The 72,089-nt window shown below is 30.6% G+C and overlaps 3 protein-coding genes and 2 non-coding genes across 5 annotated transcripts; 3 read left to right on the top strand and 2 right to left on the bottom strand.

Annotated features, from left to right (window-relative positions):
• Positions 1-21,283: 21,283 nt before the first annotated feature.
• Trnag-gcc (transfer RNA glycine (anticodon GCC)) lies at positions 21,284-21,354 on the bottom strand. Its single transcript has one exon. It is a non-coding gene; the product is annotated as a tRNA-Gly (tRNA).
• Positions 21,355-33,091: 11,737 nt separating this feature from the next.
• Positions 33,092-33,162, bottom strand: Trnag-gcc (transfer RNA glycine (anticodon GCC)). Its single transcript has one exon. It is a non-coding gene; the product is annotated as a tRNA-Gly (tRNA).
• Positions 33,163-33,414: 252 nt separating this feature from the next.
• LOC135145102 (angiopoietin-related protein 2-like) lies at positions 33,415-34,489 on the top strand. The gene is made up of 3 exons (XM_064077219.1): positions 33,415-33,506; positions 33,561-33,918; positions 33,966-34,489. Exons 1-3 carry the CDS (start codon positions 33,429-33,431, stop codon positions 34,391-34,393), a joined length of 864 nt encoding a protein of 287 aa, XP_063933289.1. The 5' UTR covers positions 33,415-33,428; the 3' UTR covers positions 34,394-34,489.
• Positions 34,490-42,754: 8,265 nt separating this feature from the next.
• On the top strand, positions 42,755-43,790 carry LOC135145109 (angiopoietin-related protein 2-like). The gene is made up of 3 exons (XM_064077225.1): positions 42,755-42,840; positions 42,889-43,306; positions 43,360-43,790. The coding sequence occupies exons 1-3, from the start codon at positions 42,775-42,777 to the stop codon at positions 43,788-43,790; spliced, it is 915 nt and encodes a 304-aa protein (XP_063933295.1). The 5' UTR covers positions 42,755-42,774.
• A 16,795-nt stretch (positions 43,791-60,585) lies between these two features.
• LOC135145106 (angiopoietin-related protein 1-like) lies at positions 60,586-61,695 on the top strand. Its single transcript, XM_064077221.1, has 3 exons — positions 60,586-60,668; positions 60,716-61,133; positions 61,184-61,695. Exons 1-3 carry the CDS (start codon positions 60,603-60,605, stop codon positions 61,657-61,659), a joined length of 960 nt encoding a protein of 319 aa, XP_063933291.1. The 5' UTR covers positions 60,586-60,602; the 3' UTR covers positions 61,660-61,695.
• Positions 61,696-72,089: the final 10,394 nt, after the last annotated feature.

The raw sequence follows: 72,089 nt of genomic DNA, 5'->3' as shown, positions 1-72,089 counted from the left end.
TAATTTAAAAAAAACGACCAATCGAAAACGAAAAATTCAAAAAAACGAGAAATTGAACAATCAAAAAATTGAAACATAGAAAAATGGTACAAAAATTTGAAAATCAAAAACCTGAAAAATCGAAAAAATAAAAAATCCAAAATTCGAAAAATTGAATAATAATAATAATAATACGTTTATTCATTCCAACAGACATTAGTCTATGGTGGACATGTATACACAAAAAGACATTAAATTCAGCTTAAACTAAACTTACAATTTAAAAAAAAATCTTAAAAAAAAAAAAAAAATTAAATCTAACATCAGAACAAATATTATGTACATATATTATTGTGCATATCGTGCTAATAACTTTTTTTTGAAAGATGCTTTATTAAAATTAGCGTGAAAAATATCAATGCTATCGTCTAAAGTACAGTTATTATAAAGTCTAAAACATGTAATTAAGGGGCTATTAAAGTGATGATAAGAATTTGGAATTTGATAGTAAAAAGTGGATGGATTTCTGCACAATAAACGAGGAACGCAAAAGTTAATATTATTTAGTAACGCTGGACAGAATATATCACCACGCACCAATTTCTGCAAAAATACAAAACAAGCAATATTTCGTCTATACTCGAGAAAATTTTCATTCACTATATTAAGAAGAGCTCTCTGGTTACAATGACTAACAGGATAACAGTTGAACATTTTAAAATACAGATACTTAGCAAATTTCCTGTTAACGTTTTCTATAATATTAATATAAATTTGGTGATGAGGTCTCCAAATTATAGAACAGTATTCTAACTTTGACCTAACTAGACTATAATAAAGCTGTTTAATACATAAAATATTATTAAATTCTTTAGTATTTCTACAGATGAAGCCAAGTGTTTTGATAGCTGAATTTGTTATATCAATGATATGAGGAACAAATGACAATGCAGAGTCTACAATTATGCCTAAATCGCGTATTTGATTACAGTTTTCTAGCAAAGTTCCATTAATATTGTAATAAAAATTAAAATTAGTGTCTTTCCTGGAGAATGTAATTTTTCTACATTTTTTTTTATTAAGGCTTAACTTATTCTGTTCACACCACAGCGCTAATTTATCTACATTATCTTGTAAAACTAAACAATCTCTGTTCGTTTTTATTACTTTAGCTATTTTTAAATCATCGGCATATATAAACGCTCTACAACTAATAACATTTAGGACATCATTGAAGAAAACAGTAAATAACAGCGGGCCTAGGTTTGAGCCTTGAGTAACTCCGCTGTTAACAGGAAATAATGTTGACTGGACTCCATGAATTTCAACAAATTGTTCCCTACCAAACAGGAGATTTCTAAAAATCATTACTAGCTTATGACATATTCCTAATGTATCAAGTTTTTTTAACAATATGCAATGATCTACTCTATCAAAAGCTTTGGATAAATCAGTGTATATGGCATCAACTTGAAAGCGATTATCTAAAGCCAAGGATACGTATTCGGTGAATTCACATAAATTGGTGAGAGTGGATCTTCCTTTTATAAATCCATGCTGTTCTAAGGCAATTGTTGAAATACAGTGGGTATACAGGAAGTCTGACATAATACATTCAAATAATTTAGCATAGTTCGATATAAGTGCTATCGGTCTGTAATTTACAATGCTAGCTTTGTCACCAGCTTTAAACACAGGAAATACACGAGAGACTTTCCACATTTGTGGATAAATAGACGACTTTAAAATTAAGTTGTATATATGACATAAAGGTTTTAACAAATACTGAAGACAATCAATCACTAAAAATGCCGGTATATCATCTGGACCACAAACGAAATTTGGTTTAATTTTTTTCGCAGCTTTTAAAATATCACAGTCATTAATCACAGGCAGATTGAATATGAGATTGTTATCACAGACAGAATTATCACAGATGGAATTATCACAAATAGGATTATCACTTACTAAAGAGCATCGGCAGCTTCCGCAGTATTCACAGTTAATTTTATTACAACTTGATGCAACACAGGGTTTATGGTTGTCATTGGTGTAAACACTTGCGAATTGTGATGCAAATGCGTTCACTATGTCTTGCGGATTAGATATTATAACACCATCACCAGCTGTCATGCAACTGGGAACACAAGTAGTTTTCCTCCTTTTATTTACGAATGACCAAAACTTCTTTGGGTCATTATGAAGTGAATTTTCAGCCTCACTGATGAAGACTTTATAAGCTTGCCGAATATTACGTCGTATGTCGCATTTTAGAATTCTTATTCTATCCAAGTAAGTTAACAATTTACTTTTCCTATAGAGATTCCATAGCCTGTGTTTTTCTTTAATGCTGGATATAATCGTTTTTGTGAACCAGGGAGGGTAATATGTCTTCGCTGATGACGAACACTTCGGAACATAAACATTTAATAATTTAAGATTGATATCATAAAAAGTAGAACATGCTGTCTCAACATCCACTGTGTCTAAAACTTCTGACCAGTCAGTTTCAATAAAGGCATTATACAATCTTACTAAATCTGCTTTACGAAAATTAAATTTTACTGTGTTCGATGTTCTTGGAAATTGATTACTTGATTGGTCTTTGATAAATATATTGATGTCCAAGCAAGGGTGGTGAACATCTTCACGAACTAATGGAAAATTGCTATTTGTTACTTCAGCTGAGACTTCATCAGTTGTCAAAACTATGTCCAAGATTCTGTTGTTGGAGTTTAAAACTGAATTATGTTGTTTCAAATTATTCATGGAAATGAAGTGAGAATAAATATTGAAGATGTGTGACGAGTTCCGGCCAGATGCACAATCTACTAACTCAGGTATATTAAAATCGCCTACAATAACAACCGGATTTGAAAAATCAATGGCACTTTCAATATACTCAAAGATTTGAGTGTATGCATCAACATGTAATGCTGGCGGAATGTATATCACAACGAAAGTGAAAGTACTATTACCTTGAACTTTGATACCAATAAGATCTATCTCAGGTACCGGAGAAATAAGGTTTAGTCGTTCAGCTACAAAACCAATTTTGACTGCCGCTAGTACGCCACCACCTCTTCTTTTATTTCTGTCACATCGAAAGATTTCAAAATGTTGAGGAAAAAGTTCAGCTGAAAAAACATTTTCATGAAGCCATGTTTCGGTCAGTAACAATATATCTGCTTCTATGTCACAGCAGTTGTTATAAAATTCTTGCACTTTAGAATTCAAACCACGCACATTTTGGTAAATTAGTGTATATGTTGATGTAGTATTGAGTATGTTATAATTAATAGATGACGATGAATTGGATGTCTGTTGGATGTTCATTCGTTTTTTGTTTCAACAATTTTCGGCATGCCATTGTAGTATCTTAATCGAATATTATTTTCACCATTGTCACGACGCCTTTTAAATTCCTTACGAACAGCAAAAGCCCTATTCTGTTGGAGCCGAGTTAGATCAGTATTGAAGAAAATGTTGTTACCGAAACGGTGCCGTATTAGTTTTTTAACTATATTTGGATTATTAAATTCGACTTTAATAATTCTACAACGATTTGGGATAAGTTTCCCTAAACGGGTGAGATTAAGTACACTTTGGCCCAAATCACTGGGAATTGCCGACTTTATGAGATTCATAACGATTTCCTCGTCTGCTTGTTTTTGTTGAGCTGCCTCTCCTTGGTACTCCGGAACACCTCTTATAATAACATTGTGAGACCGGTGTATTCGCTCAACAGCCTCTTCTACAGCTGCCTCCTCTACTTCTGGACCAGATTCCCCTGTTTGTTGTTTTCCAGATTTCACATGTTCGATCTCCTCTCTCAATTTTTTGTTTTCTGTGACCAACTCTTCGATAACCTTTTTCATATCATTGACGATAGCCGATAAGGAATTGATAGTTTGGACCAGGTTTCGAAGAATCGAATCGAAGTATTGAAAAATCAAAAATCCCATAACTGAAACATCGATTAATTGAAAAATCAAAATTTCAAAAGATCGAGAAACCGAGAAATCGAAAAAAAAAAAATTAAAAAAATCGATTAACCAAAAAATTGAAAAACCACGAAACTGAACAATGAAAAAATCCAAACATCGATCGAATAATTGAAAAATGAGGAAACGAGGAATAAGTATAAAATTTTATAAATGAAAAATTAAAATATCGAGAATTCGAAACAACAATATTTTTAAAATTTTCTCAAAAAATATCAAAATTTTATTACAACATAACATTAACCAATCTCTCCAGTTTTTTATTTGAGTTAGTCAACGAATGAAAATATGTTCATGAGCTTTAATTGATTTTTCGAATTTTTTATTTCTCGATTTTTTGATTTTCTCATATCTCACTTTCGTGACTTTTCGATGTCTCGATTTTTCAATTTTTGAATTTTTCTATTTTTCTGGTTTCTGGTTTCTGAAAATTTAAAAATTGAAAAATTGAAAAATTTTAAATCCAAAAGTCGAAAAGTCGACAAATTGAAGACTCCCAAAACGGAAAAACCGACAAATCTAAACTTAAAAAATGGACAAGTCGAAAACAGGGAAATCAAAATCGAAAATTCACAATTTAAGAAATCGAAAAATTAAAAAATGGGAACACTGAAGAATCGAAAAACTGGAAAATATAGAAATTAAAAAGTTCCAAAACTAAAATGGCAAAAAAATTGAAAATCGAAAAATAGGGAAGTCGAAAAATCGAAAAACCGAAAAATCTAGAAATCGGAACATCAAAAAATTCAAAAACTGAAACATTGACAAATCCAAACATCAAAAGATCGAGAAATCGAAATTAAAAAATCAAAAATTTATGATTATTAAAAAAATCGATAGACCGAAAAATTGAAAAATCCAAAAATTAAAAAAAAATCGGAAAATAGAGAAGTCGAAAAATCGGATCATCAAAACATTCTAAAATTGAAACATTGACAAATCGAAACATCAAAAGACTGAGAGATGGAAGTTAAAAATTGAAAAATTTTTAATTAATTAAAAAAAATCGTATAAATCCAAAAACCAATAATTCAAAAATCGAGAAATCAAAATTGAAAATCCACAATTTAAGGAATCGAAAAATTGAAAAATGGGGACACTGAAGAATCGAAAAACTGAAAAATCTAGAAATTGAAAAAGTCCAACATTAAAATGCCGAAAAGTTGGAAAATTGAAAAATCGAAACATCGAAAAACCGTGAAATCGAAAAATCGGAACATAAAAAAATTCAAAACCTGAATTATTGACAAATCGAAACATCAAAAGATCGAGAAATCGAAGTTAAAAATGAAAAATGTATGATTATTAAAAAAATCGATAGACCGAAAAATTGAAAAATCCAAAAATTAAAAAAAAAATCGCAAAATAGAGAAGTCGAAAAATCGGAACATCAAAAAATTCAAAAACTGAAACATTGACAAATCGAAACATCAAAAGACCGAGAGATGGAAGTTAAAAATTGAAAAATTTATAATTATTAAAAGAAATCGATAAATCGATAAATCGATAAACCAATAATCCAAAAATCGAGAAATCAAAATTGAAAATCCACAATTTAAGGAATCGAAAAATTGAAAAATCTAGAAATTGAAAAAGTTCAACATTAAAATGCCGAAAACTTGGAAAATTGGAAAATCGAAACATCGAAAAACCGTGAAATCGAAAAATTGGAACATCAAAAAATTCAAAAACTGAAACATTGTCAAATCGAAACATCCAAAAGACCGAGAGATGGAAGTTAAAAATTGAAAAATTTGTGATTATTAAAAAAATCGATAAATAGAAAAACCAATAATTCAAAAATCGGGAAATCAAAGTTGAAAATTCGCAATTTAAGGAATCGAAAAATTGAAAAATGGGGACACTGAAGAATTGAAAAACTGAAACATCTAGAAATTGAAATTCCAACATTAAAATGGCGAAAAATCGAATCGAAAAACAATGAAATCGAAAAATCGAGACACCAAAAAATTCAAAAACGGAAACATTAACAAATCGAAAATTTATGATTATTAAAAAAATCGACAAACCGAAAAACAAAAAATTTAAAAAACTGAAAAATTAAAAAATCAAAAAATTAAAAAAAAATCGAGAAATCGAAAATCCAAAATTTAAGAAATCGAAAATTTGAAACATCTATTTTTGAAAAATTACTGAAATTTACGTAGCACAACGGCAACAAATGCTCATCATTGCCTCGTTAACAGCCTGTGATCGCTTTGAAGTGAATTATTTCTGACTGAACAGACCCATAAAGCAAACTTTACTGAGACGTGACACTGAAAGTTTATTATTATTACTCCAATAATAAGCATTCCTTCGCGAAACAGTGAATTTTACAGTTTATATTATCGCTAACTTGTGTATAGTTCTCCGACAAAAAAATAAACCCATTTGATATAAAACTATCACTACGAATTAAATTTAGCCCCAACCGATTGCCAAAAAATTAAAAATGTGTTTTGTTAGCCTCTCAAGAATGCAGACAAACATGTGTATCAACATTAAATTACCCATCAAAATTGTATCACAAAATAAACCCATTACAATTTATCAAACGGAACAGTTACACCAATAAGAATAAAACCATCTCAGTGGTATAATAATTGCAAATTTATTACCCAATAAAAGCGAAAATAATTTACGACGCGTACTAAAGCAGGCGACCTCGGGATGTAGGCAACCACTTATACAGCGTCTCATCGAGAGCTGCCTATCCATTACGCACTTGTTTTCCTTTCATTTCGAGGCATTCCTGAAGAGCGTCCGCAAACAGGTAAAGATCAGGCGATTCCGGTTGTGCATGTTTTTTCCGGGTGAAGAGAAACGTCTTTATTAGCGGCGAGGCCGCAAAGCTGTTGTATTTATTATTGACAAAAATGACAGAAACGATGAATTATTGTCGCGTCACAATCGTAACTGTGTTTTATTAATGAACGCGATTGAGGGATCGCCGCAAAAATACGGAAGAGAGGATGGAATTGTGGCGATGGAGTGAGTTTGCATAAAGTTGAAGTTGATGGGTGAGATACCGGGAAAAATAACTGTCCCGCTTGGGGCCGGCGTTCTTCGCCCCGTCCATGAACGACCTCGCTTATCTGTTTACGCGTCCGCCAACTTCAAATTCCATGTTGTTTACGCCTTTTTTATTTCCTTATTACAGATTCTATTAGAACACGTCCTCGGCTTCCGTACCGTTAAACATCGCCCGGCTACCAAAAACAACTTTATGGGTGTTTGATCGGGCCCTGACGCATTCCTGCTCTTATCAAACCCGGCTCTAGCGTCATGTGGACCACAGATTTTATCACGGCTCGTAAAAATGGAGGATTTTCGAAATGATAAATTTAATCCCCGTCGTAAAATGCGCGACATGTGTTCATATTCGAGCCGGGATTTAATTGTTTTCTGCTGAAGAGTTACCGTTAGTGCGGCAACGCAAATGGATCGATTATTTTAATTAAGATTGAGGTTAGAACAGATGTTGAGGCGAAATTCATAAATAAGAGCATGAAGAGATCACGGTGATCCGTAAAATTTGGGTTGAGTTCGGCGGTGCAGTGGCGTTCGTGAGACGGATTCCAAAATTAAAAGTGTATTATCCATTCACGATTTTTATATAGTAAAGTAGGCTTTGATATTTTTTCTTTAAGTTGGATAAACTGATTTGTCTGTCAGTAGTCTGATTGGCATTTGCTTTGAGCTGGATTGCCACTTTTCTACTTCATTTATTAGATCAGAATTATTAGACGCAATTTTTTAATCAAACAAAGAAATGTTTTCATTTTGTCAGCATAGATAATTTGTCATTGTGACAGATTCAAAGATCATTGCGACATTATTTAAAAAGAAAATGCTTAAACTAGTTTTTTTTTATTTTCCCATTTCTCCATTTCTCAATTTTTCAATGTTTCAGTTTGGGATTTTTTCACTGTTTCGATTCTTTAATTTTTCTTCCACTTCTGGGTTTTTCAGTATTTCAGCTTTGGAATTTTGCAATATTTCGTTTCTTCAATTTTTCAAATTTTTGATATTGTTTTCTCGGTTTTTAAATTTTTCGATATTTTAATTTTTCAGTTTTTAAAGTTTTAGGTTTTTAGATTTCTCACTATCTCGACTTTTCGATTTTTCAGTTCCATGATTTTTCAATTTGTCGAATTTTTAAATTTTAGATTTTTTGTTTTCTTTGATGTTTTGAGTTCTCGATCATTCGATTTTCTGAGTTTTCAGGTCTAGATTTTTTTTGTGGTTCAATTCTTGGATTTTAAAAATGTTTGTTTTTTAAATTTTCCTATTTATCAACTTACTGGGATTTGAATGTTTTGATTTTTTGATTGTTCAATTTCTCGATTTTTAGAATTTTTAGTTTTTGAAACGATTTTCTTTTTCAAAAATTTTCAGTTTTTCAATTTAGTAACTTGACGATACTTCAGTTTTGCTCGATTTCGATTTCTCAATTTTTCGACATATTACTATTGGGATTTTTCAATTTATCGATTCTTGGATTTCTCGATTCTTCATATTTTCGGTTTTTCGAATTTCTTCATATTTCGATTTCTCAATTTTCCGATATTTCAGTTTTACGATTTTTAATTTTTTTTATTTTTCAGTTTTCAATTTTTGACGTTTCTAAATTTTTCGATTTTTCAATTTTTCGATTAACGTATTTTTTGATTTTTCCATTTCTCTATTTCATGATTTTTCAATTCTTTCTTCAATTGTGATTTTTCAATTTTTCGATTTCTGAATTTTTCTTCCATTTTTAGGTTTTTCAATATTTCAGCTTTGGAATTTTACAATATTTCGTTTCTTCAATTTTTCAAATTTTTGATATTGTTTTCTCGGTTTTTAGATTTTTCGATATTTTAATTTTTCAGTTTTTAATGTTTTAGGTTTTTAGATTTCTCACTATCTCGACTTTTCGATTTTTCAGTTCCATGATTTTTCAATTTGTCGAATTTTTAAATCTTAGATTTTTTGTTTTCTTTGATGTTTTGAGTTCTCGATTATTCGATTTTCTGAGTGTTCAGGCTTATATTTTTTTGTGGTTCAATTCTTGGATTTTTAAAATTTTTGTTTTTTAAATTTTCATATTTATCAACTTACTGGGATTTGAATGTTTTGATTTTTTGATTGTCCAATTTCTCGATTTTTTTAATTTTTAGTTTTTGAAACGATTTTTTTTTCAAAAATTTTCAGTTTTTCAATTTAGTAACTTTACGATACTTCAGTTTTGCTCGATGTCGATTTCTCAATCTTTCGACATATTACTATTGGAATTTTTCAATTTATCGATTCTTGGATTTCTCGATTCTTCATATTTTCGGTTTCTCGAATTTCTTCATTTTTCGATTTCTCAATTTTCCGATATTTCAGTTTTACGATTTTTAAATTTTTTTATTTTTCAGTTTTCAATTTTTGACGTTTCTAAATTTATCGATTTTTCAATTTTTTGATTAACTGATTTTTTGATTTTCCCATTTCTCTGTTTCTCGATTTTTCAATTCTTTCTTCAATTGTGATTTTTCAATTTTTCGATTTCTGAATTTTTCTTCCATTTTTAGGTTTTTCAATATTTCAGCTTTGGAATTTTGCAGTATTTAGTTTCTTCAATTTTTCAAATTTTTGATATTGTTTTCTCGGTTTTTAAATTTTTCGATATTTCAATTTTTCAGTTTTTAAAGTTTTAGGTTTTTAGATTTCTCACTATGATGACTTCGATTTTTCAGTTCCATAATTTTTCAATTTGTCGAATTTTTAAATTTTAGATTTTTTGTTTTCTTTGATGTTTTGAGTTCTCGATCATTCGATTTTCTGAGTTTTCAGGCTTAGATTTTTTTGTGGTTCAATTCTTGGATTTTTAAAATTTTTGTTTTTTAAATTTTCCTATTTATCAACTTACTGGGATTTGAATGTTTTGATTTTTTGATTGTTCCATTTCTCGATTTTTGAATTTTTAGTTTTTTGTTTCAAAAATTTTCAGTTTTTCAATTTATTAACTTTACGATACTTCAGTTTTGCTCGATTTCGATTTCTCAATTTTTCGACATATTACTATTGGGATTTTTCAATTTATCGATTCTTGGATTTCTCGATTCTTCATATTTTCGGTTTTTCGAATTTCTTCATTTTTCGATTTCTTAATTTTCCGATATTTCAGTTTTACGATTTTTAAATTTTTTTATTTTGCAGTTTTCAATTTTTGACGTTTCTAAATTTTTCGATTTTTCAATTTTTCGATTAACGGATTTTTTGAATTTTTCCATTTCTCTATTTCTTGATTTTTCAATTCTTTCTTCAATTGTGATTTTTCAATTTTTCGATTTCTGAATTTTTCTTCCATTTTTAGGTTTCTCAATATTTCAGCTTTGGAATTTTGCAGTATTTCGTTTCTTCAATTTTTCAAATTTTTGATATTGTTTTCCCGGTTTTTAAATTTTTCGATATTTTAATTTTTCAGTTTTTAAAGTTTTAGGTTTTTAGATTTCTCACTATCTCGACTTTTCGATTTTTCAGTTCCATGATTTTTCAAGTTGTCGAATTTTTAAATTTTAGATTTTTTGTTTTCTTTGATGTTTTGAGTTCTCGATCATTCGATTTTTTGAGTTTTCAGGTTTAGATTTTTTTGTGGTTCAATTCTTGGATTTTTAAAATTTTTGTTTTTTAAATTTTCCTATTTATCAACTTACTGGGATTTGAATGTTTTGATTTTTTGATTGTTCAATTTCTCGATTTTTTGAATTTTTAGTTTTTGAAACGATTTTGTTTTTCAAAAATTTTCAGTTTTTCAATTTAGTAACTTTACGATACTTCAGTTTTGCTCGATTTCGATTTCTCAATTTTTCGACATCTTACTATTGGGATTTTTCAATTTATCGATTCTTGGATTTCTCGATTCTTCATATTTTCGGTTTTTCGAATTTCTTCATTTTTCGATTTCTTAATTTTCGGATATTTCAGTTTTACGATTTTTAAATTTTTTTATTTTTCAGTTTTCAATTTTTGACGTTTCTAAATTTTTCGATTTTTCAATTTTTCGATTAACGGATTTTTTGATTTTTCCATTTCTCTATTTCTTGATTTTTCAATTCTTTCTTCAATTGTGATTCTTCAATTTTTCGATTTCTGAATTTTTCTTCCATTTTTAGGTTTTTCAATATTTCAGCTTTGGAATTTTGCAATATTTCGTTTCTTCAATTTTTCAAATTTTTGATATTGTTTTCTCGGTTTTTAAATTTTTCGATATTTTAATTTTCCAGTTTTTAAAGTTATAGGTTTTTAGATTTCTCACTATCTCGACTTTTCGATTTTTCAGTTCCATGATTTTTCAATTTGTCGAATTTTTAAATTTTAGATTTTTTGTTTTCTTTGATGTATTGAGTTCTTGATCATTCGATTTTCTGAGTTTTCAGGTTTAGATTTTTTTGTGGTTCAATTCTTGGATTTTTAAAATTGTTGTTTTTTAAATTTTCCTATTTATCAACTTACTGCGATTTGAATGTTTTGATTTTTTGATTGTCCAATTTCTCGATTTTTTGATTTTTTAGTTTTTGAAACGATTTTGTTTTTCAAAAATTTTCAGTTTTTCAATTTAGTAACGTTACGATACTTCAGTTTTGCTCGATTTCGATTTCTCAATTTTTCGACATATTACTATTGGGATTTTTCAATTTATCGATTCTTGGATTTCCCGATTCTTCATATTTTCGGTTTCTCGAATTTCTTCATTTTTCGATTTCTCAATTTTCCGATATTTCAGTTTTACGATTTTTAAATTTTTTTATTTTTCAGTTTTCGATTTTTGAAGTTTCTAAATTTTTCGATTTTTCAATTTTTCGATTAACTGATTTTTTGATTTTCCCATTTCTCTGTTTCTTGATTTTTCAATTCTTTCTTCAATTGTGATTTTTCAATTTTTCGATTTCTGAATTTTTCTTCCATTTTTGGGTTTTTCAATATTTCAGCTTTGGAATTTTGCAATATTTCGTTTCTTCAATTTTTCAAATTTTTGATATTGTTTTCTCGGTTTTTAAATTTTTCGATATTTTAATTTTTCAGTTTTTAAAGTTATAGGTTTTTAGATTTATCACTATCTCGACTTTTCGATTTTTCAGTTCCATGATTTTTCAATTTGTCGAATTTAAATTTTAGATTTTTTGTTTTCTTTGATGTTTTGAGTTCTCGATCATTCGATTTTTTGAGTTTTCATGTTTAGATTTTTTTTGTGGTTCAATTCTTGGATTTTTAAAATTTTCGTTTTTTAAATTTTCCTATTTATCAACTTACTGGGATTTGAATGTTTTGATTTTTTGATTGTTCAATTTCTCGATTTTTTGAATTTTTAGTTTTTGAAACGATTTTGTTTTTCAAAAATTTTCAGTTTTTCAATTTAGTAACTTTACGATACTTCAGTTTTGCTCGATTTCGGTTTCTCAATTTTTCGACATATTACTATTGGGATTTTTCAGTTTATCGATTCTTGGATTTCTCGATTCTTCATATTTTCGGTTTCTCGAATTTCTTCATTTTTCGATTTCTCAATTTTCCGATATTTCAGTTTTACGATTTTTAAATTTTTTTATTTTTCAATTTTCAATTTTTGACGTTTCTAAATTTTTCGATTTTTCAATTTTTCGATTAACTGATTTTTTGATTTTCCCATTTCTCTATTTCTTGATTTTTCAATTCTTTCTTCAATTGTGATTTTTCAATTTTTCGATTTCTGAATTTTTCAATGTTTCAGTTTTGGATTTTTTCACTTTTCCGATTCTTCAATTTTCTTTCCATTTTTCAGTTTTTCAAGATTTCAGTTTTGAATTTTTTCACTTTTTCGATTTTTCAATTTTCCTTCCATTTTTCAGTTTTTCAGTATTTCAGTTCTGGGATTTTGCAATGTTTCGGTTCTTCAATTTTTCCATTTTTTGATGTTTCGATTTCTCCGTTTTTCAATTTTTCGATAGGTATTTTAATTTTTCAATTTTTAGGTTCTAGATTTTCCGTTAATTTTTTTGTTTTCCTTTATGTTTTGATTTCTCGATTATTCGATTTTTCAAGTTCTTGGTTTAGATTTTTTGGTTTTCCAATTCTTCGATTTTTAAATTGTTTAATTCTTAGATTGTTCAATTTCTCGATTTATAGATTTTTTAATTTTTCGGTTTACCGATTTTTTTTTCATTTAAAATGTTTCAATTTTTCAATTATTAAGTTTTCGATTTTTTAATTTTGGTGTAATTTGAAAACGGTATCAATAATACATTTAGGCCTGGAGAACGCGTATAATAACGTTCTTATTAATAAGCGTTTGGAAGTACTTAGTAAAAGCAAATAAAGAGCATTTACGTAAGCATTAGTAATAGCTAAATACATAAATCATTCAATTTAAGGCCGAAAAATGTTTCAGAAGAGCTAAACCCATCAAAGCAATAGAGCAAAGTTGTTGTCTTTTACCAACCCCTTTAGTAATCTATTTATTTATTTATTTATTTATTTATTTATTTATTTATTTATTTATTTATTCATTTATTTATTTATTTATTTATTTACGATATGCAACATTTTGAGTTTTTATTTTTAAATTTTAAGTTTTCCCATTTGCCAACTTTTGAATGTTTTATTTTTTTAGACGTGCAATTTCACAAGTTTTCAATTTTTAATTGTTCACTGTTCCGATTTCCAATTTTTAAATTTTTCATTTTTTTGCTTCTTCAATTTTACAATGTGCAACTTTTCGAGCTTTTTAAATTTTTTAGTTTTCGAATTTCCAACTTTTAGATGTTTCAATTTTTAGATTCGTAGTTTCACGAGTTTTCAATTTCTAATATTTCAATTTTTCGAATTTCAATTTTTATTTTTTTTTATTTCTTTGTTTTTTAATTTTACAGTTTTTCGGTTTAAATTCCTGGACTTTTCAATTTTTAATTTTTGAATTGTGATTAGCTATTTTTGATTTTTTTTCAGTTTTACGGTTTGCAACTTTTGGATGTTTCAGTTTTAGATTTATAATTTCTAGACTTTTCAGTTTTTAATTTTTCAATTTCTTGATTTGCAATCATTTGTTTTTCTGTTTTAAATTTTTTTAATTTTTGAATTTTTCTATATTTCAAGTTTTTGATTTACAGTTTTTCGGTTTTCAATTTTTCGGTTCAGCAAATTTTAGTTTTTTGAATTTTGGTTTCTTAAGTTTTCGATCTGCAATTTTTTTTTCAGTTATTCGATATGCAACTTTTGGATGTTTCAATTTTTGGATTTATAGTTTCAAGATTTTTCGATTTTTAAATTTTCAATGTTTCCATTTTTCATGTCTTCAATTTATTGATTTGCAAATTTTATCTGTTTTTTTTTTAATTTATCAATTTTTTGGTTTTTCAATGTTCTATTTTTATAGTTTTTTTTTTCAATGCGAAAAGTTTCAATTTTATAATTTTTCAATTTTTTGATTTACAGTTTTTCGGTTTTTAATTTTTCCTTTCTTCAGTTTTTTAAAGACGCAATAATAATTTAAAAAAATTTTTCTCGGTTTCAATTTTACGATTTTAGAATTTTTCAATTATTGGAATTTAGAACTTTTTCATTTATTCCAATTTTTCGATTCTTTGCTTATTCATTTTTTCAAATTTCCCAATTTCCAATTTTTCCTTTCGTTTTTTTTTTATTATTATTTTTACAGTTACCTACTCAATTTTCCAGTGTTCCGATTTTAAAATGTTTTGTTTTTTCAATTTCAACTTTCCAATTTTTCGTTTCTTCAAATTTTGGACTTGCAAGTTTTAATTTTTTCGGCTCTTTAATTATCTGAAATCCAACTCTTCGAGTTTTATTTTTAAATTTTTTAGTTTTTTGATTTTCCAACTTTTGGATGTTTCAATTTTTAGATTTTTTCGCGAGTTTTCAATTTTTCAATTTTTCAGTTTTTCGTTTATTCAGTTTTTCAATTTGCAGTTGTTCATTTCGATTTTTTCTGTCCTGATTTTATAACTTTTCCTTTTCATTGTGGCATTTTAAAATTTTTGGATTTTTCAATTTTCCGTTTTTCAGTTTATGATTTGCAATTTTTCTGGTTTTCTTTTTAAATATGTAATAATAATTATCTTTTTAAAAAAATTCACTTGTCGATTTTACGATTTTAGAATTTTTTTCTAATTTTCGATTTACTTTTTAAATTTTATTCATTTATTCGCTTATTTAATTTTTCGATTTCTCAATATTTTTTCGATGTTACAGTTTTTTGATTTTACAATTTTGACGACTCTATAATTTTTCGATTCTCCAATTTTTTGCTTGCAATTTACTTGCAATTCTCCATTCTTTTGACTCTTTATTTATCCGATATCCAACTTTCCGAGTTTGTTTTTAAAATTTTTCATTTTATCGATTTTTCAAAGTTTGGATGTTTCAATTTTTGAATTTTTTAATTTTTCGATTTTTCAATTTTCCAATATTTCAACTTTAACATTTTTTAATTTTTCACTTTCTCAATTTAGAATTTTTCAGTTACTCGATTTTTCAATTTTTCGTTCTTTCAGTTTATGGTTTGCAATTTTCCTGCTTTTCTTTTCAAATATATAATAATTATCATTTTAAAAAATTTTACTTTTTCATTTCCCGATTTTAGAATTTTTCTCGACATTTAATTTTTCAATTTTTCAATTTTTCGACTCTCCAACTTCCGGATGTTTCAATTTTACGATTTGCAATATCAGGGGTTTTCAATTTTGCGATTTTTCAGTTTTTCATCTCTCAAGTTTTTTGATTTTCATTTTTTCATTTTGGTTTTTTATTTTCTTTATTTTTCCAATTTTTGGTTTTCTGACTTCATAATTTTACTTTTTTCAACGTGGAATTTTTCAGTTTTTGAATTTTTATTTTTTCAGTTTAAAATTTTTCAGTTTGTCGATTCTTCAGTTTTTCGTTTTTTCAGTTTCGATCATTTTAAAAGAATTTCACTTTTTCCATTTTTCAATTATTATTACATTTGAAAACTTTTTCATTTATTCAATTTTTCAATTTTCCGAATTTTAATATTTAATTCTTCAGTTTTTCGAGCTTTCGATGCTAATTTTGACAGATCTATAATTTTTCAATTTTTGAGGTTTCCAATTCGATTCGTTTTTCGTTCTATCCAATTTTGAAATTAATTTGAGCTGAATTAATGAATCGAATTAATTTTTTTGGACTTTTAAGTTTCTCCATTTAGTGTATTTTTCAGTTTTTCAATGTTGAGCGAGTTTTTAATTTTTCGATTTTTCAACTTTTCGAATAAAAAAAGTGGAAAAATTGTGAAATTGTAAAACTGAAAAACGAAAATGTATAAAATGAAAACTTTGAAAAATCTAAAAACTGGAATCTAAGAACTTGAAAAATTCAAGAAAACGAAGAATTTTCGAAATATTGAAAATGAAATAAATCGGAAAATTGGATAATTGGGAATCCAAAAATTGTAAAACTGAAAAATTCTAAAATCGGATCAAAAATTGGAAATTTGAAAAGTTGAATAAACGAAAAATTTGAAAATCGAAAGGAACATGGAAAAAATTAAGGAAATGAGAAAAGAAAACACTGTGATATAAAATCCAGCACAGGGAAAATAAAAAATCGGCAGAATGAAAATAAAAATCAAAAACTTGAAAATTGAGGAAACAAAAAAATTGAAAGATCTGAAAAATTCAAAATTGAGAAACTGAAAAATCAAGGACTCAAAAAGGCATATAATAACGTTCTTATTAATAAGCGTTTGGAAGTACTTAGTAAAAGCAAATAAAGAGCATTTACGTAAGCATTAGTAATAGCTAAATACATAAATCATTCAATTTAAGGCCGAAAAATGTTTCAGAAGAGCTAAACCCATCAAAGCACTAGAGCAAAGTTGTTGTCTTTTACCAACCCTTTTAGTAATCTATTTATTTATTTATTTATTTATTTATTTATTTATTTATTTATTTATTTATTTATTTATTTATTTATTTATTTATTTATTTATTTATTTATTTATTTATTTATTTATTTATTTATTTATTTATTTATTTATTGATTTATTTATTTATTTATTTACGACATGCAACATTTTGAGTTTTTATTTTTAAATTTTAAGTTTTCCCATTTGCCAACTTTTGAATGTTTTATTTTTTTAGACGTGCAATTTCACAAGTTTTCAATTTTTAATTGTTCACTGTTCCGATTTCCAATTTTTAAATTTTTCATTTTTTTGCTTCTTCAATTTTACAATGTGCAACTTTTCGAGCTTTTTAAATTTTTTAGTTTTCGAATTTCCAACTTTTAGATGTTTCAATTTTTAGATTCGTAGTTTCACGAGTTTTCAATTTCTAATATTTCAATTTTTCGAATTTCAATTTTTATTTTTTTTTATTTCTTTGTTTTTTAATTTTCGGTTTAAATTCCTGGACTTTTCAATTTTTAATTTTTGAATTGTGATTAGCTATTTTTGATTTTTTTTCAGTTTTACGGTTTGCAACTTTTGGATGTTTCAGTTTTAGATTTATAATTTCTAGACTTTTCAGTTTTTAATTTTTCAATTTCTTGTTTTGCAATCATTTGTTTTTCTGTTTTAAATTTTTTTAATTTTTGAATTTTTCTATATTTCAAGTTTTTGATTTACAGTTTTTCGGTTTTCAATTTTTCGGTTCAGCAAATTTTAGTTTTTTGAATTTTCGTTTCTTAAGTTTTCGATCTGCAATTTTTTTTTCAGTTATTCGATATGCAACTTTTGGATGTTTCAATTTTTAGATTTATAGTTTCAAGATTTTTCGATTTTTAAATTTTCAATGTTTCCATTTTTCCATTTTTCATGTTTTCAATTTATTGATTTGCAAATTTTTTCTGTTTTTTTTTAATTTATCAATTTTTTGGTTTTTCAATGTTCTATTTTTATAGTTTTTCTTTTTTTCAATGCGAAAAGTTTCAATTTTATAATTTTTCAATTTTTTGATTTACAGTTTTTCGGTTTTCAATTTTTCCTTTCTTCAGTTTTTTAAAGACGCAATAATAATTTAAAAAATTTTTCTTGGTTTCAATTTTACGATTTTAGAATTTTTCAATTTATTGGAATTTATTTGCTTGCTTATTCATTTTTTCAAATTTCCCAATTTCCAGTTTTTCGTTTCGTTTTTTTTTTATTATTATTTTTACAGTTACTCAATTTTCCAGTGTTCCGATTTTAAAATGTTTTGTTTTTTCAATTTCAATTTTCCAATTTTTCGTTTCTTCAAATTTTGGACTTGCAAGTTTTCATTTTTTCGGCTCTTTAATTATCTGAAATCCAACTCTTCGAGTTTTATTTTTAAATTTTTTAGTTTTTTGATTTTCCAACTTTTGGATGTTTCAATTTTTAGATTTTTTCGCGAGTTTTCAATTTTCCAATTTTTCAGTTTTTCGTTTATTCAGTTTTTCAATTTGCAGTTGTTCATTTCGATTTTTTCTGTCCTGATTTTATAACTTTTCCTTTTCATTGTGGCATTTTTAAATTTTTGGATTTTTCAATTTTCCGTTTTTCAGTTTATGATTTGCAATTTTTCTAGTTTTCTTTTTAAATATGTAATAATAATTATCTTTTTAAGAAAAAATCACTTGTCGATTTTACGATTGTAGAATTTTTTTCTAATTTTCGATTTACTTTTTAAATTTTATTCATTTATTCGCTTATTTAATTTTTCGATTTCTCAATATTTTTTCGATGTTACAGTTTTTTGATTTTACAATTTTGACGACTCTATAATTTTTCGATTCTCCAATTTTTTGCTTGCAATTTACTTGCAATTCTCCATTCTTTTGACTCTTTATTTATCCGATATCCAACTTTCCGAGTTTGTTTTTAAAATTTTTCATTTTATCGATTTTTCAACGTTTGGATGTTTCAATTTTTGAATTTTTTAATTTTTCGATTTTTCAGTTTTCCAATATTTCAACTTTAACATTTTTTAATTTTTCACTTTCTCAATTCAGAATTTTTCAGTTACTCGATTTTTCAATTTTTCGTTCTTTCAGTTTATGGTTTGCAATTTTCCTGCTTTTCTTTTCAAATATATAATAATTATCATTTTAAAAAATTTTACTTTTTCATTTCCCGATTTTAGAATTTTTCTCGACATTTAATTTTTCAATTTTTCAATTTTTCGACTTTCCAACTTCCGGATGTTTCAATTTTACGATTTGCAATATCAGGGGTTTTCAATTTTGCGATTTTTCAGTTTTTCATCTCTCAAGTTTTTTGATTTTCATTTTTTCATTTTGGTTTTTTATTTTCTTTATTTTTCCAATTTTTGGTTTTCTGATTTCATAATTTTACTTTTTTCAACGTGGAATTTTTCAGTTTTTGAATTTTTATTTTTTCAGTTTAAAATTTTTCAGTTTGTCCATTCTTCAGTTTTTCGTTTTTTCAGTTTTGATCATTTTAAAAGAATTTCACTTTTTCCATTTTTCAATTATTATTACATTTGAAAACTTTTTCATTTATTCAATTTTTCAATTTTCCGAATTTTAATATTTAATTCTTCAGTTTTTCGAACTTTCGATGTTAATTTTGACAGTTCAATTTTGAAATTAATTTGAGCTGAATTAATGAATCGAATTAATTTTTTTGGAATTTTAAGTTTCTCAATTTAGTGTATTTTTCAGTTTTTCAATGTTGCCCGAGTTTTTAATTTTTCGATTTTTCAACTTTTCGAATAAAAAAAGTGGAAAAATTGTGAAATTGTAAAACTGAAAAACGAAAATGTATAAAATGAAAACTTTGAAAAATCTAAAAACTGGGATCTAAGAACTTGAAAAATTCAAGAAAACGAAGAATTTTCGAAATATTGAAAATGAAATAAATCGGAAAATTGGATAATTGGGAATCCAAAAATTGTAAAACTGAAAAATTCTAAAATCGGATCAAAAATTGGAAATTTGAAAAATTGAATAAACGAAAAATTTGAAAATTGAAAGGAACATGGAAAAAATTAAGGAAATGAGAAAAGAAAACACTGTGATATAAAATCCAGCACAGGGAAAATAAAAAATCGGCAGAATGAAAATAAAAATCAAAAACTTGAAAATTGAGGAAACAAAAAAATTGAAAGATCTGAAAAATTAAAAATTGAGAAACTGAAAAATCAAGGACTCAAAAAGGCATATAATAACGTTCTTATTACTAAGCGTTTGGAAGTACTTAGTAAAAGCAAATAAAGAGCATTTACGTAAGCACTAGTAATAGCTAAATACATAAATCATTGAATTTAAGGCCGGAAAAATGTTTCAGCAGAGCTAAACCCATCAAAGCACTAGAGCAAGGTTGTCGTCTTTTACCAACCCTTTTACTAATCTTAGAAAAGTGAAAAAAGAAGTTGGAAGTTATGGAAATATCGAAATTTCCATTTCTAAGAAGAGTGGGCGAGCAGAACGAACTGATGATTGAGAATTAAAGATGAGATGCTAAATGTCGCATTCGACAATCGTCGTATGTAGAACCCCCATTCATATAAAAACAACGTTTAAGTGAAATTTTAGTGTTTGTTCCTTACATATGAAATAAACACTTAAACAAAAAGCCGAATAACTGTTTTAAATAGCAAACAGAACGGATAATACTCCTAATTTTTTTCAAACAGTTTATTTTGCGGCGGATTAATTAAATGGTAAAAATGCCCATGGACGCCCATGCCCGATTGTTTTACCGATAATGGTTTAGTTGGTGTCTTTAATTGGATCGTTTGGTTTGTGCGATGGAATCGCTTAGGAATGAATGTGCAATAATTAGAGGCATCACGGGAGAGACGAACAATCCTCCTAATGAGTGTATTCAAGATGGACGCTTTGATCAATATACAATTATAATGACGATTGTTTAAATTACTAAACCGTGAAATTAACGGGTGCTTCGCCCAAAAGACGATCAGTGTAATCAATCAAAATTAATAATGCTCCAAAACATTAATGATTTCCAGCTTGGACGTTGAGCGGCGATAATTAAAAAGTTATTAGAGAAAAAAACAAAAAAAAAAACAAAAGGCAGCATGGCAGGGATTTGAACACCAACCACACAGCGTTGTACTGCATGATTTGTGTACTCGTCCCCACCAGCCACCAACTTTGTGTACTTGAGTGTGCATAAAGATTGCATTTTAAGTAATAATTATTAAACGTCATTCGTTTTATGATTCATAGTTAAGATAACGATTATTTTGTTGTTGTAGTATTTCCGGCTGGATTTGAATTAAAGTAAATTGTGTGAGTCTGAGTAGTTACAAAAAAATCAAAATCGTGAATTTAAATAAATAATAATGCAAAAAAGAAAAAAAAAGGGAGAGTGCATCGGCCGGGAATCGAACCCGGGCCGCCCGCGTGGCAGGCGAGCATTCTACCACTGAACCACCGATGCTTACACTCTTGAACTGCTCGTACTAGTAGCTATGGAAACACCGTGATCTGTCTAATATCAGCTTTATAAGTCTGTGAAGAGAGAATAATAATAAAATTAATTCTAAAATTAAAACTGAACGGTTCATTGAGGACTATACTTTACTTTACTATTTTTAACTATACAGAGTGTTCAGCTGTTAAGGCGTAACACACAACTTAGTTTTTCTAAATCAAACACCCTATATATTTTTACATATTTAGACTGATCTCTTCTTAGGCTCTATAATCACAATTTACTTTCAAAATTTCGATGCGACGTTGTCACGTTCTTAATCGATAATAATTAACGTTGAGCGGCGATAATTAAAAAGTTATTAGAAAAAAAAAAAAAAAAAAACAAAAGGCAGCATGGCAGGGATTTGAACACCAACCACACAGCGTTGTACTGCATGATTTGTGTACTCGTCCCCACCAGCCACCAACTTTGTGTAATTAGCTGTGCATAAAGATTGTATTTTAGGTGATAATTTTACGTCATTGGTTTCATGATTCATAGTCTGAAAGTGATAAGATAAACGATTATTTTGTTGTAGTATTTTTGACTGTATAAATCTACACATATTAAGAAAACAAGGAAAAATGTAGCCCCGCCCACCCACCCTGTCTCAATTGTGATGATCTTTTTATTCGTCGTGAGCCAAGAGGGCTCGAAAAGAAATAAGTATTTTGCAGTTAAGCTCCGCCCTCTTGGTTCACGGCGAATAAAAAAAATCATCACAATTGAGACAGGGCGGGTGAGCGAGGCTACATTTTAACCATGTTTTAAGTTTCTTGTTGTGAAAAGAAGGCTATGTATATTAAGAAAAAAAAAAAAAGAGGGAAGACATTAGCTCTCAGTGATCGAAAAACCGAAACATTGAAAAATTAATTTATCGAAGAACAAAAATTTTTAAAAATCTAAAAATTAAAAAAGCCAGAAATTGAAAAATTCCTAAAACCGATAATGTTGAAAAAATTCAGAAATCGAAAACTTTAAAAATCGGGAAATTGAAAAATCCAAAATTTTAAACATTGAAGAATTCAAATATGTACGGAAAAATAAAAAAATCGAGAAATCCAAAATTGAAAAATAAAACAAATAAAAATTGGAAAATCTCAAATTTAAAAATAAAGAAACTGAACTATCGGATAAATTAAAACTCGAAACATCGAAAAATTGGAAAATCGAAAAATTAAAAAAAAAATCGAAAATCGAAAATTGAAAAATTGAAATGTAGAACTGAAAACTTGAAAAATTGAAAAACCTAAAATTGCACCATTTTAACCATATTCTAAGTTTTTTGTTGGGAAAGATGGCTATGTATATTAAGAAAAAGAAAGGGCAAAATATAAGCCCCGCCCACCCACCATATCTCAATTCTGATAATTGCAAAATCGATAGTTTCCTATACAAAGTTACCATTTTAAACATGTTTTAAGTTTCTTATTGTGAAAAGATGGCTATGTATATTAAGAAAAAAAAAAAAGGGAGGACATTAGCTCTCAGTGATCAAAAACCGAAACATTGAAAAATTAATTTATCGAAGTATAAAAATTTTTAAAAATCTAAAAATTAAATAACCAGAAATTGAAAAGTTCCCAAAACCGATAATGTTGAAAAAATTGAGAAATCGAAAGCTTAAAAATTCAGGATATCTAAAAATTAAAAATCGAAAAATTGAAAAATCAAAACTTTTAAACATTGAAGAATTTAAATATGTAAGGAAAAATTAAAAAATTGAGAAATCCAAAATTGAAAAATAAAAAAAATTAAAATTGGAAAATCTCAAATTTAAAAATAGAGAAACCGAACTATCGGATAAATGAAAACTCGAAACATCGAAAAACTGGAAAATCGAAAAATTAAAAAAAAAAATGGAAAATCGAAAACTGAAAAATTGAAATATAAAACTCAAAACTTGAAAAATCGAAAAACTTAAAATTGCACCATTTTAACCATATTCTAAGTTTTTTGTTGGGAAAGATGGCTATGTATATTAAGAAAAAAAAGGGCAAAATATAAGCCCCCCCACCCACCCTATCTCAATTCTGATAGTTGCAAAATCGATATTTTCCTATACAAATTTACCATTTTAAACATGTTTTAAGTTTCTTATTGTGAAAAGATGGCTATGTATATTAAGAAAAAAAAAAAAAAAAGGAAACATTAGCTCTTAGTGATCGAAAAACCGAAACATTGAAAAATTAATTTATCGAAGAATAAAAATTCTTAAAAATCTAAAAATTAAAAAAACCAGAAATTGAAAAGTTCCCAAAACCGATAATGTTGAAAAAATTGAGAAATCGAAAACTTAAAAAATCGGAAAATCTAAAAATTAAAAATCGAAAAATTGAAAAATCCAAAATTTTAAACATTGAAGAATTCAAATAAATAAGGAAAAATTAAAAAATTGAGAAATCCAAAATTGAAAAATAAAAGAAATAAAAATTGGAAAATCTCAAATTTAAAAATAGAGAAACTGAACTATCGGATAAATGAAAACTCGAAACATCGAAAAACTGGAAAATCGAAAAATTAAAAAAAAATTGAAAATCGAAAAATTAAGGACTCAGAAAATTGAAAAATTGAAATATAGAACTGAAAACTCGAAAAATCGAAAAACCTAAAATTGCACCATTTTAACCATATCCTGAGTTTGTTGTTGTGAAAAGATGGCTATGTATATTAAGAAAAAAAAGGGCAAAATATAAGCCCCGCCCACCCACCCTATCTCAATTCTGATAATTGCAAAATCGATAGTTTCCTATACAAATTTACCATTTTAAACATGTTTTAAGTGTCTTGTTGTGAAAAGATGGCTATGTATATTAAGAAAAAAAAAAGCGGAAAACACAAGCTCTCAGTGATCGAAAAACTGAAAAATTGAAAAATTAATTTAAATCGAAGAATCAAAAATTTTAAAATTCAAAAATTAAAAAAATCAGAAATTGATAAGTTCCCAAAATTAATAATGTTGAAAAAATTGAGAAATCGAAAACTTAAAAAATCGGGAAATCTAAAAATCGAAAAATGGAAAAATCCAAATTTTAAACCATTGAAGAATTCAAATATGTATAGAAAAATTCAAAAATCGAAAAATTCAAAATTGAAAAATCAAAGACATAAAAATTGGAAAATCTAAAATTTAAAAATTCAGAAACTGAACTATCGGATAAATGAAAACTCGAAACATCGAAAAACTGGAAAATCGAAAAATTAAAAAAAAATTGAAAATCGAAAATTTAAGGACTCAGAAAATTGAAAAATTGAAATATAGAACTGAAAACTGGAAAAATCGAAAAACCTAAAATTGCACCATTTTAACCATATCCTGAGTTTGTTGCTGTGAAAAGATGGCTATGTATATTAAGAAAAAAAAGGGTAAAATATAAGCCCCGCCCACCCACCCTATCTCAATTCTGATAATTGCAAAATCGATATTTCCCTATACAAATTTACCATTTTAAACATGTTTTAAGTTTCTTGTTGTGAAAAGATGGCTATGTATATTAAGAAAAAAAAAAAAAGCGGAAAACACAAGCTCTCAGTGATCGAAAAACTGAAAAATTGAAAAATTAATTTATCGAAGAATAAAAAATTTTAAAAATCAAAAATTAAAAAAATCAGAAATTGAAAAGTTCCCAAAACTAATAATGTTGAAAAAATTGAGAAATCGAAAACTTAAAAAATCGGGAAATCTAAAAATCGAAAAATTGAAAAATCCAAATTTTAAACCATTGAAGAATTCAAATATGTATAGAAAAATTCAAAAATCGAAAAATTCAAAATTGAAAAAATCAAAGACATAAAAATTGGAAAATCTAAAATTTAAAAATTCAGAAACTGAACTATCGGATAAATGAAAACTCGAAACATCGAAAAACTGGAAAATCGAAAAATTAAAAAAAAAATGGAAAATCGAAAATTGAAAACTTGAAAAATTGAAAAACCTAAAATTACACCACTTTAACCATATTCTGAGTTTGTTGTTGTGAAAAGATGGCCATGTATATTAAGAAAAAAAAAAGGGCAAAATATAAGGCCTGCTCACCAGCCCTATTTCAATTCTGATAATCGCAAAATCGATATTTCTCTATACAAATTTACCATTTTAAACATGTTTTAAGTTTCTTGTTGTGAAAAGATGACTACACATATTCAGAAAAACAGACAAAGTTTACGCCCCACCCAACCACCCCATCTCATTTGTGATGATTTTGTTATTCGTCGTGAGCCAAAAGGGTGGAGCTTAATTGCAAAATCCTTATTTTTCTACAAGAAACAAGAAACATGTTTTTGAGTATCGTGTTGTTAAAAAAAACTATGTATGAATTTTTCATTCGTTGTCAGAGGGGCGGAGCTTAATTGTAAAATCGCAAAAACTTACCATTTTAAAAATGTTTTACCTTTCTTGTTCAGCAAAAAGAAGACCACACGTATTAAGAAAAAAGGGCAGAATATTGATTTTTTTTTCATTTTTGGCGTTTCCAAATTTTCGACTTCTCGATTTTCCGACTTCTATTTCTCGATTTTTTATTTTGCCTGATCTTGATTTCTCGACTTTTCGATGTCAATTTTTGAATTTTACGAATTTTCTGGCTTTTGATTTTTGAATTTCTTGATTTTTCAATTTACCGATATTTCAGTTTTGGGATTTTTCATTATTTGGTTTCTTCGAGTTTTCGACTTTTCGATTTCTTATTTTTTCGATATCTTAAATTATATAATTTTCGATTTTAATAAATGTATCAGTTTTTCGAGTTTTTATTTTCTCGATTTCTCGACTTTTCGATGTTTCGATTTCTCAACTTTTAATTTTTCGATTTTTAAAATTTTCAGTTTCTCCACTTTGCGATTTCTCGATTTTTCAATTTTTTTACATTTAAGTTTTGGAATTTTTCATTATTTTTCACTTCCTCAATTTCTTGACTTTTTGATTTTTCGATATTTCAATGTTTTGAATTTTGTATTTTTCGATTTTAAATGTTTCAATCTTTCGATTCATTTTGGAAAAAGTTGTCTAAATATTCTCGAAAAATTCAGGGATATAGATCTCGACGTGCTGATTCCAAAAATATAGTGCATTCATGGTCACGAAGTAATAAGTCCTAAATATTCGGTGTGAAATTCGAATTTTTTGAAATTTCCGAAAATTGCAATATTTCAATGGACGGTTCTGGAAAATCGGTTGTAGTTATCGAAGAAATGAGACCGGAAGTTACTTCTGCTGCCCAAAATCTACAAGAAAATTAGGTTGGCTAAATTTCGAAAATGGACCAAAATCGGTCTAAATTTGAAAAAAATTAAAAACTTTATTTTTGAAAAAGTTGTAAATAAATTTTCAAAAAATTCAGGGATATAGATCTCTTACATTTTGCATTTTTGTTTTAATATGTGTAGATTTCTTTTCACAACATGAAACTTAAAACATGTTTAAAATGGAAAATTTGCTTTAAGTTTCTTGTTGTGAAAAGATGACTACGTATATTAAGAAAAAAAAAGGCAAAAGATAAGCCCCGCCCACCCACCCTATCTCAATTCTGATGATTTTTTTTTATTCGTCGTAAACCGAGTGGCGGAGCATAATTATAAAAGCCTTACATTTCTACTAAAAATTACCACGTGAAATATATTTTTACATAATCGTGTTATACAAAGAAAACTATATGTGTTAATTAAAAAAGAAAATCATCCGTTGTCAGACCGAGGGGTATAATTGTAAAATCGATATTTCCCAATACAAATTTAGCATTTTAACCATGTTTTAGGTTTCTTGTTATGAAAAGATTGCTGTGTATGTTAAGAAAAAAAAAGGATAAATGTAAGCCCCGCCCACCCACCCTATCCCGATTGTGATGATTTTTTATTCGTCGTGAGCCAAGAGGGCGGAGCTTAACTGCAAAATATTTATTTTTCTACAAGAAATAAAAAACATGTTTTTAAGTATCGTGTTCAAAGAATACTATGTCTATTAAGAAAAAATTAAAACCAAAGATTAAGCCCCACACATACCTGCTCTGATCTAAATAGTAATGAATTTTCATTCGTTACCAGACCTCGGGGCGGAGCCTAATTGCAAAATCCATATTTCTTACAAAAATTGGTCATTTTAAAAGTGTTTTAAGTTTCCACGAATAAAAAAAAAACACAATTGAGATGGGGTGGGTGGGCGGGGCCTATATTTCATCTTGAAAAGAAATAAGTATTTTGCAGTTAAGCTCCGCCCTCTTGGTTCACGGCGAATAAAAAAAATCATCACAATTGAGACAGGGCGGGTGGGCGGGCTTACATTTTGCCTTTTTGTTTTAATATGTTTGTGTAGACCTTTTTTCACAACATGGAACTTAAAACACTCATAATTGCAAAAATGTACCATCTTAACCATGTTTTAAGTTTCTTGTTGTGAAAAGATGGCTATGTATATATTAAGAAAAAAAAAGAAAAGGGAAAACAAGCTTTCCGTGATCGAAAAACCCAAAAATTGCAAAACTAATCGAAGAATCAAAAATTTTAAAAGTTTAAAAATTAAAAAAAAACAGGAATTGAAAAGTTCCCAAAACTAATAATGTTGAAAAAATTGAGGTATCGAAAACTTAAAAAATCGGGAAATCTAAAAATCGAAAATTCGAAAAATTTTAAAAATCGAAAAATTAAATATCCAAAATTTTAAACATTGCAGAATTCAAATATGTAAGGAAAAATTAAAAAACTGAGAAGTCCAAAATTGAAAAATAAAAAAAATAAAAATTGGAAAAACTCAAATTTAAAAATAGAGAAACTGAACTATCGGATAAATGAAAACTCGAAACATCGAAAAACTGGAAAATCGAAAAATAAAAAAAATGGAAAATCGAAAATTGAAAAATTGAAATGTAGAATTGAAAAACCTAAAATTGCACCATATTCTAAGTTTTTTGTTGGGAAAGATGGCTATGTATATTAAGAAAAAAAAGGGCAAAATATAAGCGCCGCCCACCCACCCTATCTCAATTCTGATAATTGCAAAATCGATAGTTTCCTATACAAATTTACCATTTTAAACATGTTTTAAGTTTCTTATTGTGAAAAGATGGCTATGTATATTAAGAAAAAAAAAAAAAAAAAGGGAAGACATTAGCTCTCAGTGATCGAAAAACCGAAACATTGAAAAATTAATTTATCGAAGAATCAAGAATTTTAAAAGTCTAAAAATTAAAAAAAACAGGAATTGAAAAGTTCCCAAAACTAATAATGTTGAAAAAATTGAGAAATCGAAAGCTTAAAAATTCAGGATATCTAAAAATTAAAAATCGAAAAATTGAAAAATCAAAACTTTTAAACATTGAAGAATTTAAATATGTAAGGAAAAATTAAAAAATTCAGAAATCCAAAATTGAAAAATAAAAAAAATTAAAATTGGAAAATCTCAAATTTAAAAATAGAGAAACTGAACTATCGGATAAATGAAAACTCGAAACATCGAAAAACTGGAAAATCGAAAAATTAGAAAAAAATGGAAAATCGAAATTTGAAAAACTGAAATATAAAGCTGAAAACTTGAAAAATCGAAAAACTTAAAATTGCACCGTTTTAACCATATTCTGAGTTTGTTGTTGGGAAAAGATGGCTATGTATATTAAGAAAAAAAAAGGGCAAAATATAAGCCCCGCCCACCCACCCTATCTCAATTCTGATAATTGCAAAATCGATATTTTCCTATACAAATTTACCATTTTAAACATGTTTTAAGTGTCTTGTTGTGAAAAGATGGCTATGTATATTAAGAAAAAAAAAAGCGGAAAACACAAGCTCTCAGTGATCGAAAAACTGAAAAATTGAAAAATTAATTTATCGAAGAATAAAAAATTTTAAAAATCAAAAATTAAAAAAATCAGAAATTGAAAAGTTCCCAAAACTAATAATGTTGAAAAAATTGAGAAATCGAAAACTTAAAAAATCGGGAAATCTAAAAATCGAAAAATTGAAAAATCCAAATTTTAAACCATTGAAGAATTCAAATATGTATAGAAAAATTCAAAAATCGAAAAATTCAAAATTGAAAAAATCAAAAACATAAAAATTGGTAAAATCTAAAATTTAAAAATTCAGAAACTGAACTATCGGATAAATGAAAACTCTAAACATCGAAAAACTGGAAAATCGAAAAATTAAAAAAAAATTGAAAATCGAAAATTTAAAAACCCCGAAAATTGAAAAATTGAAATATAAAACTGAAAACTTGAAAAATCGAAAAACTTAAAATTGCACCATTTTAACCATATTCTGAGTTTGTTGTTGTGAAAAGATGGCCATGTATATTAAGAAAAAAAAAGGGCAAAATATGAGCTCCGCTCACCAGCCCTATTTCAATTCTGATAATCGCAAAATCGATATTTCCCTATACAAATTTTCCATTTTAAACATGTTTTAAGTTTCTTGTTGTGAAAAGATGGCTATGTATATTAAGAAAAAAAAAAAAAGCGGAAAACACAAGCTCTCAGTGATCGAAAAACTGAAAAATTGAAAAATTAATTTATCGAAGAATCAAAAATTTTAAAAATCGAAAAATAAAAAAATCAGAAATTGAAAAGTTCCCAAAACTAATAATATTGAAAAAAATTGAGAAATCGAAAACTTAAAAAATCGGGAAATCTAAAAATTGAAAAATTGAAAAATCCAAAATTGAAAACATTGAAGAATTCAAATATGTATAGAAAAATTAAAAAATCGAAAAATCCAAAATTAAAAAATCGCAAAATCCAAAATTGAAAAAATCAAAAAAATAAAAATTGGAAAATCTAAAATTTAAAAATACAGAAACTAAACTATCGGATAAATGAAAACTCGAAACATCGAAAAACTGGAAAATCGAAAATTTAAAAATTCCGAAAATTGATAAATTGAAATATAAAAGAACTGAAAACTCGAAAAATCGAAAAACTTAAAATTGCACCATTTTAACCATATTCTAAGTATGTTGTGAAAATATGGCTATGTATATTAAGAAAAAAAAAGGAAAATTCTGATAACTGAAAAATCAATATTTCCCTATACAAATTTACCATTTTAAACATGTTTTCAGTTTCTTGTTGTGTAAAAATAACTACACATACTAAGAAAAAAAGGCAAAATGTAAGCCCCGCCCACCCACCCTATCCCAGTTGTGATGAATTTTATATTCGTCGTAAGCCAAGAAGGCGGAGCTTAATTGCGAAATCCTTATCCTACAAGAAATGTTTTTGAGTATCGTGTTGTTAAAAAAAAACTATGTATATTAAGAAAAAAGCAAGCCTTAAAAATTAAGCCCCAAGCTCAATTGCGATGAATTTCTCAATCGTTGTCAGACCGAAGGGCGGAGCCTAATTGCAAAATCGATACTTTCCAACAAAAATTTACCATTTTAAACATGTTTTACCGTTCTTGTTCTGAAAAGAAGACTACAGATATTAAGAAAAAAGGGCAAAATGTTGATTTTTTTCATTTTTGGCGTTTCCAAATTTTGACCCCTCGACTAATTGATTTTCTGACTTTTCCATTTCTCGATTTTTTATTTTCCCTAATCTTGAGTTCTTGACTTTTAGATGTCAATTTTTGAATTTTTCGATTTTTCTGGTTTTTGATTACTCGATGTTTCATTTTTTTGACATTTCGCTGCCTCAATTTTTAGACATTTCGATTTTTCGATTTTTCAGTGTTTTGAATTTTGTATTTTTCGATTCATTTTGGAAAAAGTTGTCTAAATATTCTCGAAAAATTCAGGGATATAGATCTCGACGTGCTGATTCCAAAAATATAACGCATTCATGGTCACGAAGCAATAAGTCCGAAATATCGAGTGTGAAATTCAAATTTTTTGAAATCTCCGAAAATTGCGATATTTCAATGGACGATTCTGGAAAAGCGGTTGTAGTTATCGAAGAAATGACACCGGAAGTGACTTCTGCTGCCCAAAATCTACAAGAAAATATGGTTGGCTAAATTTCGAAAATGGACGAAAATCGGTTTAAAATTGAATAAAGTGAAAAATTTTATTTTTGAAAAAGTTGTATACAAATTTTTAAAAAATTCAGGAATTTAGATCTCTTACATTTTGCCTTTTTGTTTTAATATGTGTAGACTTCTTTTCACACAACATGAAACTTAAAACATGGAAAATTTGTTTTAGGAAATATCGATTTTGCAAATAGACTTCTCACCATAATTGCAAAATTCATATTTCCTTAAAAAATATACCATTATTTTAACCATATTTTAAGTTTCTTGCTGTGAAAAGATGGCTACGTATAGTAAGAAAAAAAAGGCAAAAGATAAGCCCCGCCCACCCACCCTATATCAATTCTGATGATTTTTTAATTCGTCGTAAGCCGAGGGGCGGAGCTTAACTGTAAAAGCCTTATATTTCTACTAGAAATTACCATGTGACATATGTACTTACGCAATGGTGTTATACAAAGAAAACTATATGTATTAATTAAAAAAGAAAATCATCCGTTGTCAAGCCGAGGGGTATAATTGCAAAATCGTTATTTCCTATACAAATTTAGCATTTTAACCATACGTTTCTTCTTGTGAAAAGATGGCTGTGTATATTAAGAAAAAAAAAAGGCTGAATGTAAGCCCCGCCCACCCACCCTATCCCGATTGTGATGATTTTTTTATTCATCGTGAACAAAGGAGGCGGAGCTTAATTGCAAAATCCTTATTTTTCTACAAGAATTTAAACATGCTTTTGAGTATCGTGTTGTTAAAAAAACTAAGTATATTAAGAAAAAAACAAGCCAAAAATTAAGCGCCACCCATAACAATCTCACGTTCAATTGCTATGAATTTTTCATTCGTTGTCAGACAGAGGGGCGGAGCCTAATTGTAAAATCGCAAAAACTTACCATTTTAAAGATGTTTTACCTTTCTTGTTCTGAAAAGAAGTCTACACATATTAAGAAAAAAGGGCAAAATATTAATTTTTGTCATTTTTAGCGTTTCCAAGTTTTCGACTTCTCGATTTTCCAACTTTTCCATTTCTCGATTTTTTATTTTCTTTAATCTTGAGTTCTCGACATTTAGATGTCAGTTTTTGAATTTTTTGTTTTTTCTGGTTTTTGATTTATGAATTTCTTGATTTTTTAAATTTTCAGATTTTGACTTTTCGATTTTTAGTTTTTTCTTTCGATGTTTTGAATTATATAATTTTCGATTTTAATAAATGTATCATTTTTTCGAATTTTTATTTTCTCGATTTCTCGACTTTTCGATGTTTCGATTCTTCAATGTTTTGAATTTTGTATTTTTTGATTCATTTTGGAAAAAGTTGTCTAAATATTCTCAAAAATTTCAGGAAAAAAAAATGTACTAGATTCCTCCAAGATTCTTTATCAATATTAAAAATAAAAGTCTAGGGAGTCCTAAAATTCTTACAGACTCTTTAAAAATAAGGGTCCTTCGAGATTCTTCCAAATACTTTCAAAAATAGAACACCACACGCCGAGAGATTCTTTCAATTTTTTTTGGAAAATTAATTACCAGAAGATAGGATTCTTTCAAATTCTTAAAAAAAAGACAAACATGAAAGGGTCTTAAGATTTTTCAATACTGCTCTTGAAAGTTGGGTGAAAATTTTATTTTTGAAAAAATTGTATAAAAATTCTGAAAAAATTCAGGGGTATAGATTTCGATTTACTGATTCTAAAAATATAGCGTATTTATGGTCACGGAAATGTAATAATAGTACAAAAAAAGATGCATCGGCCGGGAATCGAACCCGGGCCGCCCGCGTGGCAGGCGAGCATTCTACCACTGAACCACCGATGCTGATGGTACAACGTACCACCGCTCTCTCCCGCAGACTTACCAATGGGTAAAATCTAGGTTAGCTAACTTTACGTTACAGGTAACAATTACCACTTGTTTTTTAAAAAGTTTAAATTTTTAGCAGTTTGAAAGAAATATATGTCTGCAAACTCGGTATAGATAACTGCTCCAAATACAATAATAACCTGGCTAATCTTACGGAAATATGCGGTAACTTTTCTATAAAGATAGTGTAGAATCCGCATAAACAACAGTTTGCGTCCACTATGTACACAAAGTACTTAATTTTTCTGTTGGCTCTTTTAATATGGGTCAGATCTTCAGACGAAAGCGACCATGAAGAGGTAAGTTGATCCAATTATTATTACCCCTTTTATTAAACAGTTTGCTTCTTGTAGTTTGTGGTTGTCTCCACCACACCTCGGTCCCCCTATATTTCTAACCTCGTAGAAAAAATTGACAATCTTCACCAACCTCTGGTACCACCGAAACATAATCGTTTTCCACAAAATTGCAAAGAAGCTCTAGACCAAGGTTCCAACGTTTCTACGTTTTATTTCGTCAGACCTGAGCTTTCCCCACGACCATTCTTGGTTTTGTGTGATATGCAAACCAGAGGAGGCGGCTGGACTTACGTGGTCAACAGGTTTAGTGGCTCCCAAAATTTTGACTTATTATGGACTGATTACAAACGCGGTTTTGGCAACATTGGAGCAGAATTTTGGCTGGGATTAGACAACTTATACCACCTAACAGGTTGTTTCTTGTTTGTTGCCACATTGTTCTAATTTTCTAAGTAATAGGTCAACAAGTTCATGAAGTACTAATCGAACTGGAGGACTGGGACTTCAAGAAAGTGTACGCCTTTTACAATTTTTTTAGTGTTGGTCGTGAAGATGAAGGTTATATGTTGAAGCTTCTGGGGGGCTATGAGGGTACCGCTGGAGATTCTTTAAGTTATAGCGCTGGCTCGAAGTTTAGTACGAGGGACCAGTTCCAAGATGACTTCAGTCACAATTGTGCTAATTATAAAGGTGCAGGGTGGTGGTACCGCGATTGTACCGACACGTTACTAACTGGTAAATATTTTCTGAGGAACGAAGCGACGAATTTGGACGGAATTTATTGGCTGGCATTCCGTGGACCCGATTACAGTCTTAAGCAAGCCAGAATGATGATTAGACCACGAAGGACTAACTCGATGTCTCCCCAAGAGAACATGAATACATAAAATGTTACCCAAATATTTTGGCAAAAAGGAAAAATAAAGCAACAGCTAGTTTAGTTAATTTTCTCTTAATGTTAAACAGATTTACTTGTGTTTCTAGAACGGAAAATGTTCGGTTTAAATAACTGTATTATATTTTTATATATGATATTATTATGTGCAAAGCTATAATAATAAAGTAGGTATACTTCATAATTAATGTAGCGTATGTTGGTTTTTTATTTTTTACAGATTTTATTGTCACTCGTAAAAACCGGAATTAGAACGGCTTCAATTAATCGGTATTGTAACCGAAAATACTGATATCAATATAATCTACCTACCAATGCTGTTCGAATGTTAATCAGCGCCCTCTTGTGGAAAATTGCCACACTACGTACAAAAATTGTGGTTGTTGCATTTAGTTGTGGAATGCGGTTTCTGGAGTTGTTTATCTCAATTGTGGGTTTTTTGGGCTTATTATTCCCCATCATTATCCTCGCCCCCAGCTCGTTCTCGCCGCCCCCAGTTGCTCCAGAGGTCGCTACTTCGCGTGCGTCTCGCATCTAGAAGAACGCCAAAATTTTAGTGATTTTTAAAAAACTCAAGAAACTCAAGAAAAGCAAGCAGCCCAGGAAACGAATAAATCCAAGACATCCAGGAAATCGAAGAAATCCAATAAATTAAAGAAAACAAGGAAATACAAAAAGCCAAAAAAACAAAATTCAAGACACTCAAGAAACTCAAACAACGCAAACATTCCAAGAAATGCAAGAAATCGAAGACATTCAAGAAATCCAAGACATCCATGAAATCCGAGAAATCCAAAAAATCAAGAAGTGCGTGGCTCAAGAAAGCAAAGAAATTCAAGACTTCCTACAAATTTAAAACATCGAGGAAACTGAAGAAATCCAATAAATCCAAAAAAGAAAACAAGGAAATACAAAAATCCCAAAAAAACTCAAAAACGGTAAGAATACAAGGAAATTCAAGGAACTGCAGAAACTCAAATAACGCAAGCAGTCCAAGAAATGCAAGAAATCCAAGACATTCGAGAAATCTAAGATATCTAAAACATCCAATAAATTGAAGAAATCTCAGAAAACCAAGATATTCAAGACTTCCATAAAATCCAAGAAATTCAAGAAACTCAAGAAGAGCGCAGGTCAAGAAAGCAAAGAAATTCAATACTTCAAAAAAATTCAAAATATCGAAGAAATTGATGATATCCAATAAATCCAAAAAAAACAAGGAAATACAAAAAGCTCAAAAAAAGCCCCCAAAAATCAAGGAACACAATAATATAAGGAAATTCAAGAAACTAAAGAAACTCAAAAAATCAGGCATTCCAAAAAATGCAAGAAATCTAAGACATTTAAGAAATTCAATACATCTAAAACATCCAAGAAGTTGAAGAAATCTCAGGAATCCAAGATATTCAAGATATCCATGAAATCCAAGAAATCCAAAAACTTATGAAGTGCGCAGCCCAAGAAAGCAAAAGAATTCAAGACTTCCAATAAATCCAAAACATTGAAGAAATTGAAGACATCTAAAAAATCAAGAAACACAAGAATATAAGGAAATTCAAAAACTGAAGAAACTCAATAAAGGCAATCAGTCTGAGAAATGCAAGAAATCCAAGACATCTAAAAGATCCAAGAAATTGAAGAAATCCCAGAAATCCAAGATTTTCAAGACATCCATGAAATCCAAGAATATCAAGAAACTTAACAAGAAAGCAAAGAAATCCAAGACTTTCAATAAATCCAAAACCTAGAATAAATTGAAGAACTCCAATAAATCCAAAAAAGCAAGGAAATACAAAAAGTCCAAACAAAAAGTCTCCAAAAAATACAAGAATACACGGAAATTCAAGAAACTGAAGAAGCTCAAAAAACGCAAGCAGTCCAAGAAATCCAAAACATTTAAGAAATCCAGAAAATCTAAAAAAAACAAAGAAATACAAAAAGCCCAAAAAAACTCAAAAAACACAAGAGTACAAGAAAATTCATAAAATTCGAGAAAACATCGCAGAAATTGAAGAAATCCAATAAATCAAAAAAAAAGGAAATACAAAAAGCCTCAAAACACTCAAAAACGGTAAGAATACAAGGAAATTCAAGGAACTGGAGAAACTCAAAAAACGCAAGCAGTCCAAGGAATGAAAGAAATCCAAGACATTCTAGAAATCTAAGATATCTAAAATATTCAATAAATTGAAGAAATCTCAGAAATCCAAGATATTCAAGACTTCCATAAAATCCAAGAAATACAAGAAACTCAAGAAATGCGCAGCCCAAGAAAGGAAAGAAATTCAAGACTTCCTAGAAATCCCAAACATCGAAGAAATTGAAGAAATCCAGTAAATCCAAAAAAAAACTAGGAAATACAAAAGGCAGCTCAAAAAAGCCCCCAAAAATCAAGAAACACAATAATATAAGGAAATTCAAGAAACTAAAGAAACTCAAAAAAGCAGGCATTCCAAAAAATGCAAGAAATCTAAGACATTCAAGAAATTCAATACATCTAAAACATCCAAGAAGTTGAAGAAATCTCAGGAATCCAAGATATTCAAGACATCCATGAAATACAAGAAATCCAAAAACCCATGAAGTGCGCAGTCCAAGAAAGCAAAAGAATTCAAGACTTCCAAGAAATCCAAAACATTGAAGAAATTGAAGACATCTAAAAAATCAAGAAACAAAAGAATATAAGGAAATTCAAAAACTGAAGAAACTCAATAAAGGCAATCAGTCTAAGAAATGTAAGAAATCCAAGACATCTAAAACATCCAAAAAATTGAAGAAATTCCAGAAATCCAAGATTTTCAAGACATCCATGAAATCTAAGAAAATCAAGAAAATCTAAAAAAGCAAGGAAATGCAAAAAGTTCTAATAAAAAGTCCCAAAAAAAATACAAGAATACAAGGATATTCAAGAAACTGAAGAAATTCAAAAAACGCAAGCAGTCCAAGACATTCAAGAAATCCGAGGCATCTGAAGCACCCAAGAAATTGAAGATATCCCAGAAATTCAAAATATTCAAGACATCCATGAAATCCAAGAGATCCAAGTAACTCAAAAGTGCGCACCCTAAAAAAGCAAAGAAATCCAAGACTTCCAAGAAGTCCTAAATCTCGAAGAAATTAAAGAACACCAACAATTCCAAAAAATCAAGGAAATACAAAAAAACCCAAATAAAAAGCCCCAAAAAATTAAAAACATAAGAATACAAGGAATTTCCAGAAACTGAAGAAACTCGAAAAACGAAAGCAGTCCAAGAGATTCCAAGAAATCCACGAAATTGAAGAAATCCCAGAAATTCAAGATATTCAAGACATCTGTAAATTCCAAGAAATCCAAGAGACCCCAGAAGTGCGCAGCCCAAGATAGCAAAGAAATTCAAGACTTTCAAGAAATCTGAAACATCGAAGAAACTGAAGAAAACCAATGAATAAAAAAACAATGAAATACAAAAAGCCCATAAAAAATACAAGCAACACAAGCATACAAGAAAATTCAAGAAACTGAAGAAATTCAAAAAAAGGAAGCATTCAAGAGATCCAACAAATCCAGGACTTTCAAGAAATCCAAGACGTTCAAGAAATCCAAGACAACTAAAATCTCCAAGAAACTGTAGAAGTCCAAAAAATCCAAAATATTCAAGACATCCATGAAATCCAAGAGACCCAAGTAACTCAAAATTGCGCACCCCAAAAAACCAAAGAAATCCAAGAGTTCCAAGAAATCCTAAATCTGGAAGAAATTAAAGAACATATAATTCCAAAAAATTAAGGAAATATAAAAAAGCCCCAAAAAATTAATAAACATAAGAATACAAGGAAATTCCAGAAACTGAAGAAACTCAAAAAACGAAAGCAGTCCAGGACATTCTAGAATTCCAAGACATCTAAAACATCCAAGAAATTGAAGAATTCCCAGAAACTGAAGATATTCAAGACATCCATGAAATGCAAGAAATCCAAGAATTTCAAAAAGTACGCAACCTAAGAAGGCAAAGAAATCCAAGACTTCCGAGAATTCCAAAACTTCGAAGAATTTGAAAAAATCCAATAAATCCAAAAAAAAAAAAAATGAAATACAAAAAGCTCAAAAAAGCCCCAAAAAAATCTAGAAACATAAGAATACAAGGAACTTCAAGAAACTGAAGAAACTCAAAAAACGCAAGTTGTTCAAGAATTGCAAGAATTCCAAGACATTCAAGAAATCCAAGACGTCTAAAAAATCCAAGAAACTGAAGAAATCCCAGAAATCCAAGATACTCAAGGCATCCATAAAATCCAAGAAAACCAAGAAACTCAAGAAGAAGATAGCCCAAGAAAGCTAAGAAATCCAAGACTTCCAAGAAATCCAAAACATTGAAGAAATTGAAGAAATCCAATCAATGCTCAAGAAACACAATGATATGTATAAGGAAATTCAAGAAACTGAAGAAACTCAAAAAACGCAAGAAGTCCAAGAAATGCAAGAAATCCAAGACATTCAAGAAATCCAAGATATCCATGAATTCCGAGAAATGCAAAAAATCAAGAAGTGTGCAGCCCAAGAAAGCAAAGAAATCCAAGACTTCCTAGAAATCCCAAACATCGAAGAAATTGAAGAAATCCAGTAAATCCAAAAAAAAACAAGGAAACAAAAAAGCCCAAAAAACTCAGGGAACACAAGATACAAAGAAATTCAAGAAACCGAAGAAATGCAGAAAACGAAAGCGGTTAAAAAATGCAAGAAACTCAAAACATCTAAAACATCCAAGAAATTGAAGGAATGCTAGAAATTCAAGATATTCAAGAGATCCATAAAATCCGAGAAATCCAAGAAACTCAAGAAGTGCGCAGCCCAAGAAAGCAAAGAACTCCAAAATTTTGAAGAAATCCAAAACATCGCAGAAACTGAAGAAATCCAATAAATGCAATAAACAAGTAAATATTAAAAGCCCGAAAAGACCTCAAGAAACACAAGAGTAGTAATCTAAGAAATCCAGTAAAACTAATATAAATAAAAAAAAACAAGGAAATAACAAAAACCCAAAAAAAAAACTCAAAAAACGAGGAAATTCAAGAAACTGAAGAAACTAAAAAAACGCAAGCAGTCCAAAAAGTCGAAGAAATCCAAGACATCTGAAACATTCAAGAAATTGAAGAAATCCCACAAATCCAAGATACTGAAGACATCCATAAAATCCAAGAAATTCAAGAAATTCAAGACGAGTGCAGCCCAAGAAAGCAAAGAAATTCAATACTTCAGAAAAATCCAAAATATCTAAGAAATTGATGAAATCCAATAAATCCAAAAAAAACAAGGAGATATAAAAAGCTCAAAAAAGCCCCCAAAAATCAAGAAACACACTAATATAAGGAAAGTCAAGAAACTAAAGACACTCAAAAAAACAAGCAGTCAAAAAAATGCAAGAAATCCAATATATTCAAGAAATCCAAGACAATCCAAGAACATCCGAGAAATTGAAGAAATCCAAGAAATCCAAGAAACTCAAGAATTGCGCACCCAAGAAAGCTAAGAAATCCAGGATTTAGAAGAAATCCAAAATATCGAAGAAATTGAAGAAATCCAATAAATCCAAGCAAACAAAGAAATACAAAATGTCCATAAAAATTCCAAGAAACACAAGAATACAAGGAAATTCAAGAAACTGGAGAAACTCGAAAAGTGCGAAGCCCAAGAAAGCAAAAAAATCCAAGACTTCCGAGAACTACAAAATTTCGAAGAAATTGAAGAACTGCAATAAATCCAAAAAAGCAAGGAAATACAAAAATCCCATAAAAAATCCAAGAAAGACAATAATAAAAGGAAATTCAAGAAACCGAAAAAACTCAAAAAAAGCAAGCAGTTCAAGGAATGCAAAAAATCCAAGACATCTAAAATATCCAAGAAAATGAAGGAATCCCATAAATTCAAGATATTCAATACATCCATAAAATCCGAGTATTCCAAGAAATTCACGAAGTGCGCAGAACAAAAAAGCAAAGAAATCCAAGACTTCCAAGAAATCCAAATCATCAAAAAATCTGAAGAAATCCAATGAATCTAAAAAACAAGGAAATACAAAAAGCCCATAAGAAACTAAAAAAATTCAAGCATTCAAGAAATGCAAGAAATCCGAGACATCTAAAACATCCAAGAAATTCAAGAAATCCCAAAAATCCAATATATTCAAGACTTTCATGAAATCCAAAACTTTTGCTAGTTTTCATTTTAAATATGTAATAATAATAATTTCAAAAATGTTTTCACTTTTCCAATTTTACGATTTTAGAATTTTTCCATTTTTTCAGTTATTGGATATTAAAATTTTTGATTTATTCAATTATTTTTCGAATTTTCAAATTTTCATTTGTAATTTTTCAATTTTTCATTTTTTTTATTTTCTCAATTTTACGACATTCAGCTTTTTGAGTTTTCATTTTCTAATTTTTGTTTGTTTGGATTGTGCAATTTTTCTTTCATATTTCGATTTGGAATTTTTTGTTTTGGTTTTTTATTTTCTTTATTTTTTCAATTTTTCGGTTCAGATTTTGTTTTTTTTTAAATTTGAAATTTTTCAGTTTTTTAATTTAACGATCTAGGAATTCTCCTTTTTGCAATTATTTGATTTTAAAACTTTTTCATTTATTTGAATTTCCAATTTTTCGGTGCTTCGTTTTTTCATTTCTTCAAATTTTCGATTTGCAATTTTTATTTTGGGTTTTTATTATCTTTATTTTTTCAATTTTTCGTTTCTAAATGTTTCAGTTTTTCGTATTTTCAACTTTTACATTGTTTACTTTTTCGTTTTTTCAATTTTAGATTTTTCAGTTTCATGATTTTTGATTTTTCAGTTTTTGATCGTCAATTTTTCCAGTCTTCCTTTTGTAATTTGTTTGTAATAATAATAATTAAATTTTTTTTTTTTATAATTTTTCAGTTAGCTACTAAATTTTAAAAATTTTCATTTATTCAATTATTTTTCGAATATTCAAATTTTCATTTGTAATTTCCCAATTTTTTATGCATGCAACTTTTTGAGTTTTCTTTTTCCAGTTTTTGGGTGTTCAGATTTTGTAATTTTTGTCCATTTTTCGATTTCGAATTTTTCGTTCCTGATTTTATAATTTTGATCGATTTCAGTGTGAAAAGTTTCGGTTTTTGGGTGTTTTACTTTTTAATTTTACGATTTTTGAAAATTTTCAAATTTTCGAATCTTCGTTTCTTGATTTCTTCAAATTTTTTATTTGGAAATTTTATTTTCGCGATTTATTTTCTCTTCGAATTTTGATTTCTTAGATTTTGCAATTTTTTTTAGATTTTTCAGTTTCATGATTTTTAATTTTTCTATTTTGGAATTCCAGCTTTTCTAGTTTTGATTTTATATATGTAACCATAATAGTAATTTCAAACATTTTTCACTTTTTCACTTTTTCAATTTTACTATTTTAGCTTTTTTTTCATTTTTCAATTATTTTTTGAATTTTCAAATTTTAATTTGCTATTTTTCAGTTTTTCATTTTCATTTTTTAAAGTATTTGATTTTTGGTTTTCCAACTGTGGGTGTAATTTAGATTTTGTAATTTATCTTTCATTTTTCGGTTTATTTTTTATATTTTTTCAGTTTTTCTTTTTTTCAGTGTGCAACCTTTCAGTTTTTCGATTTGCAATTTTCCAGTTTTCAATTTTAGATTTTTCAGTTCTTCGATTTTCCAACTTTTCTAATAAAAAATTGGAAAACTGCAAAATTGTAAAATTGAAAAATCAAAAATGAAAAATGCAAAAGTACAAAATCAAAACTTTGAAAATTTTAAAAACTGGAAATCACGAACTTAAAAAATTAAAGTAATCCGAAAAGAAACATTGAAAAAAATAAAGGAAAGAAAAATTGCAGAGTTCAAAAAATTTCAAATCAAAAAACTGAAAAATTTGAATGTCGAGAAATTCAAAAATTGAAGTTAATAAACGAAAAATTATAAAACTGAAACACCGAAAAATAGAAATATTGAAAAATGAAAGAAATGATTTTGTTAATTTTATTTTAAGTTAAAAAAAAGATATTACATGTAGTTATAAAGTTGCAAAAATTGTGATTTTTTTTCCAAAAATGTGGATGTCTAGGGTGAAAACTCAGAACATGGCTCAGAAAAGAAAATCGCGTCAGAAAAAATATGGTCGGGAAAATTGGGAAATCGCGTCCTAGCGCTTTTGACGGGGAGTAGTTTATCTTTGACACTGCCGAACTAATATTTATATAAATAACATTTTCACTGTTTACAAACTTGATATAGATAACCACTCCAAATAGATCGACGACCTACTAAATAATCTTAGGGATAAAATTTCGATAAATACAATACGAACAGCGTACAAGTAACAGTTTGTTATTGACAACGAATAAAATGCACCCACTTGTTTTCCTGGCTGTTATAATTTCGGTGAAATGTTTAGTCAACCATGATGAAGAAGTAAGTCCACGCAGACATAATTCGTTTTACCAATTCTAGTTCTTATAGAATGTGGGTGTCTCCACCTCACCCAGTCTCCTAAACTACATCTTTAATCTCGTAATGAGAGCTGATAACCTTGCCCAACGCGTAAAAAAACTAGAGAAAATAATTACAGATTCAGAAACCAAGATAGAAAGAGTGGAACCATTCAAAATGTTAGCACAAGGTCCTCAACAAAGTTGCCATCACGCCCTACAACAGGGCTACTTTGACTCCACTTTTTATTATATCAAGCCCACGCTTGCCAAACGGCCATTCTTGGTCTTGTGCGACATGGAGACCCTGAGGGGCGGTTGGACCTACGTCCTCAACAGGTACAACGGGTCTCAAAAGTTCGATTTACCGTGGCATTACTACAAACACGGGTTTGGCAACATCAACGGAGACTTTTGGTTGGGGTTGGACTCCTTACACTATTTAACAGGTTTTTATCTCGTTTTGTTGCGACAAAATTGTTATTTTTTTTTTTAATAATAGGTGACCAAAATAATGAGCTATTCGTGGAACTGGAAGATTGGAACTCGGACAAAGCATACGCGTTGTACGATTCTTTTGAAGTTGGTGGTGAAGATGAAGGTTATATGTTGAAGAAGTTGGGAGGATACCAGGGCAGTGCTGGGGATTCGTTCAGTGATAGTCTTGGCTCTAAGTTCAGCACGTTAGACCACAACCGAGATCCCCAAACTTTCGAATGTGTTTTTAAAAAAAATGCAGGATGGTGGTTCCGCAATTGCAGCGAATCATTGCTTACTGGTGAATATTACGAGGAGAGTGAAATGTTCGAAAAGAGGGATGGAATCTATTGGACTACATTCCGTGGAAAGAATTACTATCTTAAGCATGCGAAGATGATGATTAGACCAGCGCCACTGACTAGGATGTTACAGTCTCCCGAAGGCACTGTTTAATGTACTTCGTAATTTGTCAAGTGGTTATAAAATATATATACATAAAAAGCTAGCTTAGTAATTTTTAGATATATTTTAATTTTTCGTTGATTTCAATTTTGCGATTTTTCATACCTCAATATTTAATTTGACGATTTTGCAATTTTACGATTTTACAATTTTTAAGTTTTTCAATTCTTCAATTTTATATTTCTTTTTTTCATTTTGCGGTTTGTCGTTTTCCGGTTTTTAAACATTTTAAAATTTGTTTCGCTTCAACTTTTATATCAGTGCAAAGACAAAAAAATCGAAAAGTTAAAAAAAAAAATGGAAAATCGAAAATTTTAAAAATCCCGAAAATTGAAAAAATGGAACATAGAACAACCGAAAACTCGAAAAATCAAAAATCTAGAATTTTAATAATCGAAAAATTAAAATATCGAAAAGTTGAAAAATAGAGAAACCGAAATATAAAACAGCCGAAAATTAAAAAATCCAAAGTTTAAAAAACGAATAACTGAAAATCGGGGAATGCAGGAGTCCAAAAATCGTAAGCTTATAAAGTTTTTCATTTTGCATTTTTTCGATATTTTCCGATTTTTGAATTATTTTTCAAATTTTCAGTTCTAGATATGTGTTTTAATTTTTTGTTTTCAGTTTTGCGATTGTTTGATTATATAATTTTTCGGTTTCTCAATTTTTCGATTTTCGATTCCTCAATTTTTTAGTGTTTTCGATTTTTATTTTCTCGATTTAATATTATACGATTTTTCATTTGTAGCTATTTTAATGTTCGTTGTTTTTAATTTTGCGATTTTTCGTTTCTCTATGTTTATTTTCTAAGTTCAATTTTTCAAATATAAATTTATTTTCACTTTTTCAAATTCTTAAATTATTCGATGTTTCATGCTGCACGTTTTCGATTTTTCATTGTCAGTTTTTTCCAATTTTTGAACTATTTTTCAATTTTTTAATTTTTAGTTATTCTATTTTCATGTTTTCAATTTTGCGATTTTTCGTTCTTCAATTTTTAATTTTCGGATTTTTCAACTTTTCTGTTCTTCAATTTTCAACTTTTCGAGTATCAGTTCTTAAACTTTTCGAGGTTTCATTGTTGCAGTTTTTCTATTTTTCAATTTTGCAGCTTTTCGATTTTTACTTTCTCGAATTGAAATGTTGCGACTTAGTAATTTTTAGATATATTTTAATTTTTCGTTGATTTCAATTTTGCGATTTTTCAAATCTCAATATTTAATTTGACGATTTTGCAATTTTACGATTTTACAATTTTTAAGTTTTTCAATTCTTCAATCTTCTATTTCTTTTTTTCGTTTTGCGGTTTGTCGTTTTCCGGTTTTTAAACATTTTAAAATTTGTTACGCTTCAACTTTTATATCAGTGCAAAGACAAAAAAAAATCGAAAAGTTAAAAAAAATTGGAAAATCGAAAATTTTAAAAATCCCGAAAATTGAAAAAATGAAATATAGAAGAACCGAAAACTCGAGAAATCAAAAATCTAGAATTTTAAAAATCGAAAAGTTAAAATATCGAAAAGTTCAAAAATTGAGAAATCGAAATATAAAACAGCAGAAAATTGAAAAATCTAAAGTTTAAAAAACGAAAAACTGAAAATCGGGAAATCAGAAGTCGAAAAATCGTAAGCTTATAAAATTTTTCATTTTGCATTTTTTCGATATTTTCCGATTTTTGAATTATTTTTCAAAATTTCAGTTCTAGTTATGAGTTTTAATTTTTTGTTTTCAGTTTTGCGATTGTTCGATTATATAATTTTTCGGTTTCTCAATTTTTCGATTTTCGATTCCTCGTTTTTTTAGTGTTTTCGATTTTTATTTTCTCGATTTAATATTATACGATTTTTCATTTGTAGCTATTTTAATGTTCGTTGTTTTTAATTTTGCGATTTTTCGTTTCTCTATTTTTAATTTTTAAGTTCAATTTTTCGATTATAAATTTATTTTCACTTTTTCAAATTCTTAAATTATTCGATGTTTCATGCTGCACGTTTTCGATTTTTCATTGTCAGTTTTTTCCAATTTTTGAACTATTTTTAAATTTTTTAATTTTTAGTTATTTTATTTTTGTTTTCAATTTTGCGATTTTTCGTTTCTCAATTTTTAATTTTCGGATTTTTCAACTTTTCTGTTCTTCAATTTTCAACTTTTCGAGTATCAGTTCTTAAACTTTTCGAGGTTTCATTGTTGCAATTTTTCTATTTTTCAATTTTGCAGCTTTTCGATTTTTACTTTCTCGAACTGAAATGTTGCGACTTAGTAATTTTTAGATATATTTAAATTTTTCGTTCATTTCAATTTTGCGATTTTTCAAATCTCAGTATTTAATTTGACGATTTTGCAATTTTACGATTTTGCAATTTTTAAGTTTTTCAATTCTTCAATTTTATATTTCTTTTTTTCATTTTGCAGTTTGTCGTTTTCCGGTTTTTAAACATTTTAAAATTTGTTTCGCTTCAATCAGTGCAAAGACAAAAAAATCGAAAAGTTAAAAAAAATGGAAAATCGAAAATTTTAAAAATCCCGAAAATTGAAAAAATGAAATATAGAAGAACTGAAAACTCGAGAAATCAAAAATCTAGAATTTTAAAAATCTAAAAATTAAAGTATCGAAAAGTTGAACAATTGAGAAACCGAAATATAAAACAGCCGAAAATTGAAAAATCCAAAGTTTAAAAAACGAAAAACTGAATATCGGGAAATCAGAAGTCGAAAAATCGTAAGCTTATAAAATTTTTCATTTTGCATTTTATGGACATTTTCCGATTTTTGAATTATTTTTCAAATTTTCAGTTCTAGTTATGTGTTTTAATTTTTTGTTTTCAGTTTTGCGATTGTTCGATTATATAATTTTTCGGTTTCTCAATTTTTCGATTTTCGATTCCTCAATTTTTTAGTGTTTTCGATTTTTATTTTCTCGATTTAATATTATACGATTTTTCATTTGTAGCTATTTTAATGTTCGTTGTTTTCAATTTTGCGATTTTTCGTTCCTCAATTTTTAATTTTCGGATTTTTCAACTTTTCTGTTCTTCAATTTTCAACTTTTCGAGTATCAGTTCTTAAACTTTTCGAGGTTTCATTCTTGCAATTTTTCAATTTTGCAGCTTTTCGATTTTTACTTTCTCGAATTGAAATGTTGCTACTTGGTAATTTTTAGATATATTTTAATTCTTCGTTGATTTCAATTTTGTGATTTTTCAAATCTCAATATTTAATTTTACGATTTTGCAATTTTTAAGTTTTTCAATTCTTCAATTTTATATTTCTTTTTTTTCATTTTGCGGTTTGTCGTTTTCCGGTTTTTAAACATTTTAAAATTTGTTTCGCTTCAACTTTTATATCAGTGCAAAGACAAAAAAATCGAAAAGTTATAAAAATTGGAAAATCGAAAATTTTAAAAATCCCGAAAATTGAAAAAATGGAATATAGAAGAACCGAAAACTCGAAAAATCATAAATCTAGAATTTTAAAAATCGAAAAATTAAAATATCGAAAAGTTGAAGAATTGAGAAACCGAAATATAAAACTGCCGAAAATTGAAAAATCTAAAGTTTAAAAAACGAAAAACTGAAAATCGGGAAATCAGAAGTCGAAAAATCGTAAGCTTATAAAATTTTTCATTTTGCATTTTTTCGATATTTTCCGATTTTTGAATTATTTTTCACATTTTCAGTTCTAGTTATGTGTTTTAATTTTTTGTTTTCAGTTTTGCGATTGTTCGATTGTATAATTTTTCGGTTTCTCAATTTTTCGATTTTCGATTCCTCAATTTTTTAGTGTTTTCGATTTTTATTTTCTCGATTTAATATTATACGATTTTTCATTTGTAGCTATTTTTGTTGGCGGAAATGAAAACACCACGGAATCGGTTACTAACGTATATTACATTATGACACATTACAAGAGAATATTCGACGAGCGTAACATAGTCGCGCTGGTAGCCACGCGGACGGTCGTACCAGAAGTGTCTAAAAATATGGCGTCTTCAAGTGGCGCTGTGTCGCTCTGCGCAATATAGCCATCTCGTGAAGGCGACTACACGAGCGAGCCTCGCACGGCCGACACTAGGTGTCGCTCCAACACTTCCCCTTGAGGTGACGGTCGTGTAAAAATGTCCACTAATCAACAACGTCAAGTCCGCACGACTTCGCGCACCTCACATGCTTCGGCTTTGACAGTCCTTTAGTTAAGAAGTCCGCAACTTGATCGTCTGTGGGCACATAACTAACCCTGACTTGTCCGTTCTTGAGAACATCGCGCACGAAATGATGGCGGATGTCTATGTGTTTGCTTCTCCCGTGGAAGGTGGGATTTTCAGCAAGCTGCAGGCAACTTCGGTTGTCGCAATGAATGACCAAGTTAGCTAGGTCGTCAAACCCCAGCTCCCGGAGAAACCTCTGCAAGTACAGACCCTCCTTGACGCACTCCGACAGGGCCATGTACTCCGCCTCCGTTGTGGATAATGCAACCGTCCGTTGCTTCTTCGCTTCCCACGACAAAGGCCCACCGTTCAAAAGGAATACATAACCGATGTACGATCTCCGGTCCTCAGTGCTCGCTCCCCAGTCGGCGTCGGCGAATGCCCTGATTGGCCCATCGTCCGCTCCGAATGCGAGCCCCACGTTCATCGTCCCCTTCAGGTATCGCAGAACTCTTTTGGCTGCCCTCCAGTGCCCTGGGCCATAGCAGTTGTTAAACTGCCCCAGACGACTCACAGCGAAGGCGATGTCGGGCCTCGTAGTCGATGATAAGTAAATGAGCGCCCCCACGAGCTCGCGGTACGGGAGCGCGAGATCCTCTTGACTCTGGTCGATGTTTTTCTCTAGCTTCGTCCCTAGATCGATCGGCGTTGCGACCGGCTTGCAGTCAGACATGCCGAATCGCGAAAGTACGTCCTTTATGTACCCTCGCTGATGCATCGTTACCCGGCCGTCCTCTCTCTGAAACTCCACGCCCAAACAGTGCTTTACATCTCCCAGGGCCTTAATTTCGAATCGTTGGGCCAACTCTCTTCCTATTTCGGCGATCTTCTTTCGGTTGCGGGACGCGATCAAGATGTCGTCCACATAGATCGCGATTAACACCACGTCCCGCCCTGATTTTAGGCGAAACAAACACGGGTCTGAGGCCGTCGGGATTGCGCCGAGCTCTTTCAGAGTCGAGTCCAACTTTGTGTGCCAGTTCCTACCGGCCTGTCGTAGGCCGTAGAGCGATTTCTTGAGCGAACAAACTCTATCGCCTTTGCGCAACTCCTGGAGCAGACTGGTGGCCTTCGCTACAGTCGAGCTGTCGGTCTCGTTGTCGATGATGCTGCCAAGGGCCCTCTGAAGCTCCTTCGGCGGTTCCATGAATACTTCCTCGTTCAGCTCGCCGTTCAGATACGCAGTTTCGACATCAAACTGCTTAATTGCCATGTCGTGGCGGGCGGCAAGGGAAGCCATCAGCCTAATGGAGCTGAAACGAGCAACAGGAGCAAATGTCTTGGTAAAGTGTATACCTGGTTGTTGGCTGAAGCCCTGGGCGACTAATCTAGCCTTCCTTCTCTCAAAGGTTCCGTCCGATTTGTACTTGTTTCTGAGGACGATGCGACTCCCCACCACCTTGTCTCGCTGTGGACGCTCCACCAAAGCGAAAGTGTCGTTCTTGATGATGGACGTTAGCTCAGCCACTATGGCCCGTCGCCATTCGTCTGCATCGGGACCGCTCAGCGCCTTTTTCATTGCAACCTCGGATACGAAGCTTTGTTCGATGGCATCGACGATGTTGGCACCGGGATTCGGCACCGTCCGAAATTGCTTCCTGGGTCGGCCACGTCGACCTGTTCTTACAATTCTCGGGCGACCTGGAGCCCTCGCACGATCCGCATTGTTGTCATCGTCGATGATGTCGCGCTCGTCATCTTCTTCAGCAGTCGTCACGTCCCGCTCCGACCTATCGTTCGATTCACCGTCGGCGTAGACGCCGTCTGGGACGTCGGCGGGGCGATGGACCTCGACCTCGACCTCGATGACGTTCCGCGGGTCGTTGACCGTCGCCGGCGGCGCTCCACCAGCTGGAGGAGGGTGCACGATCTCGACCGAACGCCGAACCTCCGGCGAAGTCTCTCTGCTCTGTTGGGTCTGAGCAGGATTGTCGACGTGACGCCGTTCCTTGTCGTCCTCTACGAACACGACGTCGCGGCTTATCAGCACGGTCCTTTTTACTGGTGACCAGATTCGGTATGCCTTGGATTCGTCGGCATAACCCAAGAAAACGCCTTCTTTTCCTCGCGGGTCGAACTTCCCTTTCCCCGGTCGCCTGTCTAGGTAGTATACCCTGCTGCCGAAAGCTCTGAAATTGGAGATGTCGGGTTTCTTACCGGTCCATGCCTCGTACGGGGTTCCACCGCCCAGGCATCTGGTGGGCACGCGATTTCGCAGGTAATTGGCAGTGTTAACCGCCTCCGCCCAGAACGAGTCCGGTAACCCGGCGTCAATCAAGAGACACCTGGCCGTGTCTAGGAGCGTGCGGTTCTTCCGTTCTGCGGTGCCGTTTTGCTCCGGATTGTACGGCGCCGTCAGCCTCCTCGTAATTCCTCGCGCCTTGAGGTACCGGTCGAAGTCGCGGCTTGTGTACTCGCCGCCGTTGTCCGACTGTAAGCACTTGACGGTTTTCCCCGTCTGGTTCTCGACGAGAGCCAAGTACTCCGTCGTGGCCTGGAACACCTCGTCTTTCGATTTCAGGAATCGAGTCTCGCACCATCTGGACTTGTCGTCGATGAACTCTACGAAGTACTTCGCGCCTCCGAGAGATGGCGTCCTCATCGGCCCGCAGACGTCGGTGTGCACCAGGTCCAGTAGCTGCTCTGTGCGCCGGTTAGAGCACTTTGGGAAGGGGGACCTGGACAACTTCCCCTAGATGCAGATGTCGCACTTAACCGCCTCCGCACAATCCTTCAGCTGGACGCCGCTCACTCGATTATTTCGTATGGCCTCGACGAGGTCCCTCGCGTTCGCGTGTCCCGATCGCTTGTGCAACAGTCCGAGCGGAATTTTGTCCTCACCACAAGCCGAGCGCGCATCATGCTTGTGTCCGCTCACGTAGTATAGGTCTCCTATTCGTTCCGCACACAACAGCACGTTGCCGTCTGGATCCACTACCACCGCTTCGTCGCGCCGAAAATTAACCTCGAGTCCGCGGTCCGTGATTTTGCTCACGGACATTAGATTGGTCCTCAGATCGGGCACATGCAGAGTCTCACTCAACGAAACGTTTGCCGTTTCGCCTAACACGCGAGCCGCGAACTGCACCGTACCAACACCCAATGTCGCGGTAGACGATTCGTTCGCGAGGTTCAAAATACCTGTTTTCGATCTATCGATCTTCGTGAATTGGCCCCCATCATTGCACAAATGCGCTGAGGCCCCACTGTCCAGGCACCAGTCCGAGCTTGAGTTGGCGGTTTCTTCGCGCTCACTCATTCGCAAACATACGTTCCTTGCGTGTTTCGCGCTCCTTTCCTTGCTCCGGCACTCTGATGCCTTGTGCCCTAGTCGCCCGCATTTGAAGCAGCGAAGTTTGGAGCCCCCGTTGTTCCGTCTTCCGTTGGGACTTCCGCCAGCTTCCGCTCTCTCCTTGTTTTCCCGCCAGCCGCCATTTTTGTTATCCCGCCAACCGCCATTTTTGTTGGCGACCATGGCGCCGGACGTGCCGCTTCCGCCGCGTGCGCAGTTCTTGCGCGCGTCGCTCTCTTCCACGACCTTAATGCGCAGCGCTTCCGGCGACGGTAAATCATCTCGCGATTCGATCGCACATCTAAAAACCTCGAAACTCGCGGGTAGGCTGTAAATTAGTAAGATGGCCAGGAGATCCGGATTGATGTCGACGTCCATGTCGTTCAGTTTATCCACGGAGTCGAAGAACTCGCGCAGATGCTCGCGCACGTCGCCCCCATCGTCCATTTTGCATAAGATCAAGCGTTTCAAGAGTGTCGCTTTTCTCGCAGGCCCCTTCGACTGGTAGATCTCCTCCAGGCGTAGCCACATGCTTCTGGACGTGTCGCAATTCTTTATTTGCTTCAGTTCTGTCGGACTGATCGAGAGCACAATATCCGACCTCGCCTTGCTGTCGTTCTTGACCCATTCAGCAATGGCCGCCGCGTTCGTCGCTGTTGCCTCAGGCTTGACGCAAGTACCGCTCACGTACTCCCACAGGTCGCCTTTGATCAGCACCGCCTGCATTTGTAATTTCCACGTATCGAAGTTGTCCTTCCGCAGCAACTCGATGCGCAACGAATTTCCGGCGTTCATCTTGACGGCGTACTTTAACACAACACGTGCACACACTTCAGTACCTTCGAATATACGCGATTCCGTTTATTCGCGCTCTGGGCCCATAACCTGTTGGCGGAAATGAAAACACCACGGAATCGGTTACTAACGTATATTACATTATGGCACATTACAAGAGAATATTCGACGAGCGTAACATAGTCGCGCTGGTAGCCACGCGGACGGTCGTACCAGAAGTGTCTAAAAATATGGCGTCTTCAAGTGGCGCTGTGTCGCTCTGCGCAATATAGCCATCTCGTGAAGGCGACTACACGAGCGAGCCTCGCACGGCCGACACTAGGTGTCGCTCCAACATTACCTACATAAGTTACTTTTTTTGGGACATGCATTTGGAAAATCTCATCTAAGTTTTGATAGAACTTAGAAACGGCTTCCTCGACAGTGTTAAAATTATTAAGAACCGACCAGTCCACTAACACAAGTTTCTCATAGAGAATATTCAAATTGCATTTACTAAAATTATAATCAGACTCCACCGAAATTGGAAATTTCTTAGGGTAATACCTTGGCATTTTGGTTTCAACTGCAATAGCAGGATAGTGACGGTCCTCAGGTAGAAGTGGATCATGTGCATGAGAAACAATGCAGTGTTTGTCTTTATTCGTAAGAAGAAGATCAAGAAGTCGATTGTTACTATTTAAAATATTATTGCATTGTTTCAAATCGTAAAAAGAAATAAAATTTTGTATACACTGATGAGGTATAGTAGGTAAGGTTACGCTTGATGTATCTCGAATAAACTCCGGACAATTAAAGTCACCAAAAATAATTAGTTGAGACTCATACAAAAAAGACATAGACAACAAAAAATCAAAAAATATCACATAATTATTATTACCACAGTGAGGTGGTATGTATATGACTAGAACATAGATAGTACGGGAATTGAAGCTGATTTTTATTAACAATAGATCAATAGTAGGCAGATGTTGTTGTACGTAGGATTATCACAGATACAGGAAGATATAGTACGATCCATCGCTAAAAGTACTCTACACGCTTTGAAGTTGCGATCTTTACGATAAACGTTGCATTTAGCTGCACCTATTAATTCCTCACCCTTTACACCATTATGCAACCAAGTTTCAGGTAGTACAATTAACTTTAAATGCGTTTCAGAAATTAAGGATAAGTATAATTCCCTTGTTTTGGTGCATAAACCTCTAACATTCTGATAATAACAACACAAAAATGACGAATTGGCTGAACAACTGGGTAAACAATTATTCGTAAGAGATAGTTTGGTGGCAGAACTATTAATTATTATCTGCGAAATCTGTGATTGCTACTTAGTATCAAGTATTAAAGCCTTAAGCTTTTGAAATTGATTTTGGTACATCGAGCACTTGTCAATATCCCAGGCCGCATTGTTATCGGAAAAATCCGGATTTTTGTCGTTGTGAAAACTACAGTGAGTACATTTCAGAGATTCAGACTGACAGTCTTTTAGCACATGAGCCCCGGCACAGTTTGGACAAATAGGAGATTTTGCTATACTTTGACCTGACATGTGATTAAAACCTGAGCATTTGAAGCATCGACGAACTTCAATTGCGTCTCAAACTTTACAGTAGTCATACTCCACAAGTAATTTCCCAGCATTGGTTATATTACTGTAGGAGTCTAGATCTACTTCGACGATTGATTGCATTGCGCAAAGGAAAATATTTTTTTGACACGCAGATATATTCAGTACTAAATAAAGACCTAGTCTCACCCACAATGTAGTCGACCACTTCTTCCTCTCGAATGTCTTTGTCTATTCCGGAAATCCTAATCCGCGGCTTTAAACTTGTCAAATTTTTCACGTTGTAGTCCGTTAATTTTTCGCCAACTAAATTCTTAATTTTATCAGAGTCGGCAGTATCATTGCAACTTATGATGACTCTTCCACTACGAGCAGATTTAACACAGGCAACATCAAGAGTGAATTTAACAGGATCAACTTGACTCAATAAAACTTTTTTTGTAGTAGAAATCGACTGTTTAGTATCTTTTGGTTGCAAAATATCAGTAAATTGAGATTTGCTTACAACGTTTGAATAAGAATCATTTGTTGTTGAACTTTCAGAAGGTAGAGTTTCCTTAACTTGATTTACAATTTGATTTTTATGATTTAGACACTTTACGACAGATTCTTTTAAGACATCAATTTTGGAGCTTCCCTCTAAAATAAGACATTCATTGCGCAGATAGCGAAAATTTCCGTATTTGCACAAGATTTTAAGGTCACTCTCTTCAATTTTCAAACATTTAGTGTGATCTTAATTACCACAGGCAAAGCACTTTTAAGCCTTCTCGAAGCCCTCAATGTTAATGCTTATTTTTACGGTTGTTTTAGAAAATATTGTTAAAAATTAATAATTAATACTGCCAGATACGTCGGCGGTAACTTTTAGCAGACGCTTTAAAGCTCCCAAAAAAATAATGTAACTTTACTAATAATCTCAGTCTTGATTTTTACATATGATATTTAGGGAACTATTTCAATAATTTTTGTAAGCAGCCAGACCAATCGGAGGGGCCAAACATTCCCCCAGACACACACAAAGAGTCGCTATTAATCTTTGTTTTTTTTTTTTAATATATAGAGTTTTCTTTCAACAACAGGAAAGTTAAACATGTTTTCAGTTTTTTGTTGGGAAACGAAGACTTGATATATCAAGAAAAACTGGACCAAATATATTCCCCGCCCACCCACCCCTTCTCAATTGTGACGAATGCTTTATTCATCGTGAGTTGAAGGGCAGAGTTTAGTTGCAAAATTCTCATTTCTCTACAAGAATTTACCATATGAAATTTATCACAATTGAGATTGGGGTGGGTGGGTGGCACTTCTTCTTTGTTTTTTTTTTAATATATAGTTTTCTTTCAACAACAGGAAGGTTAAACATGTTTTCATTTTTCTGTTGGGAAAGGAAGACTTGATACATTAAGAAAAAATGGACAAAATACAAGCCCCACCCACCCACCCCTTCTTAATTGTGATGAATCCTTTATTCCTCGTGGGCTGAAGGGCGGAGTTTAGTTGCAAAATTCTCATTTCTCTACAACAAATTACCATATGAAATTCATTACAATTGCGATTGGGGCGGGTGGGTGGGGCTTAATCTTTGTTTTTGTTTTTTAATACATAGAGTTTTCTTTCAATAACAGGAAAGTTGAACATGTTTTCAGTTTTTTGTTGGGAAAGAAAGACTTCTTATAGTAAGAAAAAATAGACAAAATACAAGCCCCGCCCACCCACCCCTTCTCAATTGTGTCGAATGCTTTATTCATCGTGAGCTGAAGGGCGGAGTTTAGTTGCAAAATCCTCATTTCTCTACAACAAATTACCATATGAAATTCATCACAATTGCGATTGGGGCGGGTGGGTGGGGCTTAATCTTTGTTTGTTTTTTAATACATAGAGTTTTCAGTCAACAACAGAATAGTTGACCATGCTTTAAGTTTCTTTTTGGGAAAAGAAGACTTGGTATATTAAGAAAAATGGACAAAATACAAGCCCCGCCCACCCACCCCTTCTCGATTGTGATGAATGCGTTATTCATCGTGAGCTGAAGGGCGGAGTTTAGTTGCAAAATCCTCATTTTTCTACAACAAGTTATCATATGAAATTCATCACAATTGAGATTGGGGTGGGTGGGTGGGGCTTAATCTTTGTTTGTTTTTTTTAATACATAATGTTTTCAGTCAACAACAGAATAGTTAACCATGCTTTCAGTTTCTTTTTGGGAAAAGAAGACTTGGTACATTAAGAAAAATGGACAAAATACAAGCCCCGCCCGCCCACACTTTCTCAATTGTGACGAATGCTTCATTCATCGTTAGCCGAAGGGAGGAGTTTCGTTGCAAAATCCTCATTTCTCTACAACAAATTACCATATGAAATTCGTCACAATTGCGATTGGGGCGGGTGGGTGGGGCTTAATCTTTGTTTTTGTTTTTTAATACATAGAGTTTTCTTTCAATAACAGGAAAGTTGAACATGTTTTCAGTTTTTTGTTGGGAAAAGAAGACTTGGTGTATTAAAAAAAATGGACAAAATACAAGCCCCGCCCACCCACCCCTTCTCAATTGTGATGAATGCTTTATTCATCGGGAGCTGAAGGGCGGAGTTTAGTTGCAAAATCCTCATTTCTCGACAAGAATTTACCATATGAAATTCATTACAATTGAGAGTGGGGCTGGTGGGTGTGGCTTACTCTTTGGTTTTTGTTTTTTAATACATAGAGTTTTCTTTCAACCACAGGATAGTTAACCATGCTTTCAGTTTCTTTTTGGGAAAACAAGACTTGGTATATTAAGAAAAATGGACAAGATACCAGCCCCGTCCACCCACCCCTTCTCAATTGTGATGACTGCTTTATTCATTGTGAGCTGAAGGGCGGAGTTTAGTAGCAAAATCCTCATTTCTCCACAAGAAATTACTATATGAAACTTATCACAATTGAGATTGGGGCGAGTGGGTGGCGCTTATTCTTTGGTTTTTTTTTAATATATAGTTTTCTTTCAACAACAGGAAAATTAAAGGCGTTTTCATTTTTCTGTTGGGAAAGGAAGACTTGATACATTAAGAAAAAATGGACAAAATACAAGCCCCACCCACCCACCCCTTCTTAATTGTGATGAATCCTTTATTCCTCGTGGGCTGAAGGGCGGAGTTTAGTTGCAAAATTCTCATTTCTCTACAACAAATTACCATATGAAATTCATTACAATTGCGATTGGGGCGGGTGGGTGGGGCTTAATCTTTGTTTTTGTTTTTTAATACATAGAGTTTTCTTTCAATAACAGGAAAGTTGAACATGTTTTCAGTTTTTTGTTGGGAAAGAAAGACTTCTTATAGTAAGAAAAAATAGACAAAATACAAGCCCCGCCCACCCACCCCTTCTCAATTGTGTCGAATGCTTTATTCATCGTGAGCTGAAGGGCGGAGTTTAGTTGCAAAATCCTCATTTCTCTACAACAAATTACCATATGAAATTCATCACAATTGCGATTGGGGCGGGTGGGTGGGGCTTAATCTTTGTTTGTTTTTTAATACATAGAGTTTTCAGTCAACAACAGAATAGTTGACCATGCTTTAAGTTTCTTTTTGGGAAAAGAAGACTTGGTATATTAAGAAAAATGGACAAAATACAAGCCCCGCCCACCCACCCCTTCTCGATTGTGATGAATGCGTTATTCATCGTGAGCTGAAGGGCGGAGTTTAGTTGCAAAATCCTCATTTTTCTACAACAAGTTATCATATGAAATTCATCACAATTGAGATTGGGGTGGGTGGGTGGGGCTTAATCTTTGTTTGTTTTTTTTAATACATAATGTTTTCAGTCAACAACAGAATAGTTAACCATGCTTTCAGTTTCTTTTTGGGAAAAGAAGACTTGGTACATTAAGAAAAATGGACAAAATACAAGCCCCGCCCGCCCACACTTTCTCAATTGTGACGAATGCTTCATTCATCGTTAGCCGAAGGGAGGAGTTTCGTTGCAAAATCCTCATTTCTCTACAACAAATTACCATATGAAATTCGTCACAATTGCGATTGGGGCGGGTGGGTGGGGCTTAATCTTTGTTTTTGTTTTTTAATACATAGAGTTTTCTTTCAATAACAGGAAAGTTGAACATGTTTTCAGTTTTTTGTTGGGAAAAGAAGACTTGGTGTATTAAAAAAAATGGACAAAATACAAGCCCCGCCCACCCACCCCTTCTCAATTGTGATGAATGCTTTATTCATCGGGAGCTGAAGGGCGGAGTTTAGTTGCAAAATCCTCATTTCTCGACAAGAATTTACCATATGAAATTCATTACAATTGAGAGTGGGGCTGGTGGGTGTGGCTTACTCTTTGGTTTTTGTTTTTTAATACATAGAGTTTTCTTTCAACCACAGGATAGTTAACCATGCTTTCAGTTTCTTTTTGGGAAAACAAGACTTGGTATATTAAGAAAAATGGACAAGATACCAGCCCCGTCCACCCACCCCTTCTCAATTGTGATGACTGCTTTATTCATTGTGAGCTGAAGGGCGGAGTTTAGTAGCAAAATCCTCATTTCTCCACAAGAAATTACTATATGAAACTTATCACAATTGAGATTGGGGCGAGTGGGTGGCGCTTATTCTTTGGTTTTTTTTTAATATATAGTTTTCTTTCAACAACAGGAAAATTAAAGGCGTTTTCATTTTTCTGTTGGGAAAGGAAGACTTGATACATTAAGAAAAAATGGACAAAATACAAGCCCCACCCACCCACCCCTACTTAATTGTGATGAATGCTTTATTCATCGTGGGATGAAGGGCGGAGTTTAGTTACAAAATTCTCATTTCTCTACAACAAATTACCATATGAAATTCATTACAATTGCGATTGGGGCGGGTGGGTGGGGCTTAATCTTTGTTTTTGTTTTTTAATACATAGAGTTTTCTTTCAATAACAGGAAAGTTGAACATGTTTTCAGTTTTTTGTTGGGAAAAAAAGACTTCTTATAGTAAGAAAAAATAGACAAAATACAAGCCCCGCCCACCCACCCCTTCTCAATTGTGTCGAATGCTTTATTCATCATGAGCTGAAGGGCGGAGTTTAGTTGCAAAATCCTCATTTCTCTACAACAAATTACCATATGAAATTCATCACAATTCCGAGGGGGACGGGTGGGTGGGGCTTAATCTTTGGCTTTTGTTTTTTAACACATAGAGTTTTCTTTCAACAACAGGAAAGTTAAACATGTTTTCAGTTTTCTTTGGGAAAGGAAGACTTGATATATTAAGAAAAACTGGACAAAATATAAGCCCCGCCCACCCACCCCTTCTTAATTGTGACGAATGCTTTATTCATCGTGAGCTGAAGGGCGGAGTTTAGTTGCAAAATCCTCATTTCTCTACAACAAATTACCACATAAAATTCATCACAATTGAGATTGGTGTGGGTGGGTGGGGCTTAATCTTTATTTTTTTTTTTAATACATAGAGTTTTCTTTCAACAACAGGATAGTTAACCATGCTTTTAGTTTCTTTTTGCAAAAAGAAAACTTGGTGTATTAAGAAAAATGGACAAAATACAAGCCCCGCCCACCCACCCACGTTTTAAAAATTGAAAATTTGAAAAATTGAGAAACCGAAGGATAAAACAATCGAAAAATTGAAAAAACCACATTATAAAAAACGAAAAATTGAAAATCCAAAAAGTAAAAAGTCGACAAATCAACAAATCCAGAACTCGAAAAATTGAAAAGTCGAAATACTAAAAAATCCCAAAACTCAAATATCGAAAAATTGAAAAATTGAAGAATCGAAAAACTGAAAAGTCGGAAAATTGATTGAAGTATCTAAAAACTGGAACATAAAAAACTTGAAAAAGTCGAAAAGTCGCAAACTTAAAAAATCGAAAAATTGAAAAACCAAAAACCTGAAAAATCAAATATTGAAGAACTGAAGAACTGAAAGATCGAAATTTTGGGAAGTGGAGAAATGGGAAAACTGAAAATTCAGAAACGTGAAAATTTTAAAACTTAAAAAAATTCAAGAACTGAAAAATCGAAAATTTAAAACATTGAAAAATTAAAATATCGTAAAATTGAAAAGGAATCCAAACATCAAAAAATCAAAAAATAAAAATCGAAACTCGAAAATTTAAGAAATCGGAATATTCAAAAATCGAGATATCGAAAAATCGAAAAATTGAAAAATTCAGGTACCGAAGAATTTAAAGATCGAAACATCTCGATAAATTGAGATCCAAAAAAATTAAAAAATCGAAAATTGAAAAATTAAAATATAGAATTGGAAACTCGAGAAAAATCTAGAATTTTGAAAATTGAAACAGTAAAATATGGAAAAGTTGAAAAATTGAGAAATCTAAATATAAAACAGTCGAAAAATTGAAAATTCTAAAGTTAATCTTTGTTTTTGTTTTATAATACATAGAGTTTTCTTTCAACAACAGGAAAGTTAAACATTCTTTAAGTTTTTTGTTGGGAAAGGAAGACTTCTAATGGTAAGAAAAAATGGAAAAAATACAAGCCCCGCCCACCCACCCCTTCTCAATTGTGACGAATGCTTTATTCATCGTGAACTGAAGGGCGGAGTTTAGTTGCAAAATCCTCATTTCTCTACAACGAATTACCATATGAAATTCATCACAATTGAGAATAGGTTGCAAAATAACAGTAGATTTAGATTTGCTTGCAACGTTTGAATAAGAATGATTTTTTGTTGAAATGTCAGTAGGTAGAGTTTAGAATTTTTTTCCGTTGCACGTGTCAACCACCATTTTTTAAAATTATGTTTTTATCATGCGTGTTCGAAAAAGTATAAATATTTAAACTGTTTTCATTCTTGATACAGATAACCACTCCAAATAGAGCAACGACCTACTAAATAATCTTAGGAAAATATGGGATAAAATTTCGATAAATATATACAATACGAACAGTGTACAAGTAACAGTTTGTTATTGACAACGAATAAAATGCATTCACTTGTTTTACTGGCAGTTATAATTTCGGTCACATGTTCAGTCAACCATGAGGAAGAAGTAAGTCCACGCAGACATTATTCGTTTTACCAATTTAATTCTTATAGAATGTCGGTATCTCCACTACACCCATTTGCCCACCCCACATCGTCAATCTCGCAGAAAAACTTGATAACCTTGACCAACGCGTAAAAAAACTAGAGCAAATAGCTGAAAATTCAGAACCCAAGCCAAAAAAAATTAAATTATCAAAAATACGTCCACACAAGCGTCAAGAAAGTTGCCATCACGTTCTACAACAAGGCTTCGAGGAATCCGATTTTTATTATATCAAACCCTTGCGTGCCCGACGACCAGTCTTGGTCTTGTGCGACATGGACACCTTGGGGGGCGGCTGGACTTACGTCCTCAACAGGTACAATGGGTCTCAATCTTTCGATTTACTGTGGCCTGATTACAAACACGGGTTTGGCAACATCAAAGGAGAGTTTTGGTTGGGGTTGGACACCTTACACCTTTTAACAGGTTTTTATCTCGTTTTGTTGCGACAAGTTGTTATTTGTTTTGAATAATAGGTGGAGAAGCTAATGAACTCCTCATCGAACTGGAAGATTGGAACGAGAAAAAAGCGTACGCGTTGTACGATTTTTTTAGTGTTGGTAGTGAATATGAAGGGTATATGTTGAAGATATTGAGAGGATATCACGGCAGTGCTGGGGATTCGTTAAGTGGTAATGTTGGCTCTAAGTTCAGCACGAAAGACCACAACCGAGATCCCCAAACTTTCGAATGCGTTTTTAAAAAAAATGCAGGATGGTGGTACCGCAATTGCAGCGAATCATTGCTTACTGGAAGATATTACAAGAGCTATCAAAGCTACCACCAAGGGGATGGACTCTATTGGGCCACATACCGTGGAAAGGATTACAGTCTTAAGTATGCGAAGATGATGATTAGACCAGCGGGACTGAGTAGCAGGTTAATGATTCCCGAAAACGCTTTTAATGTCGTTCGTAATTTATCCAGTGATTATACCACCCTCAGCCCGTAATATTTAATGGTGTAATAAAATATATATACATAAAAAGGTAAATTTAGTATTTAAGCTCCCTGTAGTACTCCTATCATTTACTAAATTGAAAAAGATGTCGGTGAAGTGTAAATGTATTTCCACTGTTTGCATACTGGGTGTAGATAATAAATAATCATACGCAAATATGGGATAACATTTCGATAAATAAAATATAAAATGGGTACAAAGAACACTTTGTATTGAGCTTGGAGCTTTCATTCTTCTTTGAAAGCCTTCAAACAGTAGAAACAAATATTATTTGCTTCGACAATTCCCATTTTTATAGTTTTTCGGTGTCCCTGTAGAGAAGATGTTCAAAATTCCTGCTTTTCCCAAATTTTGATAATTTTTTGTAAACGTTGGTCATGAGTACTTGCTAAGATAAGTCTGATTTTGGCAGATGACATACCTTCCAAGAAAAGGGAGGGTGGGTGGGCGGGGCTAGGACCTGCTAAGATAAAACTGATTTTGGCAGATGACATAAACTCAATAGATTTTTTTCGAGTTTATCCAGCAACAAACTCCAGATTCCTTTAAATTTATCCGAAAATAAAACACCAGACACATGGAGTTTTGAAAACTTTGACAATTTTTGATACGTACATATATTTTTAACTGCTTACTCGATTTTTGCAATTTAATTTTGAATCTGGAAAACCGAATACCTTGGAATCTTGCAGATGTTTGAAAGTTATGATAAGTATGATAAATGTTTAATCAAAATATATTTACTTATCCTCTCCAAAAAATTGATGACGTCAGGTCAAAATTTTGCCGAATGTATCTTGTCCAAAATGTGTAAACTCTGAGTGGGGCTTACAATAAAAATACTTTAAAAATCAAATGGTAAATTTGAGATTAGAATTATGTTTTAAATTTGAAAATAGGTACACACTAAGAAAAAGAAGCCAATAATTAAGCCCCGCCCACCCGCCCCTGTCCCAGTTGTGATAGATGAATTTTTTCTTCGTTGTCAAATAGAGAGGCGGAGTTTAATTGCAAAATCCATATTAGAGAACGGGTGGGTTGGCGGGGCTACGTTTAACTTTTTCCTAGAGAGTCAGTTATAGACAAGCAGTCGGCCCGCCCACCCACCCCCTCTTCATTCTGGTGACCACTCTTAATACTGTTAATTAAAAACAGATAAATTGTTATTTTCCTTCTATTAATTATTCGATATATACCTTATATTTCAAGGGTTTTTTCTTCATTTATAATGCTAGTGATACTGATGTTTTATTCCTCATATTACAATTTTATAAAACGTAGGTATCAGATAAAAATACAAAAAATAGAATGTGTAATAAAGAAAATATAAAATATTAACGTAAATAAGCTAAAGCAACCAACATTTTGGACAGCTTGTTATTAATTTTTAAATTCTTTAAATTTAAGCTGTTAATTTTTTCTTTTAAACAATAAATTTCGTCTTCTTTCTGTAGCAATAAATTTTGGTTTTTAATTTTTCATTTTCTTGATTTTTAAATTTTTATTTTCTCGATTTTTTAATATCAAAATTTTTCGTTTTTAATTTCCTATGTTTTGTGTTTAGATTTTAAAATTTTTCGTCTTTCTTTAGTTCTTCGATTTTCCTACTTTAAAATTTTTGTATTTCTCATTTTATATCACAATTTTTCGTTTTTAATTTTCTTTATTTTTTAAATGTTTGTTTAAAATTTTTCATTTTTCGTTTTTTCAGTTTTTCAAATTCTAGATTTTTATTTTTCATTTTCTCGATTTTTTGAGTTTCATTTTATCGATTTTATATCACAATTTTTCGTTTTTAGTTCTCTTTATTTTTCATTTCTTCAATTCCTCGATTTTCCAACTTTTAAAATTTTCAATTTTGCAATTTTTGGATTTCTCAATTATCAGGTTTTCCGATTTCTAAATTTTCGATTTTTCAATTTTTGGTTTCCTAAATTTTCAAATTCTTCGTTTTTATTTTTCATTTTCTCCCTTTTTAATTTCCATTTTCTCGATTTTTTAATTTTTATTTTCTCGATTTTATATCACAATTTTTCGTTTTTAATTTCTTTTATTTTTCATTTTTTCAATTCTTCGTTTTTCCAATTTTTAACATTTTTCAATTTTGCAATTTTTGGATTTCTCGATTACCCGATTTTACGATTTCTATTTTTTTAATTTCTTTTATTTTTCTATTTTTCAAATTCTTGACTTTTATTTTTCATTTTCTCGATTTTTTAATTTTCATTTCTCTATTTTATATCACAATTTTTCGTTTTTAATTTTCTTTATTTTTTAAATGTTTGTTTAAATTTTATCATTTTTCCTTTTTTCAGTTTTTCAAATTATAGATTTTTATTTTTCATTTTCTCGAGTTTTTGATTTTCATTTTATCGATTTTATATCACAATTTTTCGTTTTTAATTTTTTTTATTTTCCATTTTTTCAAATCTTCGATTTTCCAAATTTTAAAATTTTCAACTTTGCAATTTTTGGATTTCTCAATTATCCGGTTTTCCGATTTCTAAATTTTTGATTTCTCAATTTTTAGATTGCTCAATTTTCAAATTCTTGATTTTTTATTTTTCATTTTCTCCCGTTTTAATTTCCATTTTCTCGATTTTTTAATTTTCATTTTCTCGATTTTATATCACAATTTCTCGTTTTTAATTTCTATTATTTCTCATTTTTTCAATTCTTCGATTTTCCAACTTTTAAAATTTTCAACTTTGCAATTTTTGGATTTCTCAATTATCAGGTTTTCAGATTTCTAAATTTTCGATTTTTCAATTTTTGGCTTCCTAAATTTTCAAATTCTTCGTTTTTATTTTTCATTTTCTCCCTTTTTAATTTCCATTTTCTCGATTTTTTAATTTTTATTTTCTCGATTTTATATCACAATTTTTCGTTTTTAATTTCTTTTATTTTTCATTTTTTCAATTCTTCGTTTTTCCAATTTTTAACATTTTTCAATTTTGCAATTTTTGGATTTCTCGATTACCCGATTTTAAGATTTCTAAATTTTCGATTTTTCAATTTTTCAAATTCTTGACTTTTATTTTTCATTTTCTCGATTTTTTAATTTTCATTTCTCTATTTTATACAACAATTTTTCGTTTTTAATTTTCTTTATTTTTTAAATGTTTGTTTAAATTTTATCATTTTTCCTTTTTTCAGTTTTTCAAATTATAGATTTTTATTTTTCATTTTCTCGAGTTTTTGATTTTCATTTTATCGATTTTATATCACAATTTTTCGTTTTTAATTTTTTTAGTTTTCATTTTTTCAATTCTTCGATTTTCCAAATTTTAAAATTTTCAACTTTGCAATTTTTGGATTTCTCAATTATCCGGTTTTCCGATTACTAAATTTTTGATTTCTCAATTTTTAGATTGCTCAATTTTCAAATTCTTGATTTTTTATTTTTCATTTTCTCCCGTTTTAATTTCCATTTTCTCGATTTTTTTAATTTTCATTTTCTCGATTTTACATCACAATTTTTCGTTTTTAATTTCTATTATTTCTCATTTTTTCAATTCTTCGATTTTCCAACTTTTAAAATTTTCAACTTTGTAATTTTTGGATTTCTCAATTATCCGGTTTTCCGATTTCTAAATTGTTGATTTCTCAATTTTTGGTTTCCTCAATTTTCAAATTCTTAATTTTTTATTTTTCATTTTCTCCCTTTTTAATTTCCACTTTCTCGATTTAATATCACAATTTTTCGTTTTTAATTTCCTTTGTTTTTTAAATGTTTGTTTTAGTTTTCTCAATTTTTCAAATTCGTGATTATTATTTTTCATATTCTCGATTTTATATCACAATTTTTGGTTTTTTAATTTCCTTTATTTTTTAAATGTCTCTTTAGATTTTATAATTTTTCGTTTTTTCAGTTCTTCTATTTTTCAACTTTTAATTTATTCAATTTTGCAATTTTTGGATTTCTCAATTATCCGGTTTTTCGATTTCTAAATTTTAAGTTTTTCAATTTTTCATTTGTTCATGTTTTCAAATTCTTGATTTTTATTTTTTATTCTCTCGATTTTTTAATTTTCATTTCCACGATTTTTTAAGTTTCATTTTCTCAATTTTATATCACAATTTTTCGTTTTCAATTTCCTTTTTGGGTTTCACAGTTATCCGATTTTTTGAGTTCTAAATTTTCGATTTTTCAATTTTTTGTTTCCTCAATTTTTCAGATTCCAGATTTTTATTTTTCATTGTCTCAGTTTTTTAATTTTCATTTTCTCGATTTTTTCATTTTCATTTTCCCGATTTTAAGTCACATTTTTTCCTGTATAATTTCCTCTATTTTTTAAATGTCTGATAAGATTTTATAATTTTTCGTTTTTTCAATTCTTCGATTTTCCAATTTTTAAATTTTTCAATTTTGCAATTTTTCGATTTGACAGGTATCCAATTTTTCGAGTTCTAAATTTTTAATTTTTCAATTTTTGTTTCCTCAATTTTTCAAATTCTTGATTTTTATTTTTCATTTGCTCAAATTTTTTAATTTTCATTTTCTCGATATTTTCATTTTCATTTTTTCTATTTTATATCAGAATTTTTGGTTTTTTAATTTCCTTTATTTTCGATTTTATAATTTTTCGTTTTTTTAATTCTTTGGTTTTTTTGCAATTTTAGGATTTCTCACTTATCCGATTTTCCAATTTCTTTAATTTTCAATATTTCGATTTTAAAATATTTCGTGTTTACGTTTTGGACTTTTTCGATTAGCTAAGTTTCTCAATTTTTGATATTTTCGGGTTTTCAGTTTTTCGTTTCTTCAGTTTTCAAGTTCTTGATTTCCAATATTTAGATTTTTCAAAATTTTGATTTTATACTTTCTTGTTTTTTGATTTTTAACTTTTCAATTTTACAATTTTGCAGTTTTTCCATTATTTTTTTCGAAAAGTTTAAAAATGTAAAAACTAAAAAACCGAAAAAATAGAAAAATCGTCTTCTTTCTGTAGCAATAAATTTTGGTAGGACTTTCTTAAACACTCGATTTGTAAATTGTTTATCAGTGGATGCCGAATTTTGAATCTTGATATTTTTTTAGTAATTGTGTTTTCTGGATTGATAATTTTAAATGGAGCTTTATATTTGAAATTTTGAGCTTTAAAATATTTAGGTACAGCGTTCTCTTTTAACTTTAAATCGTACACGAAATCTTCTTGATACTTTTTTTGATGCTTTTTTAGCATCTTTGAAGTCGTTTTTTTAACCTTTTTTTTTGGATCGGGATTTTGTCGTTTTTTTTGTAAAGTTTTTGGATTGTTTTTTTTTTAGATTTTTTTCGGCCTCTGGTGGTTTTCCCCATTTTTTTGTAGTTATTTTGTCCTCTTTTTTTATAGCTTTTCCTTGTGAACCATATTTCCACCTTTTCTTTATCAAGCTTTTTCCTTTCCCATTTTTCATTACGTCTTTGTCAACTTTCTTTACATTTTTCCCTTTGTATTTTTAGTTTTGTAGACATCTTTTTTGGCTCCCTTTTTTGAATTTTTTTGTACATTTTTTTTGTCCCCTATTTGGCTGACTTCTTCTCTTCCTTTTTTAGTTTTTTTCCTCATTTTTTAGTTGTTTTTTTTTCATTATGCTTTTAAAGTTTTTTGTAGCATTATCTGTTTTTTACGTTTTTGGAGATTTTTTCTTTTTTCGATTTTTCAGCTTTTGATTTTTCATATTGCCAATTTTTCGATTTTCATTAGGGAAATAATTAAAAAAATGTCGATTTGAATAAATTTGTTTTTTTTTTTTTGAAAAATTGAGAACTGGAAAAATTAAAAATCGAGCAACTAAAAATTAGAAACTAGGAAAATGAAAAATTCTAAAATTTGCAAGGGAAAAATTGATGAATCGAGAAACTGAAAAATCGAAAAATGTAAAATTTAAACTTAAAAATGAAAAATTACGAAACTAAAAATCGAAAAGTAGAAAAAACGGAAAATCAAAATATCTAAAAACTGAAAATTGGAATAATTTCAAAACTGTAAAATTTAAAAATCGAAAAATTGCAAAATAGCCAAATAGAAAATTTGAAAAACTGAAATTGAAAAATAAAAACTAAGAAACTGGGAAGTCGCAAACTGAAAATTTTCAAATTAAAAAATGGAAAAAATGAAAACACAAAATTGAAACAACGGAAAATGAAAAATTAAGATCGAGAACTGGAGAATTGAAAAATCGAAAAATTAAAAAAACGAAAAATCAAAGTATCAAACAATTGAAAAATGGAAACTTAAAAATTATAGAATTAAAAACTCAAAAAATTGAAATGGAAAACTTGTAAATTCGAAGAATTTAAACAAAAAAAATCTCTTATGTACCTTAAAGTACAATTTTAAAGATACGTAAGAAAGGACTTTCAGAATAAGTACTTCATAAATTTTGAGAGTAGAACCGATTTTCCAATTTGGACGCCTTAAACTTTCTTTCTAAATAAATGGGTAATTGTCTTCTTTTTGCTCTCGGCGTCAGGACGAATAAAAAGATTGATCACAATTGAGATGGGGCGGGTGGGTGGGATCTATCCTTCGATTTTCTTTGTACATACAGTCTTCTTTCAATAATAAAATGCTTAAAATATCAAAAGGTATTTGGTGTTGTTGAAAATAGGTATAAATTAAGAAAAAGCGGCCAATAATTAAGTCTCAGTTGTGGTAGATGAATTTTTTCTTCGTTGTCAGATAGAGAGGCGGAGTTTAATTGGAAAATTCATATTAGAGAACGGGTGGGTGGGCGGGGCTAAGTTTAACTTTTTCCTAGACAGTCTGTTATAGACAAGCAGTCGGCCCGCCCACCCACCCCCTCTTCCTTCTGGTGATCACTCTTAATACTGTTAATTAAAAACAGATAAATTTTTATTTTCCTTCTATTAATTATTCGAACTACGTCTTATATTGCAAGGGTTTTTTCTTCATTTATAGTGATAGTGATACTAATGTTTTATTCGCGATATTACAATTATATAAAACGTAGGTATCAGATAAAAATACAAAAAATAGAATGTGTAATAAGGAAAATATTAAATATAAACGTACATAATCTAAACTGACCAACATTGTGGACAGTTTGTTATTAATTTTTAAATTCTTTAAATTTAAGCTGTTAATTTTTTCTTTTAAACAATAAATTTCGTCTTTTTCTGTAGCAATAAATTTTGGTAGAACTTTCTTAAACACTCGATTTGTAAATTGTTTATCAGTGCATACCGAATTTTGAATCTTGATATTGTTTTAGTAATTGTGTTTTCTGGATTGATAATTTTAAAACGAGTTTTATATTTGAAATTTTGAGCTTTAAAATATTAGGTACAGCGTTCTCTTTTAACTTTAAATCGTAAACGAAATCTTCTTGATACCTTTTTTATTGCTTTTTTAGCATCTTTGTAGTCGTTTTTTTTAACCTTCTTTTTTTCGGATCGCGTTTTTGTCGTTTTTTTTGTAAAGTTTTTAGATTGTTTTTTTTTTTAGTTTTTTTTTCGGCCTCTGGTGTTTTTCCACATTTTTTTGTTGTTATTTTGTCCCCTTTTTATAGCTTTTCCTTGTGAACCATTTTTCCATCTTTTCTTTATCAAGCTTTTTCCTTTCCCATTTTTCATTACGTTTTTGTCAACTTTCTTTACATTTTCCGTTTGCATTTTTGACATTTTTTCCCTTGTATTTTTATTTTTGTAGACTATTTTTGGCTCCTTTTTTTTGCATTTTTTGCACATTTTCTTTGTCCTCTATTTGGCTGACTTTTTCTCTTCCTTTTTTAGTTTTTTCCCTCATTTTTTAGTTGTTTTTTTTTGCATTATGCTTTTGAAGTTTTTTGTAGCATTATCCGCTTTTTATATTTTTGGAGATTTTTTCTTTTTTCGATTTTGCAGCTTTTGATTTTTCGTATTGCCAATTTTGCGATTTCCCAATTTCTCGGAGAAACGTCCAATAGGGAAAATGATTAAAAATAATGTCGATTTGAATAAATTTGTTTTTTTTTTTGGAAAATTGAGAACTCGAAAAATTAAAAATCGAGCAACTAAAAATTGGAAACTAGAAAAATGAAAAATTCTAAAATTTGCAAGGGAAAAATTGATAAATCGAGAAACTGAAAAATCGAAAAATGTAAAATTTAAACTTAAAAATGAAAAATTATGAAACTGAAAATCGAAAAATAGAAAAAACGGAAAATCAAAATATCTAAAAGCAGAAAATTGGACTAATTTCAAAACTAAAATTTAAAAATCGAAAAATTGCAAAATAGCCAAATTGAAAATTCGAAAAACTGAAATTGAAAAATAAAAACTAAAAAACTCGGAAGTCGCAAACTGAAAATTTTCAAATTAAAAAATAGAAAAAATGAAAACATACAAAACTGAAACAACGAACAATGAAAAATTAAGATCGAGAACTTGAGAATTGAAAAATCGAAAAATTTGAAAAAACGAAAAATCAAAATATCAAACAATTGAAAAATGGAAACTTAAAAATTATGGAATTAAAAACTCAAAAAATTGAAATGAAAAACTTGTAAATTCGAAGAATTTAAACAAAAAAAATGTCTTATGTTCCTTAAAGTACAATTTTCAAGATACATAAGAAAGGACTTTCAGAATAAGGATCCTTCGATTTTCTTAGTACATACAGTTTTCTTTCAATAATAAAATACTGAAAATATCAAATGGTATTTGGTGTTGTTGAAAATAGGTATAAATTAAGAAAAAGCGGCCAATAATTAAGCCCCATCCACCCGCCCCTATCTCGATTTTGTTGAATTTTTTATTAGTTGTCAGATACAGGGACGGAGTTTAATTGCAAAATCCACATTTTTCTACGAAATTTACTATTTTATAGATGTTTTACGTCTCCTTTTTTCTTCTCTTCAATTGGAGTAGTACTTTTTTATATAAAATTAATTACCGAAATGGAGGCGGATGGGTGGGCGGGGTTTATTATATGTTCTTCTGCAGAGTGGGAGTGGTAAGTAACTGATAGAATTTAGGCTGTAAAAAAAGTGCCAATCGTAACCTTTTTGTTGTACTATTTGTTATAAGATTTATTTCTTATTTCAGAAGAAAAAAAAATGAGAGAATGGGTGGGTGGGTGGGGCTAAGTTTAACTTTTTCCTAGAGAGTCTTTTATAGGCAAGCGGTAGACCCGCCCACCCACCCCCTCTTCATTCTTGTGACTACTATTAATACTGTTAATTAAAAACAGATAAATTGTTATTATCGCTCTATTAATTATTTGATCTACCCCTTATATTTCAAGGGTTTTTTCTTCATTTATAGTGATAGTGATACTGATGTTTTATTCCTCATATTACAATTTTATAAAACGTAGGTATCAGATAAAAATACAAAAAATAGAATGTGTAATAAGGAAAATATAAAATATAAACGTACATAATCTAAACTGACCAACATTGTGGACAGTTTGTTATTAATTTTTAAATTCTTTAAATTTAAGCTGTTAATTTTTTCTTCTAAAAACAATAAATTTCGTCTTCTTTCTGTAGCAATAAATTTTGGTAGGACTCTCTTAAACACTCGATTTCTAAGTTGTTTATCAGTGGATACCGAATTTTGATATTTTTTCGGTAATTGTGTTTTCTGGATTGATAATTTTAAATGGAGCTTTATATTTGAAATTTTGAGCTTTAAAGTATTTAGGTACAGCGTTCTCTTTTAACTCTTTAAATCGTACACGAAATCTTCTTGATACCTTTTTTATTGCTTTTTTAGCATCTTTGTAGTCGTTCTTTTTAACCTTCTTTTTTTCGGATCGGGTTTTTGTCGTTTTTTTTTGTAATGTTTTTGGATTGGTTTTTCTCTAGATTTTTTTCGGCCTCTGGTGTTTTTCCCCATTTTTTTGTAGTTATTTTGTCCGCTTTTTTATAGCTTTTCCTTGTGAACCATTTTTCCATCTTTTCTTTATCAAGCTTTTTCCTTTCCCATGTTTCATTACGTCTTTCTCAACTTTCTTTACATTTTCTGTTTGCATTTTTGACATTTTTCTCCTTGTATTTTTATTTTTGTAGACTTTTTTTGGCTCCATTTTTTTGCATTTTTTGTAAATTTTTTTTGTCCCGTATTTGCCTGACTTCTTCTCTTCCTTTTTTAGTTTTTTTCGTCATTTTTTAGTTGTTTTTTTTTCATTATGCTTTTGAAGTTTTTTTGTAGCATTATCCGTTTTTTACATTTTTGGAGATTTTTTCTTTTTTCGATTTTTCAGCTTTTGATTTTTCGTATTGCCAATTTTGCGATTTCCCAATTTCTCGGAGAAACGTCCAATAGGGAAAATGATTAAAAAAAATGTCGATTTGAATAAATTTGTTTTTTTTTTTGGAAAATTGAGAACTCGAAAAATTAAAAATCGAGCAACTAAAAATTGGAAACTAGAAAAATGAAAAATTCTAAAATTTGCAAGGGAAAAATTGATGAATCGAGAAACCGAAAA

Source organism: Zophobas morio, unplaced genomic scaffold (assembly GCF_036711695.1).
Source record: "Zophobas morio isolate AGI-343-1 ecotype UQ-CSIRO unplaced genomic scaffold, CSIRO_AGI_Zmor_V1 ptg000124l, whole genome shotgun sequence".
NCBI lineage: Eukaryota > Metazoa > Arthropoda > Insecta > Coleoptera > Tenebrionidae > Zophobas > Zophobas morio.
Note: the sequence above shows the minus strand (reverse complement) of the source record. Positions and strands in the feature narration are given on the sequence as shown.

Bases quoted from the DNA above. Each gene is read 5' to 3' on its own strand.
- LOC135145106 (XM_064077221.1), top strand. From the start codon at position 60,603: ATGCATTCACTTGTTTTACTGGCAGTTATAATTTCGGTCACATGTTCA. The intron at 60,669-60,715 runs GTAAGTCCACGC...TAATTCTTATAG, and splicing joins CAGTCAACCATGAGGAAGAA to AATGTCGGTATCTCCACTAC. The intron at 61,134-61,183 runs GTTTTTATCTCG...TTTGAATAATAG, and splicing joins CACCTTACACCTTTTAACAG to GTGGAGAAGCTAATGAACTC.
- LOC135145102 (XM_064077219.1), top strand. From the start codon at position 33,429: ATGTACACAAAGTACTTAATTTTTCTGTTGGCTCTTTTAATATGGGTC. The intron at 33,507-33,560 runs GTAAGTTGATCC...TGCTTCTTGTAG, and splicing joins ACGAAAGCGACCATGAAGAG to TTTGTGGTTGTCTCCACCAC. The intron at 33,919-33,965 runs GTTGTTTCTTGT...TCTAAGTAATAG, and splicing joins CAACTTATACCACCTAACAG to GTCAACAAGTTCATGAAGTA.
- LOC135145109 (XM_064077225.1), top strand. From the start codon at position 42,775: ATGCACCCACTTGTTTTCCTGGCTGTTATAATTTCGGTGAAATGTTTA. The intron at 42,841-42,888 runs GTAAGTCCACGC...TAGTTCTTATAG, and splicing joins TAGTCAACCATGATGAAGAA to AATGTGGGTGTCTCCACCTC. The intron at 43,307-43,359 runs GTTTTTATCTCG...TTTTAATAATAG, and splicing joins CTCCTTACACTATTTAACAG to GTGACCAAAATAATGAGCTA.